Source organism: Bos javanicus, chromosome 4 (genome assembly GCF_032452875.1).
Source record: "Bos javanicus breed banteng chromosome 4, ARS-OSU_banteng_1.0, whole genome shotgun sequence".
Taxonomy (NCBI): Eukaryota; Metazoa; Chordata; class Mammalia; order Artiodactyla; family Bovidae; genus Bos; species Bos javanicus.
In genome coordinates, this window is record NC_083871.1 from 116,081,186 (window position 1) to 116,153,274 (window position 72,089).

A 72,089-nucleotide genomic window follows, 5' to 3' on the forward strand; every position below is an offset into this window, starting at 1 on the left:
TTGAAATAAGGAAGCCAAATGGGGAAAAAAAGAAACACTGGAGGAAATAAAATCAGTGATAGCAATGCCCGCTGATGTTTGCATTTACCCAACAAACATTTGTTCAGCTAGATCTACACCAAGCAAGGTGCTGAATGTGAATAAGTTCCCGGCCAAGTTAGCAAACAGTGCTTTAGAGAAAAGGAGTGAGGGAAAAGATGATTCCTGTTTCCACTGCAGTAGTAACTGTTGATTAAGTCTTTGGTGCTGGATTGCCTTCTCGTCCTCATTTCTTTATTCCCTCCCTCTGGCAAGTGATTTCCCAGCGTGTAGAATGGGGAGGGTATATTTCTTGGCCCCAGAGTCCTCGGGTTCGACTACTTTCTTTGGCCAATGGAATTTTGACGAACTTGATGTGACCCGTGCTCTTAGAGGTGCTAGCGTTGTCTGGCTTGGCCTCTTGCCCTCCTGGGATCCATCACAAAAAGGATGTGTCCTGGATAGCTGCTGGTCCAAAGAGAATGTGGAGACAAGTGGAACAGAAGTGAACCCAAATCAGAGACTGAAGCCAACCTCAGCTCACTCACAGCCTATTCCAGTATTCTTGCCTGAAAAACTGCATACACCGAGGCACCTGTGAGGCTACTGTCTGCGGGGCTGCTGAGTCAGACGCGACTGGTGTGCGTGCACTTACAGACCATGAACTACTTGCTTGTGTCTCCGTTGTGTCTGACTCTTCGCGATGCTCCCACTCCAGCTCCTCTGTCCATGGGACTTCCCAGGCAAGAATACTGGAGCAGGTGGCCATTTCCTCCTCCAGGGGATCTTCCTAACCCAGGGACTGAACGCATGTCTCTTATGTCTCCTGCATTGGCAGGTGGGTTCTTTACCATTGTGCCATCTGGGAATCCGGAGTCTATAGATGATGAACTATTGGCCTTATGAACAACAAATGTAACTTTAGTTTTGAAACTATTTAAAAGGCTGCGTTAGCTGAAAAAAAAAAAATCACATAGGGACAAAAAGTTTCCCCAAAAAGGCATGTTTCCCAGTGTAAGAAACATGACAACAAGGTTCACTTAGATCACCTCGGAATTCTCATATATTTCACCAAGTGTTTTCCTTGGCTATCGAAAGTCACTAGGCATTTTTCCTTTTCCTGCTCCCTTGCAGGCTCGAAGGGGTGGTCCCCGTCACAGTTGCCATCGCCAAATCAGCATCTGAGCCACGAACACTCTATGGCCTTGCTCTTGCCACCACTGGAAGGGAGGTTGCCAACACCAGAGGTCAAGGGGCTCATGTCTGCCCCAAAGGCATGGTGCCCCCACGGCCGAAGCTCCTGGAACCGATTCTGCAGACATGGTACCTCTTCTGATTCTCACTCAGTGTCCATGGCAACCGGCTCATCCCAGGTTGCTGCCATGTTAATCAGGGCTGGGGTAAACACCCCGAGAGACAGACACAGCATTGTAATTGAATTCCTTTTCTCCATCTCTGGCATTGCCCACTGTTTGCAAACTCTACTTGAGAATTTTGACTTTCTTCTCAAGATGCATTCTGTGCTAGGACTCTCTTTAGTACCTGTGTAAGAATTCCTCTGGCGGGCTGCTTCATCTGCCTCTTATCATCCTTTAGGGCCACCGGAGTCACCCCCAGCTGGGGTGCCAAGCACACAGGGATTCACACGTGTCTTGTTTTTCTGCCATGGAGGGAGACAGTAGGATAGGCCGACAGAGACTTGACGGCCTTGAATCATCGACATTAAAACAGGAAGAGAGAGAAGAGCTGTGGGAAAGATACCAGGTGGTCTAATCTGTTCTGAGCCAGCTTAGGGAATCAAAGACACTTCGTTGGCAGGAAATACCTGCATTGAATCCCACGGACACTTGAGACAAGGTTATAGTTCTGGATGATTCTTAGAGTGAGGGTCAGTACCAAAATGATCCAAGCTTTGCAGAACTCTAAAAATCTGTCACCTGGAATAGAAAGAGGGTCACAGATTGTGGCAGGACAGTGACCTCAAGGGACAATGCTAGGAGATGAAGCCATAAAGCGAATGGCATTGGTAGAGACTTCGGACGCTTGAAATGCCCCTTTTATGCTCCCGGTACACAGTTTTAATGAGATGGTGTCTAAGGATCCTTGCACCTCTAACTTTATATGAGTCTATCCAGACTTTTAATGGGAAATTTCAGTTGTTTTCCCAATGCAGCTGCCACAGTCTGCTATTTTAATGGGATTGCTTTCCATCTTGAATGTCCAGAGGAGGTGGACATAGATCAGCTTGAGCTCCACCTGTCCCTTCGATCGAGGGAGAAAAAGTCGCATAATATTGGAAGAGAGATATTGGAAGATTTTCTTATCTGTGGGAAAGGGATGATGGGCTGAAATAAATAACTGGCAGGAACTGTCTTTGTGTCACTCTGATAAAACACGCAAGGAGGGGACAGGGGGCCCAAGGAGACCTCATGTGTCTGGGAGGGGGAGGAGGCTTGAACTCTGGAGTTTCATACACTTTATTATCAAATCTTGTGCTGAATTTCAATTTTTATTCCACTCACAGATCTCCTCCTCCTAGTATTTTTGTGGAGTAAAGCTGATTATAAAAACTCTGTTCTTCACCATTTGGCATAATTCCTTGTGTTAAAGATGACAGTAAAATCACCATGGTTCAGACCTGCTGCTTTAAATCCCTTTTTGGAAGGAAGTCTGTTCCTCTCTTCTGCAGACTCTTCTAATTCATAGTCCATCCTCTAAGAGATAGACTGAGGGTTCTCTTTATTCCTTTGAGAAAAAGAGGGTATTAAAAAACCAGTTAATACTCAAATTGAGAAGGTAAAGGAAAGGATTAGTCTTTTTCAGAAATTAAATTAAGAAGTTCACTTTAAATCTCTCAAGCTTTCCCTTTGGTACTCGAAAAATGCCCATTCATTATTTTTAAAAACAACAACAAAACACTTATCTCTCACCAGTGAAGTGAAAGTTGGTTAGTCTTGTTCGACTCTTTGCAACCCCATGGACTATTCCATGGAATTCTTCAGACCAGAATACTAGAGGGGGTTGCCTTTCCCTTCTCCAGAGGATCTTCCCAGCCCAGGGATCAAACCCAGGTCTCCGGAGTTTCTGGCAGATTCTTTACCAGCTGAGCCACCAGGGGGCCCATGAATACTGGGGTAAAAAAGTAGGTTAAAAAAGCATGAGTTCTAACTAGCACTGATCTTGGCTTCCCTTACTCCACAGGGTAAAAAGCAGTAACACTACTTCTCCTTTAACATAGTTCATGATTTTTTCTTGTTGCTGTTACTTTGAATGAGACCTGTCCTTACCCCTCACTCAATGAGCCAGTATTTACGGAGATGAAGTTCTGCCTGGGAGGCACCTCCAGGGAACAGGGGGAGGTGGGACAGGGCCCTTCTGTCCAGAAGGAGACTGAAACAGGGCAGAGGGAACGGAATCTAACTCTTGTTTACGTGCCAAAGGTGGCTGTCGGCTTGAGACTGAACAGTGAAAAACATGCCCCCGGTCCACCACATCGGAAGCAATGAGGATTGTAAATAGTGGTTCATTTCCTCCAGGTCCAACCACTAAGTGAAAGTTCCGATCACGTGGTTCCCAGCCCAGGGCGCTTCCTTCCGCCCTGAGGTCTGTGAGGATGATCTGCGGTCGTTCCTCGTGGGTCCTGGCGGGTCTCCCTCCACCACCTCGCCTGCCCAGTCTCTTTTCACTGTTTCCCTGAACCGCGGTGCTGGAGAAGTCTGTTGAGGGTCCCTGGACTGCACAGAGATCCAACCAGTCCATCCTAAAGGAGATCAGTCCACATGCTGAAGCTGAAACTCCAATACTCTGGCCACCTGATGGGAAGAACTGACTCATTGGAAAAGACCCTGATGCTGGGGAAGATAGAGGGCAGGAGGAGAAGGAGACGACAGAGGATGAGATGGTTGGATGGCATCACCAACTCAATGGACATGAGTTTATGCAAACTCCGAGAGTTGGTGATGGACAGGGAGGCCTGGCGTGCTGCAGTTCATGAGGTCACAAAGAGTCGGACATGACTGAGCAACTAAACTGAACTGAACTTGTTATCTGCTGATTGTTCTCAGCGCAAAGCCCTGGCAGAAGGTCAGGGATGGGTGGGAAGAGGGCAGGCCCAGGTCCTCATTCCTTTGGCTTTCTCCCTGGGTGTGTGTGTAGGGGGTTGTCCAGCGGTATCTCCTGGCTAAAAGAAGCTGCTCCTCTCCAGGAAAGCTGCCCTACTGGGTTCCTCGCCTTCTGGGGCTTGCCAGCCTGTTCCCCAACTTGTACCAGCCCTGGGCCCCTGCCCTCTCTGGTCTGCAGGCTCTCTCCTCACCTTTGCAATTCATCCCTCTGAAAATAAACCCTGCCTGAAGGGCCCACAGTTCAGTGCTCTGGCTTTTTGCTTGCTTGTTTTCTTTTATTTCTTTTTAAAATTCATTTTTAATTGGGGACAGTTCTTTACAACACTGTGTTGGTTTCTTTTTTAAAAAAATTTATTTATTTTAATAGGAGGCTAATTACAAAAAACTGTGTTGGTTTCTGCCGTGTATCCGCATGAATCAGCCACAGGTACACGTATCTCCCCTCCCTCCTGAACCTCCCTCCCACCTCCCACCCCATCCCACCCCTCTAGGTTGTCACAGAGCACTGGGTTTCAGCCCCCTGCTTTATACAGGAAGCTCCCACTGGCCACCTATTTCACACATGGTAATGCGTCTGTTTCCAAGCTACTCTCTGTATTCATTCCACCCTCTCTTTCCCCCACCAGGACCACAAGACTGTTCTATGTCCGCATCTCCATTGCTGCCCTGCGAATAGGATGCTGCAGACTCTGACTGGTACAAGGACCTTCTTATTAAACTCTTGAGCTACTGGATGGACAGAGGCTAGGACCTCAGACCCCCACTGTCCCTTGGGGAAGACTCATATTCTGGTGGGGACTCCTTCACAGACGTCATTAGGCAATCATCTGACTTATTCACTCCTTATGGCAAACTTTGAACTGTTGAAGCCAAGTGCAGCTCTTAAATAAAAAAATAATTTGTATCCAGCAAATGGAACCTATTTGAAAAGGAATGGCTCATGGTGATTTAGTGAATTGTCAGGTTTCTATTTCATAAATAACAAAATAGAAATTAGGAGCGTGTCAGAACACATTAGCACTCACCCATAAATAAAAGTGATTTTATTAGAAGTGGTAAATTATGCTTACTTAATTCACCTTGTCATGCCCGGCACTTTGCTATATATCCTGTGGGTTTTTCCACTCTCTGGATGTGTTACAGTTCAGCAAGACAAACATATTGGGTAAGTGATGTAATAGAAGTGCAATTATGAGTAAATAAATCTTGGTTTCCTCTGCTTCGTGCAGTAGGGCTTTGCTGTCTTTCAGCAGACATACAGGGCCGAGCTTCACGAACACGGGAGATTCACGCATCCTCTCGGTGTATCACACTCTCTCTTTAAGGCCAAGCGGTGGAAAAGAAATGAAAAGATGAAGAGTCTGTCCATGAACGTGAGATGCCAGAATAAAGGAGTCTTCCTCCTCCACTAGACGGTATTGACCCTGCTAGTGTTTTGGCTTCTGGGGAGAGGAAATGTTTGATCTGTGTGGTGGGTTGGTTGGTCACAGCTGGCCATGTCTTGCAGGCCAAGTCCGAAGGCATGGGAAGCAGGGCATTCTCCCCAAGACAAACCTACACTGACTTCGTTTCCGTAAGTGTGCAGTCCTGATTGGGGATCACACTGATACACATCAGGAAGTTCCAGTAACACCTGGTGACCCAGGACCCAGATGAGAGTCAGGAAGTCAGGAGGTGTCTGAGGGGCCATCCTGGAGCCCAGCCCATGGAGCTTGACGGGCACGTCAGAGCAGATGTCAGTATCCCATCTCTCCCGTTTGACAAGGATGCTCAGGTAGAGATCTGTGTCTCGGCTCTCTCGTTTGACAAAGCCAGTCCTTAACAAAACTCCCAACTTCTGGAGCACCTCAAACTCTTTCCACAGCTTCTCCCTCCTCCCCAGGAGGACTCAGGGACCTTCAACTCCCTCCTGCCCTGGGTTCCTCTCCAGTGGTTCTTCATCCACCCCACCCCATGTCATCATCCCATCTCAGAATTCTCTCCCCTTGGCCCTTGAAAACACCTATTTTTGTTCTACCTTTCCAGGACCCTGTCTATTAAATGATAATGATATAAAAATAATTCATATAAACAATTCAGTTCAGTTCAGTTCAGTCACTCAGTCGTGTCCAACTCTTTGTGACCACATGGACCCTGTCCATCGCCAACTCCCTGAGTTTACTCAAACCCATGTCCATCAAGTCGGTGATGCCATCCAACCATCTCATCCTCTCTCGTCCCCTTCTTCTCCTGCCCTCAATCTTTCCTAGCATCAGGGTCTTTTCTAATGAGTCAATGAATACACTGTTGAAGAGTTACCCCTTCCTGGAAACACAATGCCTTCAGCCAATAGAAGGCTCCAGGCAGGGGCCTTGAGCATCTATAGGGAAGGTGGGGAGGGGCGTTCTCTGGGACCCTTTGGCCCAGCATGAGGCTCCCCGCTCATGGGATGACACGCCCCCTTGGGATCTGTCAGGTCTCTTCCTGGAAGGTTGGCCCCCCACCTCCAGACCTGGCTGGGGCTGATGGTACAGAGCTACATATTTGCTTATTTATTAATTTTGTTGACTGTGCTGGGTCTTTGTTGCTGCAAGGGCCTTTCTCTAGTTGCAGAGAGCTGGAGCTCCCCTCTCGTTGCGGTGTGTGGGCCTCTCATTGCCGTGGCTTCTCTTGTTGTGGGGCACAGGCCCTAGGGCATGTGGGCATCAGTAATTGCAGCTTCCAGGTTCTAGAACACAGGCTTGTTAGTGGTGGTGCACAGACTTAGTTCATCTGCAGTACATGGAATCTTCCCAGACCAGGGATCGAACCTGTGTCCCCTGCATTGACAGGCCAATTCTTTACCACTAAACCACCAGGGAAGCCCCAGATACAGTGCTATATAAACCTTTCATTATAATGACACTTTCAAAAGCATTCTCCTAGCTGAGTACTTTGCATTTGATTCCCCGTATGGTAAGGGGAAGTATTTTTCTCGTTTGACAGTTGGGGGAAGTGAAGCTAATAACAGCAGAGTCAAGGACCCAGACCTTCTGAACCAGCACGGCCCCTGCTACTCCTTTTTTCGACCCTGCTTAGCTTCCGAGATCAGACGAGATCGGGCATGTTCAGGGTGGTATGGCTGAGAAGCCTGTGGCTTTTCTGAAGATGCAACCCAACTGAGTTTGGTTTGCTGAAGACATCTGGGCGTTAAGTTCTAAAGTCTAGAAAAAGAGGGTGGCTGGTGATGGTGAGTGGATAAATTGCTGCAGTTAGTCTAGCTCATTGAAGGAATCAAATGTCCTTTGTAGTTGTTACCTTCATCAGTGAGGTCCAGTTGTTTTGTGCTTAATTAAAGTTTAATGAAACACTAAGCTACGTCTGTTTAATTATTTCCATTTTACATATGAAGACATTGAGGTTTAAATGCACCAAGTGATTTGTCCACTGAATCACTGGTCAAAAGGAACTAGGATTTCTGACCCAAATCTGCAATGATGTCTCTTTCACTTGGAGGAAAAAGGGAAAAATCAAATTCTAGTTATAACATGGAGTTGATGGAGTCTGCAATTACTGCATCTCTTAGATACGAAAATCATACATAGTAAAAGATTGCGCTTATGTGCTGCATCGTGTTGGACTCTTTGGGACTCCTTGGACTGTATGTAGCCTGCTAGGCTCCTTTGTCCATGGGATTCTCCAGGCAAGAATACTGGAGTGGATTGCCATTACTTACTCCAGGGGACCTTCCTGACCCAGGGATCACACCCTTATCTCTTGTGTCTCCTGCATTGGCAGGAGGGTTCTTTACCACTAGCGCCAGCTGGGAAACCCTAGTAAAAGACTAATCATGTACATTTGGGTGTTAGTACCACTGTCCATCTCCATATTTAAGCATGGTTGATTGTCTAAAAACATGAGAAATAAACAGAGAGTTATTTTCTGAGTCAGTGAGGGTAACCTCTGCCTTGGAAGGATTAATGCTGGTATTTAGTTCAGTTGCTCAGTCATGTCTGACCCTTTGTGACCCCATGGACTGCAGCACACCAGACCTCCCTGTCCATCACCAACTCCCGGGGCTTGCTCAAACTCATGTCCATTGAGTCAGTGATGCCATCCAACCATCTCATCCTCTGTCGTCCCCTTCTCCTCCTGCCCTCCATCTTGCCTAGTATCAGGGTCTTTTCCACTGTCAGTTCTTTGCATCAGGTGGCCAAAGTATTGGAGTTTCTTCAGCTTTAGCATCAGTGCTTCCAATGACTATTCAGGACTGATTTCCTTTAGGACTGACTGGTTTGATCTCCTTGACATCCAAGGGACTCTCAAGAGTCTTCTCCAACACCACAGTTCAAAAGCATCAATTCTTGGGCACTCAGCTTTCTTTATGGTCCAACTCTCACACCCATACATGACTACTGGAAAAACCATAGCTCTGACTAGACAGACCTTTGTTGGTAATGGCTCTGCTTTGTAATATGCTGTCTAGGTTGGTCATAGCTTTTCTTCTAAGGAGCAAGTGTCTTTTAATTTCATGGTTGCAGTCACCATCTGCAGTGATTTTGGAGCCCAAGAAAATGAAGTCTGTCAATGTTTCCACTGTTTCCCTCTCTATTTGCCATGAAGTGATGGGACTATATTCCATAATAATTCCATAATTTTTGAATGTTGAGTTTTAAGTTAAGTTTTTCACTTTCCTCTTTCACTTTTATTAAGAGGTATTGGGGGCCAGCGTGAGGCACTCCGCCCGTGGCAAAGGTCGTGAGGAAGGAGGCTCGACATATGCAAAGGCGGGATCGAGCCTCAGGAGTCCCCCTGGAAATCTTCGAGCATCTACCCCCATAACCAGCGCCTGCCTACTTTACTACTTTGTGCTCTCACCTACACCTCTGACTTTACGGGGGGCTGTCCCCCACCACCTCTTTCGGAAAAGGAGGTAACTTAGGGCTCCAGTTAATAAAAACTCCTGGGCGTGACAAGAGTGTTTTAACCTACAAACTCCTCTGAAGGTTCTCTAGCCTGCCTCGCAGGCTTGTCCGGCCACATGTGATTGCTCACAGCCTCCCAACCATGAGAGGCACGAGATGCTTTAAACCCTCTAAAAACAAGAAGTTAGAAAACTATTAGTATAAGTGTAGTGGGCTGATTAGAAATTGTATTGGTGAAGGGTTTTTCATTTGTTGAGCCAATGTTTACTGCTAAATCTCCACATCCCCTGCCCTTACACACACTAATGAATATATAGAAGAAAAAAGTATTAACCTTTGATATAAATCACGTTAGACCTTAGGCTAAGTAAATTCTTTCCTTAATTAAAACCCACTACACCCTCACCCTATAGGAATGTAACTTTATCTGGTACCTTCGGAAGGTGGAGTCTTTTTTAAGAATAATCACCCCTGGAGAAATAAGTGTCCTGGTTGACTGACCGCTGTCACAAGGAGAGGTCATAAATTGTCAGCAGGCCCCCTGGCCAGAAGATGATGTAACACCCCTAAGACCTCCGTATACATTTGTATGAAGCACCTGACTTTGATAAAAGTCAGGACTGCTGACCCCGCGTGACTTTGGCATAACATCTCAGTGTATAAAAGTAGGCCATTGAAAATAAAGAATTGGGATCAGTTTCTCGAAATACTGGTCTCCCCATGTTGCTCTCTCTCTCTCAAACTCTGGCTGAGTCTCCATCTGGAGCACAGAACCCACCAAGCTTACTAATTTTGCCTGGGCTTCTAAGATCCGACCAGGGAGGCCTCAGTGTCTCCTCTCCTTCGGGAGAACGGAAGGACACCTGCGGCCTACGTAAGTGGTGCAAACTTCTTGTCTTGAAGTTTTATTGGTCTCCCGCATAAACCAAGCTACTCAGCCTCTTTTCTCCACTGAATTTTCCTACTGAGCTATCCTCATTCTATTACTCTTTACATCTCTAACTAATATCTAATTGAAGCTATTGTATCCTGATTCTCGCTGACGCCGTCCCCGCTTCGAACTCCCTGGATCAGCCGGAGCTGGACCCCAGCAAAGAGGCTCTTTAGTTCCTCTTTCTGCCATAAGGGTGGTGTCATCTGCATATCTGAGGTTATTGATATTTCTCTTAACAATCTTGATTACAGCTTGTGCTTCATCCAGCCTGGCATTTTGCATGATGCATTCTGCGTATAAGTTAAATAAGCAGGGTGACAATATACAGCCTTGTTGTACTCCTTTCCCAATTTGGAACCAGTCAGTTAGTTGATCCATGTCCAGTTCTATTGCTTCTTGACCTGCATACAGATTTCTCAGGAGGCAGGTCGGGTGGTCTTTTATTCCCATCTCCTGAAGAATTTCCCACAGTCTTTTATGATCCACACAGTTAAAGGCTTTGGCATGGTCAATAAAGCAGGAGTAGATGTTTTTCTGGAATTCTCTTGTTTTTTCTATGACTTAAATTGAACAAAGTAGGGAAAACCACTAGACCATTCAGGTATGACCTAAATCAAGTCCCTTACGATTATACAGAGGAAGTGACAAGTAGATTCAAGGGATTAGATCTGATAGAGTGCCTGAAGAACTATGGATGTAGGTTCATGAGATTGTATAGGAGGTGGTGATCAAGACCATTCCCAAGAAAAAGAAATGCCAAAAGACAAATGGTTGTCTGAAGAGGCCTTACAAATAGCTGAGAAAAGAAGAGAAGCAAAAGGCAAAGGAGAAAAAGATACACCCATCTGAATGCAGTGACTGTGACTCCTCCCAGCCACCCACAGTCCATGGAGCCACTGTGAGCTGTGACCGTGGAGTGCCCGCTGCCCAATGACAAGGCTGAGAACCCACCAGTGATGTGGAAAAGAGAAGATGAGCTAATTAAGAATGGAAGAAGTCCTATTTGAGGCTCTTCATGTATAGGAAATTTGTGCTGCTGTTGTTTTTCAGTCGCTATGTCATGTCAGACTCTGCGACCCCATGGACTGCAGCACGCCAGGCTTCCCTGTCCTTCACTATCACCTGGAGTTTGCTCAAACTCATGTCCGCTGAGTGTGTGGTGCCATCCAACCTTCTCCTCTGTCGCCCCCTTCTCCTCCTGCCCTTGAGCTTTCCCGGCATCAGGGTCTTTCCCAATGAGTGCTGCTATTTATCCTTCAATAATACACCATGCTCAGCACCATTTGCCCATGAGAACTTTGGGAACGTACTGAATCAGTTGCCCCGTACAGGTGATGAGCTCCCCATTTTTGCCTGACAGCTCCCTGTCAACGGAGGTTGCCTGTTGTCCCCTGGCAGACAGGACGAGGAGGCCCAGATAAACCTATGAATATTCAGCCAAATACCAATAAAGTCCTTGTTCAATGTGATTTATTTATCGTATTGATCTCCCTTTTTCAAGCCAAAAGCAAATTAAGTGAGCATTGGCTTGTATTGCCTTGAAAATGGAATACAGATAAAAATCAAACTGTTTTATTCTATGCACTTGGAAGATTAATTGGAAAGGTTATTCTTTTGGTGTTCAGTTTTGTGTGACCAACAGTTGTTTCTGGGGAATCGTGGCCTCTGTGCAGCATGGAAGCATTTATCACAAGGTGTCTTTGGCATAGAGAACAGACTTTTGGACACAGTGGGGGAAGGAGACGGTGGGTTGAATTGAGAGAATAGTATCGAAACTTACACATTCAGTTCAGTTCAGTTCAGTCGCTCAGTCGTGTCCGACTCTTTGCGACCCCATGAATTGCAGCACGCCAGGCCTCCCTGTCCATCATCAACTCCCGGAGTTCACTCAAACTCACATCCATTGAGTCGGTGATGTCATCCAGCCATCTCATCCTCTGTCGTTCCCTTCTCCTCCTGCCCCCAATCCCTCCCAGCATCAGAGTCTTGTCCAATGAGTCAACTCTTCGCATGAGGTGGCCAAAGTACTGGAGTTTCAGCTTTAGCATCAGTCCTTCCAAAGAACACCCAGGACCGATCTCCTTTAGAATGGACTGGTTGGATCTCCTTGCAGTCCAAGGGACTCTCAAGAGTCTTCTCCAACACCACAGTTCAAAAGCATCAATTCTTCAGCGCTCAGCTTTCTTCACAGTCCAACTCTCACATCCATACATGACCACAGGAAAAACCATAGCCTTGACTAGACGGACCTTTGTGGGCAAAGCAATGTCTCTGCTTTTGAATATGCTATCTAGGTTGGACATAACTTTCCTTCCAAGGAGTAAGTGTCTTTTAATTTCATGGCTGCAATCACCATCTGCAGTGATTTTGGAGCTCCCCCCAAAAAAGTCTGACACTGTTTCCACTGTTTCCCCATCAATTTCCCATGAAGTGATGGGACCAAATGCCATGTATTTCTTAGTTTTCTGAATGTTGAGCTTTAAGCCAACTTTTTCACCCTCCTCTTTCACTTTCATCAAGAGACTTTTGAGTTCCTCTTCACTTTCTGCCATAACGGTGGTGTCATCTGCATATCTGAGCTTATTGATATTTCTCCCAGCAATCTTGATTCCAGCTTGTGCTTCTTCCAGTCCAGCAATTCTCATGATGTACTCTGCATATAAGTTAAATAAGCAGGGTGACAATATACAGCCTTGACGTACTCCTTTTCCTATTTGGAACCAGTCTGTTGTTCCATGTCCAGTTCTAACTGTTGCTTACTGACCTGCATATAGGTTTCTCAAGAGGCTGGTCAGGTGGTCTGGTATTCCCTTCTCTTTCAGAATTTTCCACAGTTTATTGTGATCCACACAGTCAAAGGCTTTGGCATAGTCAATAACGCAGAAATAGATGTTTTTCTGGAACTCTCTTGCTTTTTCCATGATCCAGCAGATGTTGGCAATTTGATATCTTGTTCCTCTACCTTTTCTAAAACCAGCTTGAACATCTGGGAGTTCACGGTTCACGTATTGCTGAAGCCTACCATGTGTAAAATAGGTAGCATATGGGACATGGAGCTCAACCCAATGCTCTGTGACAACCTAGAGGGGTGGGATGGGGGTGGGGGAAATGGGAGGAGGTTCAGGAGGGAGGGGATATATGTATAGCTGTGGCCGATTCGTGTTGATGTATGGCAGAAACCAATACAATATTGTAAAGCAGTTATCCTCCAATTTAAAAAAAAAAAAGATGTTTCTGAATTTGAAGACCGTCTAATTAACAATTCTGCTTGTACTTTCCCTTCTTCTAAAAATAGTGGCAACAAATTGGCCCCCTCTCCTAAATATCTGCTTACATGCTATTTTAGCAGCCAACTCATGGATTGCCAGGGGTTTATAAAACACTCATCTCAAAATAAAAATGCCTCTCCTGCAATCTGCAAGAGGGAGCCTCGTGCAGATCCCAGCAGGACAAGGGTGCCGTGTGTGGTGAATGTCTCTTGGAAACTTGCAAACCCATCTTTATGTATTGAAAAACTCACAGAGTTTTTTTTTAACCCTCAACCCACCATATTCTCTTTTAATAACTTTGAAGTATTGCTTTCTTCATGTTCAACTCTGCGGCTGTTGGAGACTTCGACCTCAGAGAAGTGGGAGCAGGAGGCATGTCCACAACTGTCGGGGTTCATGTCCACCACCAGGGTTCACGTCCACCATCGGGGTTCACGTCCACCATCGGGGTTCACGTCCACCATCGGGGTTCACGTCCACCATCAGGGTTCATGTCCACCGTCGGGGTTCATGTCCACCCCTGGGGTTCACGTCCACTGTCGGGATTCACGTCCACCGTCGGGGTTCATGTCCACCATCGGGGTTCATGTCCACCGTCGGGGTTCACGTCCACCGTCGGGGTTCACATCCACTGTCATCCCTGTAGAGATGACCAGAAGAGGCGGAGTGAAGGGCTGGCTTTCAATCCACCTAATGTGGCTGGCTTCCAACCTGGAGCCCTCATGCCTGGTAGGCTCTTACGACACCCAAACAAACATGCAGGCAATGCTGTACTGAGGAACAGAGGGTGCCAAGCCCAAGGACTTTCTAAATGAGATCATCACCAAGGAGCTGAGGATACAACCAGGAAAACCCTATTCTGTCCATCTTTATTTTTTTTAAGTTAATTTTTATTGAAGTATAGTTGCTTTACAATATAGTTTCTACTGTACAACAAAGTGAATCAGCGGTACGTACACATATAACCCCTCTTTTTTGGATTTCTTTCCCATTTAGGTCAACACAGAGCATTGAGTAGTTTCCTGTGCTGTCCAGTGGGTTCTAATTAGTTATCTACTTCATATTGAGTGTTTGTATGTCAGTCCCAATCTCCCAATTCCCCTTCACCCCTTGGTATCCATACATTTGTTCTCTACATCTGTGTCTCTATCTCTAACCTTCAAATAAGTTCACCCATTTCCTCATATATGTGTTAGTATATGCTATTCGTTTTCCTTTTTCTGACTTACTTCACTCTGTAGGACTGTCTCTAGGTCCATCCACTTCTCTGCAAACAGCACTATTTTGTTCCTTTTTCTGGGTGAGTAATACTCCATTGTATATATGTACCACATCTTCCTTATCCGTTCTTCTGTCAATGGACATTTAAATAGCTTCTGTGTCCTGGCCTTTGTAAATAGTGCTGCTATGAACACTGGTGTTGCATTCCCTTCTCCAGGGGATCTTCCTGACCCAGGGATTGAACCCAGGTCTCTTGCATTGCAGGTGGACTCTTTACCATCTGACCACCAGAGAGGGTAGATGAACATTGGGGTGCATGTGTCTTTTTGAATGATGGCTTTTTTGGATATATTCCCAGGAGTGGGATTACACTACTATGTGTAAAATGGATAACTAATGAGAATTTACTGTATTCTGTGTAGCACAAGGAACTCTACTCAAAGCTCTGTGCTGACCTAAAAGGGAAGGAAATCCAAAAAAGAGGGGCTATATATGTATATGTATAGGTATAGCTGATTCACTTTGTTGTACAGCAGAAACTCACACAACATTGTAAAGCAATGATAAATTTAATAAAATTCAATAAAATTAATAAAATCTGATCCAAGTTAATTTAAAACAACAAAGGCTTATCTCTCTGAATTTTAAGGCTCCTACTCTGCTTCCTCTTTGTCCTAGAATGGAGGGAAGGGTAATATATCACTTGATTCAAAATTCATGGTTCTGTTTACTAACATCTGTTTCTTTGTGTTTCACTTCATGATCAATTTAAAACTTCCACACATGCCTGAGAAGGATTTTTTATTTTATATACACTCTATGTACGTTCCTGAGGATAAGCTTGCAATTTTGTTGTTAAAAATTTCTGTATCCTTAATATTTTAAATTTCTTGGTTGGTTAGTCATTGAAAGAGGTATAAACATTGCTATTTTAGATTTGTCACATTTTCCAGGTTATTTCAATTTTGAGTTTATTTAGTTTGAAGCTATATTGAGGTCTTATCAGTTTCACTTTTTTCAAATTGATTTTATTTTTAAGAAAGTTTTTATTTCATATTGGAATATAGTCAGTCAACAATGTTGTGATAATTTCAGGTGGACAGCAAAGTGACCCAGCCATACATACACATGTATCCATTCTCCTCTCCCATCCAGGCTGCCACATAACACTGAGCAGAGTTTCATGTGCTATACGGGAGGACCTTGTTGGTTATCTGTTTTAAATATAGCAGTGTGTACATGTCCATCCCAAACATCATACCAGTTCCAAACTGTTAGTTTCCTGGTGATTCATCTCTTTTATAACCCAGTAGTAATATGCACTACATCAAGTCAACTTTGCATGATACTAATATTAAAAAGCACAGACATCACTTTGCTGACAAAGGTCCATGTGGTCAAAGCTATGGTTTTTCCAATAGTCATGTACTATGTGAGAGTTAGACCATAAAGAAGCCTGAGTGCTGAAGAATTGATGCTTTTGGACTGTGGTGTTGGAGAAGACTCTTGAGAGTCCTTGGCCAGCAAGGAGGTCAAACCAGTCCATACTAAAGGAAATCAGTCCTGAATATTCATTGGAAAGACTGATGCTAAAGCTGAAGTTCCAATACTTTGGCCACCTGATGAGACGAGCTGACACATTGGAAAAGACCCTGATGCTGGGAAAGATGGAAGGTGGGAGGAGAAGACAGAGGTGGGACAACAGAGGATGAGATGGTTGGATAGCATCACCAACTCAGTGGACATGAGTTTGAGCAAGCTCCAGGAGGTGGTGAAGGACAGGGAAGCCTGGCGTGCTACCTTTCATGGGGCAGCAAAGAGTTGGACACGACTCAGCCACTGAACAACAGTGATGAAGCATCAGCTTTCCCTTGGTTGGTATTTGTCCTATTTTATTCTCTTACTCTATTTTCAGTCTCACAGTTTATAAATATCTCTCAACAATCTCACATAGCTCCATGTTACTTGTTTCAGACCAAACACAAGTGTGTCTTTTACCTGGGAGGTTTTATCCAATTACCTTTCCTGTGTATGTTCATTCAAGTGGGCCGATCTACACCCTTATTTTATGCCTTATACTTACTACACGTTTGCTTGTTTTTCTCCCCTCATCCCTATACTGTCTTCTTGAAAGCAAATCTCTATTTTTTTTCTCTACTGGTTGGAAAGTTATATATCTTATTCACATTTTTTATAGTGGTTAAGCTTAATATGTAATTTAAAAGAAAATGAAAAAAATCTCAAACTTACAGAAAGGTTGCAATTACAGCAGAAAGGACACTGGTGCGACATCACCAACTAACATGCATATTCCCTGCAGACAAGGGCACCTCCTATACAGTCCCAACATATGGGTCTACGTGCGTGTGTACTCAGTCCTGTCAACTCTTTGCGGCCCAATGGACTGTAGTCCGCCAGGCTCCTCTGTCCATGAAATCTTCCAGGCAAGAATACTGGAGCAGGTTGCCACTTCGTACTCCAGACCTTCCTGACCCAGGGAGTGAAGCCCCATCTCCTGCATTGCAGGTGGACTCTTTACCATGGCACCGCAGGATATAACCATCAAATTCTGAAAGCAGTGTTCTTGCATCCCACCAACCGATGCAAAGACCTCATTCTCATTTTGCTTAGTGTTCCAAAAATTTCCTTTGTAGTTAAAGATTTCAATTCAGAATCACTAATAACTTAGGTCATCATCTTTCCTTAATCTGGAAAAGTTCTTTTTTTTTCTTCTTGTTTTTATGTCCTTGGCAGTTTTGAAGTTTTTAGGCCAGTTATTCTGTAGAATGGGCTTCCCTGGTGGCTCAGTTGGTAAAGAACCTGCCTGCAATGCAGGAGACCTTTGGTCAATCCAACGTCCCTTAATCCCTATTAAACATGTACACCCTGAATCTAATTATACCACTGAAGCACCCTGAGTTCTGTTCTTTGTAGTCTATCCGACATATGTGTAATTCCAAATTGTTCTTTTATGAATTATGGTCACTTTAATCATTTGATGAAAGTGGTATTTCTCCATGTAAAGCTGCCTCTCCCCGCCCCTTTATAATTGATAGGTACTTTGTGGAGAAGGACTTTGAAGCTATGCAAATATCTAATGTCTCCTCAGATTTTCAATTTATTAATTATAGCAGTAAAGACTTGTGGTTTTCTATTTCATCCAAGGAGTTTTACTAGTCTCTTCTTAGTGATATTTATTTTCATGTTCAAATTGTTTCAGATTTGGTCAGTGGGAGCCTCTTTAAGCTGACTGTTGTCTTTTGATGGGTCATGTTGTTTTTGCTCACATCCTATTTCTGGTACGATGAGATGTCATCTTGTTCTTTTCTTCTCCAAACCTGGAATCTGCTGTGTCTCCAAAGGACCACTGAGCTCTTACCATGGAGGATGATCCTGATTCACCAAGATCTGGGCCCTCAGTGTGCTCAGCTGAATGGGAGGTGTCACAGCTCGCATTGCTCAGGGGACAAAGTGAGAAGTTACATCTGTTCATTTTTCTCCTTGGACTTTCATTTGAGATGAGCCACTTCTGCTGGGGGCTGGTACCTGATGAAACCAGCGTCCTCAGTTGACTGCGGGAAGTCTCAGGGTGCAGGCCCATCAGGGATGGCAGAGGCCCACCTACCTGCAGCATCTTCATGGGCCCCAGCTCAGTGAGGCCAGGCTAATTTGGAGTGAGTGTGGATGGGGTCTCTGGGGGGTCTATCTAGATACTTAAAAAGGCCGGAGAGTAACTGTTGGAATAGTAAGCAGAGAATTTCCCTTATCCTGGGGCTGTTTCTAATGAAATCTTAATTAGTTCATACCAAGTCCCCTCAGGGAAGCAGAACACCTCTCTGGGGACTGTGGGGAGACCATGGACATCAGAACATCTACCAGTGGGAGGTGTGCTTGCTCTGGAAAATGCCTGGGAGCAGCTACTGGTGACCCAGGACCACACAGCATTTGGAGACAGGAGGAGAGCTGGTGTCGGGTCCAGTGAGGCCCAGAGGGCTCGGGCAGACTCAAGGCAGAGACTTCTTCTCCAGAGGGAAGCAATGGGAGGAGCAGACCTCAGAGAAGCATGGGGCCTTGGGATTGGAAAGGAGTGTCCCTCGACAGAGGAATGGATAAGGAAGGTACACACATTTACGATGGAATACTACTCAGCCATAGAGAAGAATGAAGTAATGCCATTTGCAGCGAGGTCAATGGACTACAAATTATTATACTAAGTGAAGTAAATCGTACAAAGACAAATATCATGTGGTATTGCTTATATGTGTAATCTAAAAAAATGATACAAATACACTTATTTACAAAGCAGAAATAGACTCACAGACATAGAAAACAAACTTACCAAAGGGGAAAGGCATGGGATAAATTGTTGTGTTCAGTTGCTCGGTTGTGTCTGACTCTTTTGCAGCCCCATGAACTGCAGCATGCCAGGCTTCGCTGTCCTCCACCATCTCCCTGCGTTTGCTCAAACTCATGTCCATTGAGCCAGTGATGCCATCCAACCATCAGTTTGGAATTAACATATACACACTACTTATATAAAATAGATGCCAAAGGCCTACTTTGTAGCATGAGGAAATATACTCAGTATCTTGTAATAATCTGTAAGGGAAAGGAATTCATATCCATATATATTCACACACAGATCACTTTGTTGTACACCTGAAGCTAACACAACGTTGTAATTCAACTATGAAAAGTGAAAGTGAAGTCGCTCAGTCCTGTCTGACTCTTTGTGATCCCATGGACTGTAGTCTACCAGGCTTCTCTGTCCATGGGATTTTCCAGGCAAGAGTACTGGAATGGGTTGCCATTTCCTTCTCCAAGGGATCTTCCTGACCCAGGGATCGAACCCAGGTCTCCTGCATTGCAGGCAGATGCTTTACCCTTCAATTTAAAAAAAGAAAAGCAAAAGAGCTTACATTCAGTTCAGTTCAGTTCAGTTCATTTCAGTCACTCAGTCCTGTCCGACTCTGCAACCCCATGGATCGCAGCACGCCAGGCCTCCCTGTCCATTGCCAACTCCCAGAGTTCACTCAGACTCACGTCCATCGAGTCAGTGATGCTATCCAGCCATCTCATCCTCTGTTGTCCCCTTTTCCTCCTGCCCTCAATCCCTCCCAGCATTAGAGTCTTTTCCAATAAGTCAACTCTTCGAATGAGGTGGCCAAGTACTGGAGTTTCAGCTTTAGCATCATTCCTTCCAAAGAAATCCCAGGGCTGATTTTTAGGGAATGGGAATACAGTTAAGACCCAGTTATCAGAAAAGTGAAAGTTGCTCAGTTGTGTCCGACTCTTTGTGACCCGATGGACTATACAGTCCCTGGATTTCTCCAGGCCAGAATACAGGAGTGGGTAGCCTTTCCCTTCTCCAGGGGATCTTCCCAACACAGGGATTAAACCCAAGTCTCCCGCATTGCAGGCAGATTCTTTACCAGCTGAGCCACAGCAATGGGGCCCAAGTTGGGAAGACGGCACACCAGTTAACCCTGCGGCGGCTTCTTGCCCTTGAGTCCTGGCTCCACCACCATCAAGGGCCGTGACCTTGGGCAGAGGGCACAGCCACTCTGTGCCGCAGTGGCCTTCTCTGCAAAGTGGGATCATGAACCAGGTGCACCACAGGGTCGTTGGGAAGGTGCCATGAGATAATACAAGTCAGGGTTTAACCCGAGACAGACACAAACATTAACAGCGACTTTCACTCAGGCACAAAGTGGAAACCCAGTAATTGGAACTGAGCCCGAGATCAGGCCAAGTTATCAGCAGGTCTGCCCTGCTCTTGCTACTTGAACATTGAAATTGATCCAGGGCCTTGGGGAGGGGCCAGTGGGAAGAAAACTGCAGACTGGGGTGCAGAGATGGGGAGAAAACCTCCCCCACCTTGGCAGCTGGAGTGTAGTGTGTGGCTCAGACCATCGCTTCTCTGGGGGCGATAGTGCTCCCTCGTAGGGAGGGAAGTCCTCCTGGCCTGCGTCAATTCACAAAGGGAGTCAGAATGTTTTCTATCTCTTTAGAGAGAAGAACGCTGGAGTGGGTTGCCATTTCCTTCTCCAATCCATGAAAGTGAAAAGTGAAAGTGAAGTCGCTCAGTCGTGTCCGACCCTCAGCGACCCCATGGACTACAGCCTTCCAGGCTCCTCCGTCCATGGGATTTTCCAGGCAGGAGTACTGGCGTGGGATGCCATTGCCTTCTCCGAGAGAGAAGGGAGAGCCACACAAACACAGGAAACAATAGCCAGTTCTGAGAGCATCTTTCCTCCCCTTCCCACTCCCTTCCCCGACTCCCTCCTCCAAAAGCACTGGAGCAAAAGAAGCAAGAATAAATTGAAAAGCAAACTCCTCTTTCAAGTCCATAAAAAAGATCAAAAGCAACGGCAGGGGAGGAGAGGAGGATGCAGTCCAAACATCCGTGCCTCAGAGAGACGAGAGGAACCCTCGGATTGAGCCGTAAAAGGTTTATGGCGTCCTAGGAATAATTGAGTATTTCCTGGTTTGTTGTGCTGAGATTTTATGAGCCAAACAGGGGACATTTAAAGCTTGTTTTCCTTTGCTCTTCAATAGGTTTAATTAAGCCTGGACTTGAGGCTTCAAGTTGTTTCGAAACTTGAGACTTAACCCCAAACAACCCAGGAGACCTACATAACCACTGGAGCAGGTAAGACCTGGACTGGTTACGTGGCTGCTCCCAACGGGCTAATAATTTCGTACCCTCTCAAAACAAAAATTTTACAGTTTTTCCTTAGCAATCAACCAGAGCGTGCTGAAATAAAAATCTTTAATAAAACAATTTATCTACATCTTTCTTTGCCTTCGTATCTTAAGTCAGCTGCCTGGTGCCCTTCTTTAGCAACATGACTAACGTGTGCCTTCTTTTCCTTAAACCTTTGTCCCCTCCCGCCCACTAGATGTCATTCCCTTCATTGTATAGGAAACTTATTTCCTTTCTCGCTTCCATCTGATCTCAGACTTCACTTACAATTAGAGGCATCCATTACTTAATAATACATTCTTCAATCGATATGAAAGCAGGGTCCATTACATGAAGGAAAAATGCATTGCTTTCAACAATAATAGCAACACAATAATGATGGATTGTCTAGATGAGAGTGTCCTTAAGGAATTATCCATCCTTAAGAAGGATAAAATAGGCAATTTATCCTATAGCCTGAATAAGACCAGAACCAATTTGTGTCTCTCCACTCAGGTGTTTTATAATATTATTTCTTGTGGAAATTAGAGTTAACTAGTGTAGTATTCTGGAGAAGGCAATGGCAACCCACTCCAGTACTTTTGCCTGGAAAATCCCATGGATGGAGGAGTCTGGTAGCCTGCAGTCCATGGGGTCGCTAAGAGTCAGACATGACTGAGCGACTTCACTTTCACTTTTCACTTTCATGCATTGGAGAAGGAAATGGCAACCCACTCTAGTGTTCTTGCCTGGAGAATCCCAGGGACAGGGGCACCTGGTGGACTGCTGTCTATGGGGTTGCACAGAGTTGGACACGACTGAAGCGACTTAGCAGCAGCAGCAGCGGCAGCAGCAGTATAGTATTCACTTAAACTTTTAAAGCTGGACTTTATTTTTTAGAGTAGCTTTAGGTTCACAGCAAGATGGATCAGAAAGTACAGAGTTCCCATACACACTCCCCCTGATGCCCACACTCTACCTCCCAAATGATCAACATCCCTGGTCTGAGTACACGGGTTAACTGGATGAACCTGCATCTATTATCCACCAAGTTCACAGTCTATGCTATGGTTCACCCTTGGTGCTGTACATTCTGTGAGTGGACAAATGTATAATGACATATGTCTGCCATTACAGTGTCGTTCGGAGTGGCTTCATGGCCCTAGAAACCCCTCCCCTCTAAGCCCTGGCCTGATAGCTCAGCTGGTAAAGAATCCGCCTACAATGTGAGAGACCTGGGTTCAATCCCTGGGTTGGGAAGATCCCCTGGGGAAGGGAAAGTCTACCCACTCCTGTACTCTGGCCTGGAGAATTCCATGGACTGTATAGTCCATGGGGTTGCAAAGAGTCAGACATGGCTGAGCGACTTTCACTCACTCACTAAGCCCTGACAACTACAGATCTCTTCACTGTCTCCATAGTTTTGTCTTTGTCCAGGATTTCATACCACTGGACCCATATGGTATGTAGCCTTTTCAGATTCTCTCACTTAGTAACATGCATTTAAGTTTCTTCCATGTCTTGTAAAAATAGCCTTTATTTTTGGGAGCAGCAGTATTTATCTTTTATTTCAAATAAGGTGACGTCTAAATTAGTAACCCAAGCCTCCCTGTATCAGAATGCTCTGAGCATGGCCAGAAGCAGAGGAAGCTCAGTTTCCACCTTAGTGGATGCTGAATTACCTCTCCTGGCCAGATGAGTACAGAAGTGCCTCTCCTTATGCAAAGGCGCTGCTAGAAGTGAGGAGGCGGAGAAGGCTGATGGTGCCTTTAAATCCAGGTCCACAGAATGTTCAGCACACCCAACTGCTCCTCGCTCTTGAGTGTACCTGTCATTTTATGGCTTTAGTTCTCAAATTTCAATAGTCCTTGAAAAAGGGCAATGTTCCTTGTTTATAGTTTTTATTTATTTTTATTTTATGTTGGAGTGTAGTTAATTTACAATGTTGTGTTAGTTTCAGGTGTACAGAAAACTGATTCGGTTAAAAATACATGTGTATTCATCCTTTTTCAGATGATTTTCCCATGTAGATCATTGCAAAACACTGAGTATAATTCCTTGTTCTACACAGTAGGTCTTTGTTGATTATCTATTTTATGTATACTAGTGTGTATATGTTAACCCCAAATTCCTAATTTATCCCTTCCCCATCTTTCCCCTTTGATAATAGTAAGTTTGTTTTCTGTGTCTGTGAATCTGTTTCTTTCCTTGTTTTTAAAGACAAGAGCTTTTAGTTGAGAGAGACAGAGCTCCTTCTTGAAACCCTAATGTGATTCTAGGGCTTAGAGTGCCCATGTTTACACATCTTCTGGTGGATGGTGGGTGCCACAGAGCATCGGATGCTAACTCATCCTCTTGGCCATCAAGCCTAGCGAGCCTCTTGACTCTTGGTGCTGCAGGAATGTTCAAGAAAACAAGACTGCCCCTGCCCCTCTATTTCTTCTGAATGACGTGATGGGCCCCCTACCCCACTAGAAACTTCTAGCATGTTTAAATGAGCTTAGAATTGAATTGAGTTTAGAATTAATTGAGCTTAGAATTTAAATGAGTTTAGAATTGAACACTTGGGGTAAAAGCAGACGCAAGAACCTTCTCATTCCCCTCAAAGCAGAAGTTACTACCAGATACTCAATCCGTTCAGCCCGTCTTTGACGGATGGCAGCCATTCTGTGTCAATAAGACAACTAAAGATGCCTCTGTCCCAACACTTTCTTTAATCCTGGAATTCTCCAAAAGGCATGAAAATTAAGTAACTACATCACAACTTTATGTCTTTCCTTCTCTATATCCACTGTGTCTGATTGGTCCTCAGCTCTGGATCCAAATTTTTTCTTGTTGGAATGTCTGTGGGCTGATGAGCCTCCAGCAATCTTTCAGATGCGCCATTTAAAGATTCATGTGACACCATTCATAGGTGTCATGGGTGTGGCCTCTTTGGATGAGCAGCAAGAAACTGGGAAGGTTTTCCAGTTCAAGTTCCTCATTTTACTGATGAGAAAAGCAAGGCTCTCAAAGATCCGGTGACTAGTGCTCAATTTTCTGCAAAAGACGTGGGTCTAGAAAGTAGCTCTCCTGAATCTAACTTCTGCTCTCTTTCCACATGTGTCGTGGCTGTCCGTTTTTATTTTTCATTAAACAGATGCAGTCAGCACTAAAATTTGCATCAGGTCCCACGGCAGCAGTTACCAGCACTAGTCAAGTCAGCGCTATGATTACCCCCATTTCACAGAGGAGCCACCCCAGGGAGGTTATTGACTTGCCAAGGTCAGGGTTTATGGAAGGCTGTGCATCCTGAGAATACAGCGGATCTAACCCAGCGTCTGCGGTCCAACTACCAACCCCCACGCTCTGGTATCTCCACTGCTCAACACTACAAGCAGGCTTATCAGTGTCGACCCTTGTCACAAATTCCAAATGAGATATAATATCTCCATCTGGAAAGGCAGGTCTTAGCTCCACAAGCAACATTAGATCAAGATTTAACTATGTGTCAACTCCAAAGTTACTTTTCAGGAACATTTTCTTTCCAATGTTAAGATCCTTTGAGGCTCTCAAAAAACAATCATTTCTCTCTCCTCGTGGGCGCCTTGTGGCCTGTCTGAATGCTGATGTGTTTATCATCTGTGTCTCAATTATTCAAAGGGTTATGGAAAGAGAGAACCAGGCTGCTTTCCCTTGCAAATCTCAGCCAGGAGAGTTCTTTTTTCCCATTTGATATAGAATGTGAAACAGGACACACTGTAATTCTTAAAGAAGACTGTTATCTCATTATACCTGCTAAGATTCCTGCGTTATGGGTGAGTACCAAAGCCACCGGATGCTTTGGCTGTTTTGGGCTTTCTTGGCTTTTTTTTTTTGATAGAATGGAGGGGAAGCATGTGAAGAGAGTCATCGTATTTGATTTTGGAGTGAAGGTAAGTGTTTCTTTCAAATCAGTCAGAAAAATCCCGTAGTTCTTTAGGGATCAATGAACACTATTAATGAAAAGGCTAGGCCAATACATAATGAGGACGAATGGGTCTTTTTGAAGTTTATCTGGGGGCTTCCCTGGTAGCTCAGTGGTAAAGAAGCAGTCTGCCAATGCAAGAGATGGGAGATTCCACATGCCATGGAGCAATTAAACCTGTGCGTCACAGCTCCTCAGCCCACCTGCCACAACTACAGAAGCCCACACGCCCTAGAGCCTCTGCTCTGCGAGAAGAGAGGCCACTGCAGTGAGAAGCCCGTGTGTGCACTGTAAGAGAAGGCTGCTCGCTGCAGCTGCAGAACATGGAGGTGTGCGGGCTCCTCTGGAAGCACAGACGGGGCTTAAACAACAGGACTTCGTGCGCAGTTCTGGAGACTGGAAGCCCGCAGTGAGGTACCAGCCGGGTCTGTTCCCCTGGAGCCTCCCTGCTTGGCTTGCAGATGCCGCCTTCCCACTGGGACCTCATGTGGTCCTCTCTCTGGGCAGGCACATCCCTGGGGGCTCTGTGTGTCCAGATTTCCTCTTCTTAGATGGTTGGATGGCGTCACCAACTCAGTGGACAGGAATTTTAGCAAACTCCAGGAGACAGTGGAGGACAGGGAAGCCTGGTGTGCTGCGGTCCATGGGGTCGCAAAGTCGGACACAACTGAGAGACTGAACAATGACAAATGAGGACACCAGCCTGACTTGATTAGAGCCCACACTAAGGACATCATTTTGCCTTAAACACCTCTCTCAAGGCCCTGTTTCAGAATACAGTCACATTCTGAGGCCCTGGGAGGGGTGTGAAGACTTCAACATAATGATTTGGTGGTGGTGGGGGACACAAGTTAACACAATTCAGAGAATTGGATGGGGGGCATTTTCCTTGTCACTTCAGTTCTCTAATGGGTCCAGTAAAAATCACTGATTTTCAGTATGTCCAGCTTTTCCTGGTTGTAAGGACAAAAGCGATGACTTCCATACTCCTTACAGGCTTGAACTGAGTCTGAAAGCCTTTCAGGTTCTACTTACACTGTCGTTTACTTGAGTTCATTGAAGGAAGAGACTGCAGCTACTGGATCTGGGATGCTGACTGGAGAGAAAGTAAGATGCAGAAATAATTGATTAAATAAATTAAATGCTCATTTGAAGTGGTTAATGCCATCAGCGTTTTAAAGATGGGAAAACTAGAGTTCAGATATTAAATGATTTAGCTTAATAATCAATAGGGACTGTATCCCAGGACCTTTGATCCAGGTTTTATATTCTTGCTGTAAAATAGAGAGCCATAAGCAACCTTTATAATTTAGTGTTATATTGCATTTACTAAGTGCTATATAAATTAAAGGGAGGGAAGAAGAGTATGTGCTGAAATAGTGATGACTAAATTTATAGAAGTTATTTATAGAATATATTGAACTAGACTTCCAGAAGAGGCTAGAATTTATTTGCTTGGTGGGAGAGGGTGCTCCAGGCATTTTCTAGGGAACAGAGTAAGCAAAATGAGGAGTATTACTTGGTGGAAATAATTCATCACATGAAATGAAGCTAGAGAGTAAAGTGGGGCTAAAACTCTCATTTGAAAACTTAAAATAATTCCATCTTGTGCTTCCAAGCCTGGACAAGTAGTTCTTTGTTTCACGTCAAAGTGACCAAGTGGTTGATTCTTCCATAGCATTTAAGACTGATGGTTTATGGGGTCCTTTGTCAGCAGCTTGCCTTTCCTCCTGCACCATGATGTCCTGGCAATTAACAAATGACTTATCTGTGTGGTTCTCTGATACAGCACCCAGACAGTGCCTTTTGGAAGGGCTTGCAGAAAGAACGGATGCTTTGCCAGAGAGGTGAGTCCTGTGCCTGCTTGAAGATTTGTACATCCAAACCTGGAAGCAGGTAGGAATGAGCTAACATTCTCAAGTGGCTGCAGAGTGACAGGTTGAAGAAGTGCGATGCTAATCAAGAGAGGCTTGATGCACCAAGGTGGCTTCAGAAATTAATGACTAACTCCTTAAATTAGGTAGTAACGCTAAGAGTCTCCCAGAGATGCACCTTTAGGAAAACCACTAAAGAAGGTTTTGAGCTTGAACATCCTAGCCAGGCTAGTCACAGACTGTCTTATGATCAAAGCACTGGGACCTAGAGGAGGACTTAACTTCCTCATCTGTCATCTGATCCACAGAAGGTCTCTAAGGCCCAGCCAGGGGCGGCTGCTTGCTTGAAGCTAGGCATCTCCACTGGGCAATGATGTTGCCTCCTAAACTTCTTGAACAACTCTGGGCTGTAAACTTAAGAAATGAAGGCAGTGTGTGGAATGTGGTGGTGTGTGTGATGACAGGTCCTGGGAATTTGAGGTTACAGTCTTTGGGTCAGCTCCTCCACGTGGTGTTCTCTGAGGGGAGTAACCTCTGTCTCCCAATCTGTCAATTCCTTCCTCAGCTCAAAGAGTCACTCACACTCTTTGTTTCTGACCAGGAAATGATGGGGATATTATGCTTTTATGTGTGGTTATCAAGTAAACAAAGGATTAGGATTTAGAGAAAGCCATGGAGGCATTGCGGGGCACTGGCTGTGAACCTGAGGAGACCGTTATGATTGGAGATGACTGCGGAGATGATGTTGGTGGGGCTCAGAATGCTGGCATGTGGGACATCTTAGTCAAGACAGGGAAATATCGAGCACCAGACGAAGACAAAATTAACCCAGCTCCTTACTTAACCTGTGAGAGCTTCCCGCATGCCGTGGACCACATTCTGGAGCATTTGCTGTGAACTGTTATGTGAATCTGAAGCAACTTGAAACGCAGCTTTTCATCGACTGGAATGAATCCCTCAACACACTTAGCGCCGGCCTAGATAGACACAGACCACTCAACCCTGCTCACTGTCTAACCCTCTTTTATTGTGCAGTAATTAGAAAGAAAGGTATTGAATTGCAGCCAGCCATTCAGCTGGGCTAATCCCTTTTATTTTGTAAAAGAAGATGAGATCCAAAATAAGAGAAAGCTGAGATTGCATGCTCCTTTTAAAATATTCATCTAGTTAGCGGGGCTGGAGGAGAGTCTGCTGCAGGGAGTCTTGTTCTCTGCCCTCTCCTCAATGGTAAATTGGTGGGGTTCAGGCTGACCTGGTGGTGCAGATGGTAAAGCATCTGCCTACAGTGCAGGAGACCCGGGTTTGATCCCTGGGTCAGGAAGATCCCCTGGGGAAGGAAATGGCAACCCACTCCAGTACTTTTGCCTGGAGAATCCCATGGACAGAGGAGCATGGTAGGCTAGAGTCCATGGGGTCGCGAAGAGTCGGACATGACTGAGCGACTTCACTTTCACTTTCTTTTCATGGATTCATAGCAGACACTTAGGACTGTAGTGTGAGAAGCAGACTGTTTCTGGAGGTGAGAAGGGAATGGCACCCCACTCCAGTATTCTTGCCTGGAGAATCCCATGGACAGAGGAGCCTGGTGGGCTGCAATGTGTGATGTTTCAAAGAATGGACAGGACTGAGCAATTAAGCATGTGTGTATGTACTACAAAGTATTGGGTTGGCCAAAATGGTTATTCAAGTGTTTCCATAAGATGGTCCAGAAAAACCCAAATGGACTTTTTGGCCATCCTAATCCTTCCCCATGTGAGGAGTTTTCTAAAACACCGTGAAAGATGGCAGCTTAGCCACAACTTTATTAACTGTTCCTGCTACCTCCTGAGAACACGGTGCCACAGTTGGAGTCATTCAGTGTTCATGGAGATTAAATCTGCCTCAACAGAAGAAAGGATGTGCTAACTTTCCTTAAGGAAAGCTAGGGATGGCTGAGGCTGAGGAATGAGGTGGAATATTACAGAATAAAAGGATGTCTCATGCAAAGGGTCTCTTACGACCATCTTAGAGATGCTCGAATAGGCAGGCAGGGACTCATGACCAAGCTGATAAGAAATAACCCCGAACTGCAAAATGAAAGCTAAAATAAGGATGATGGGAGGGAAAAAGACAAGAAGAGGACTGCAGAATCAAGCTGTAGCAAAAACACACAGCCAAGCTGGCCGGCACAGCGTTCTGGAGCCAGGGACTCGGCAGGGTCCACCTAACCTCCCACTCTGCGGTGTCTCTGATACTCTGGGGGAATTTCTCCTGCCTAATTATTTGACCACGTAACAGCGAGCTTCAGGTAAGAAGAAAAATTTATCCCATGTAGGCAAGATTCTGGCAGATGGAGAAGAGATTCCTTACTCCCAGAAATGCATCATCTTGTTTCTGTCGACCTAAAGAAAGTGCAATGTTTTCTCCTGGAAATGTAATCACGGAGGCTATTCCATCACACTTTAATTTCTACTTTCTCCCTAAAGAATTTTTTTTCCTACTTAGAGATGTTGCAGAATCCATTAATTTGATATGATGCAGGTTGTTATAAGTAATATTTCTTCCTGCAATAACTAGATAGAAATGCTAAATTTAATATATTGGTTTTGGGAAAACCATTTTCCCATCTTCTCCAACTAATTGCACATTATAAAATGTTAATTATAACTGTAAATATAATGGCAAGGGGAATTCAGGGAACATATGCAATGCCTTTCAAAAGGAAATCAAAAATCTATTTGTGGCTGGTTTGTGTGTGTGTGTGTGGGGGTGTTTCTGTGATGTCTCTTTTCCAAGGTGAGTAAGAACCCCTCCAGGCTGCCTGCAGTAGGTGTATAATGGAGACATCAAGAAGGAACCAAGAGCCATAAAGGGTAGATATGGGTGTTAGCTTAACATCTATCTCTTTGACACAGAATCAACTGGAGGAAATAGCAGGATATCTGTTTTCTTGATTTTTTCATATTCTCTACATACATTCTGATTGTGTTTATATGTCATCAAGGTACCACTAATTTCTTAATGTATTTTTAAGTATGGAGCTGCTAGAGCGACAGCATACTAATATTCTTTTTTTAAAGTTTTAATTGAGGCCCTCGCGTCTAGTTTGTGGAGTGGCCTCCCACTTTTTCTTATGCAGATGGGCTCTGTGGCCTAGCGCCCCCGTGCCCACCGTCCGTGATCTCACGCCGAGGCCCTCGAGGGGTCGCCGCCGAGGTTTCCACCAGCCCGCAAGCAAGAGCATGGCAGCCATCCCCTCCAGCGGCTCGCTCGTGGCCACCCACGACTGCTACCGGCGCCGCCTGGGCTCCACTTCCCGTAACAGCTCCCGCGGAAGTGCCGAGTACCCCGGGGAAGCCATCCCCCACCACCCGGGTCTCCCCAAAGCAGACCCGGGACACTGGTGGGCTAGCTGCTTCTTCAGGAAGTCCACTCTCCCGTTCATGGCCCCAGTGCTGGAGTCCCCAGAGCACTCGGAGTCTGCCCAGGCCTCCACCCGCACGATCACATGTGACCTGGCTCGGGAAGCTGTGGGGAAGCAGCAGCCCAGCGGCCAGCCTGGCAAAGCCAACTGCAGGCCCCCGTCCTGAGTGACCACCACCAGCTGCCAGGCTTCCTTTCAAGGCGCTAGGCTCATCAGAGCCCTCTTCCTCCCCCTGCCCTGTACCCTCCCTTCCCCTCCTCTCCCCAAGACCAAGCAGGCTACAGTCAAGGGAAGCAGTTCACTTTTTAATATCAAAACAGCAAAACACCAAAAAGGAAGTGGAGAGAATCCCACTGTCTGCTATCCGAGCCACAGGAACGCGCCTTCCTCACACCCCATGACCCTGTGCCTTGCACCAAGTGGACAATAAACTCCAGGAGTGAGCAAAAAAAAAAAAAGTTTTAATTGAAATACAATCAATCTACAGTGTACAGAACAGTCATTCAGTAAGTGTGTGCATATAAGTATATATACGCATATATCTGTAATTGTTATAAATAAGAAAACAAAGCCTAGAGTTGAAGTTTCTCATCTTTTATTCTGGGCCTGTTGCTTTTATTTCTCACGTTTTGGCTATTTTTCTGCTTTTGACATTCACCCATCATAACAAACCATTGCTCACCTCTGTCTAAACCTAGTCCTTTGTTTAAATCTCTGCTTCTCCTGTTTCAGTTTTCCCTCTTTTTCCCAAACAGAGAACCCAGGAAGGAAGAGCAAGAGAGAGAAATGACACATTTCGGTCAGCAGCTTTCTCTGAGTTACACTTGCTAGATTCTGGCCTTTCATATCTGACTTAATATACCCCACTGAGGTCATTTTCAGTCTTGAAGTTTCTTCCCATTCTTTCAAAAAGTTAGAAGTCAATTTCTTCCTTTTAAAAAATTAATAGCAACTAATTGGGACCATGATAAAGGCAAAAGGGAGCTATATTATGAATGACTAATGTGGGTCTCTTTTGGGGAAAATGTATGGAAGAACTAAGGTGATGATGTATTTTTTCATCGTCCTTTTTATGATGAATTCCCACTGCAGAAAATTTGCATATGGGCCAACAGAATGTGACAAGAGAATATACTGCTCAAACAACCAGGTAGCTTAACTTAAGATTCAGTTAATTCAGTAGTAAACATCAGAGGAATGGGACTTCCTGGCGGTCCAATGGTCAAGACCCTGCCTTCCATTGAGGGGGGCATGGGTTCAATCTCTAGTCAGGGAACTAAGATCCCACATGCCCCGTGGTGCAGAGCAACAAATGCTGTTGGAAAACTTGAATACTGTGCAAAAAGCCCCCCAAATCAGCAACAAAAACTGATCATACCTTGTACCATATGCAAAGATTAACTCAAAGTGGATCATAGACCTAAACAAACAAAAAAGTCAAAAGAATCAGTTGTGATGATTTTCATGGCAGGGGAGGCTGGAGTCGAAATAATGTTGGATTAAATATAGTACTCTTGCCTGGAAAATCCCATGGATGGAGGAGCCTGGTAGGCTGCAGTCCATGGGGTCGCTAAGAGTCGGACACGACTGAGCAACTTCACTTTCTCTTTTCACTTTCATGCATTGGAGAAGGAAATGGCAACCCACTCCAGTGTTCTTGCCTGGAGAATCCCAGGGACGGGGGAGCCTGATAGGCTGCCGTCTATGGGGTCGCACAGAGTTGAGCACGACTGAAGTGACTTAGCATAGCATAGCAAATATTGAGAAATCTGGTCTCTAACCTGGAATCTGATAAAACTGTGTGCCTTTGGAAATGAATTTCATTTCTCTTGCTGTCCGTGGAGCTGAGGACAGACCTGCAGACCCAGCCACCCGTCACTGCAGAAAACACCCCCAGGCCATCTTTGTTTCTGAGGGAGCCTGCTGGCTCCAGGTGAGTCTCAGGCCTGCCCAGGTTCAAGGGGAGCAGAAGCAGGTTCTGCCTCATCTACTAGAACGTTTACAATGGGAGATCCTCTTTCGGTCATTTTTTAAAAAATACATGCTTTCCACTTAAGCCTCCATTTTGAATGCTTAATCATTGCCTTGGAATATGCAATGTTTATTATCCTTTTAAAAAATGATTAGCACTGACTCAAATATTTTTTTGTTCATAACATCTTGTAGGCTTTCTTTTTTATATATGTATTTAATTAATTTATGTATCTTAATCGCCCAGCTTGATGGAGATATAATTGACACATAACATTCGGTAAGTTAAAGGTGTGTAGCCTGTTGATTGGCTCATTTACATATTGCAAAATAATTATCAGCACAGCATTAACTAACACCTCCTTCTTGTCGCTTAATTACCATTTATTTTTTGTGGTGAAAACATTTACCATCCACTTTCTTAGTGAAGTTCAAGTATACCGTGAAACGTTATTAACTATAATCACTATAGTGAAAGTGAAAGTCACTCAGTCGTGTCTGAGTCTTTGCAACCCCATGGACTATACAGTCCATGGAATTCTCCATGCTAGAGTCCTGGAGTGGATAGCCTTTCCCTTCTCCATTGGATCTTCCCAACCCAGGGATCAAACCAGGGTCTCCTGACTTGCAGGCAGATTCTTTACCAGCTGAGCTACCAGGGAAGCCCCTTCTGTACATTAGATGCCCAGGACTTTCAAATCTTATAACTGGAAGTTTGTCTACATTTACTTTTACTATTCATCTAAAATCCTGCTGAGACTATATTTTCAAACATAGAGTTTTTATATCTTAAGAGCTATAGGTCTGATAGACAAGTTACTCATACCAATGAAACATCTTTGCTTTTGAGCTGGTCTGCACAATTCTCTAAGGACTGCTGTGATTGAATTAAGCCCTAGCTAGCATCTATAGGCCAAATCTATGAGGATGTCTCTGGAGGGAAATCATTATATTTGCTTCCATAGTGAGAAATAAAAAGTGATAAAAATTTCCTGTGGGCCTCAGAGTGAAGATATTACAATGGCAGACAGAGGCACGGGGTTGCTTAGGTTTGCTGTGGGCCCTCACCAGAGCCGAGTGGAGCTCTTGGCAGTGGTCCTGGCCCCTGTGGTTTCTGTCCTCAGCTGTCCCTCCCCAGTCTCAGTGGAGGCTGGTTAGGGGCCCACACAGCCCAGGTTCCAGCCCTTCATCACCCGACTTCCCAGACGCGTCCTCAGCCCAAGCCTCAGTTTCCTTGTGTATAAAAAGGCCACGATGATAGAAGCCATGGAGAGGTTTATGTGTGGGTAAGCGACCACATAAAGCACTCGGCTCAATGTCGGGCATGAAGACTATGTGGGAGCTGCCTTTGTTACCAGTTTTATTTCATTACCACCATCCTTGGGTTTCTCAGTGACTCACTCCTTGTAGAAGTTGTCCCAGCTCTCAGAATTCTCTACAGGGGGGTGACCCAGTGTTTCTCTTGGGCATCGTTTTTAAGGAGCAGCTCAGAGCAGAGATACCGAGATTCCAGTAGCTGCTATAAACCCAGACAGCTTCTTACACAGCTCATTTCTCACTCTACACAGCTGGCTCCTGGTAGCATTGTTCTAGGGGTGAAAGTGATGGCTGAAACATCACTGCTCAGACTAGGGGTCAGCGCCTGGCCCACAGACTCTCATTGAGAGGTGCTCCCATCCCTAGATGTCCTTTCCTGGAAATTTCAAGCTGTTGATACACACTTTTGAGAAGAAGCATCCGGACACACGTTTCTCATACTTCACCCTGAGATAAGATGACCAGACACAGGATGACCTGTACCCTTTGGGTTATTTGTGCCAACACTGGTTCAGAGCAACTCAGAGAAGCGTGATGTACATGGCTGCCCTGGGTGAGTTTGGAAGCGGTTTCTGACCGTCTTCTCTTCCTGACTTCAGAGCAATGTCACTTACCGTGTCCCCTGTGGAGTGACTCCCACTCTGGCTTCTAGTCAGTCTTGGCTCCAGGGTGTGTTCTAAGCAAGGGGGAGGTGAGTTGGGGGAGGGGGTGTCTCTGCCTCCCCGCTTTTACATCTAAGGAACCTTATCACACCCTGAGCTGACTGCCCGACCATGGGAGGTTTTGGTTGACTCGATTGTCAAGCCTCATCCCCTGTATTGTGTACTGCAGCTGATATTTTGAACTTAGAACAGGCCTTTGTATTAACGAGCAAAACACTTTCTGACCTATGAGATGTCACTGGTCCTGATTCCTCTTCCTCGTCATCGCCCCTCCCAGCCAGGCTTTCATAGCACTTTGCTGAACTTGGACTAGACCTGGATATGCACACAACCCCTCCCAGTCCTTCCAAAGCCTTGTCGTCTTCCAGGACCCTGCTTTACACGCAGAAAATAAATAAAAACCTACTTCCGTATAATCACCATATGGAAACTTTTGGAAAAGATAGGCTATTATTCTCATTGTGAAATAATTCACGTTGGCAGGGAAAAGAAAACAAACACTTAATCTGGACATTTCTTGAGATAGCAAGTTAGCCTGTGGCTGTGTTCAGACTGATTTAAGAGCATCACTTTAGTCCACGACTCATGATTATTTTCTGCTAATAAATGAGAGCTTCCTCACTTGGATCTCTGCAGAATCACCTCTTCCAGTGGAGTTAATTGCCAGGTCCCCCACAGGGCCTGCAAGGACCACAGAGCCTGAGTCTCTGACCCTATCTCCCACCCCTTTCAGTCTCCCTCACTTGTTGGAGCCCCAGGTTTCTTTCTCTATCTTGAACACACCATGTTCGTTTCCTCCTCAGACCCTTTGTGCTTGCCATGGGCCTGCCTGAACTTGCCCTTCCTCCAAGCTTTGATTACGGATTCACTCCCATCATTCCGCATAGGATCGTGGGCCAACAACCCTCCAGGGGCTTCCCCTGGGCCCCCATTAATGCCAGCTCCCCACCGCTCAGACTCCATTCCACTCCCTCTCAAATCCAAGCCGTAATCCCAATACCCTTTTTTTTTTCACGGAACTTTCCCCTAAGTTCCATTTGTCTTGTTTACTTCCAGGCCCTCACAGGGGGCACCTGCTTTCCTGGTGTCCTCTTTAACTACTCTCAAGAGGGTTCCAGTTTAAATATGAAATTATACTGGTATCATATGTATCACTTCTAGAAATGACATTTATTTATTTTTCTGTATCCTCTGTAGATGTCTCCTCACTAGAATATAGGAACAGGAGAGGAAAAAATTACCTTTGTGCCAGGTAATTATTTAGGCACCAGGGAGGCAAGAGTGAATGCAAACTGTAAGAACACAATCAGTTACTTTTTGACGGAAGCAGTTAAATGAGATGCGTGACCGGTTCCACATCAAGTGTTTGTACGTAGACATATAAACAAACGTAAGTGAAGGTTTTGGATCAGGTTTATTTTACAGTCATGTGATCTCCTGCTTCAAATCATATATGAATAGGGATTATCTCAGTCATTTGGAGGAATGAGATTGCAAAGAAATTGTCAAAAATTCATTGGAAAAAAAACCTTGCTTGGAAATGTTGCTTCAGCTACATTGCATGAACCTTTTCAAAGGAGGTTTCTCCATGAGTAGCTGGAGTCTTCTGGATCTTTGTCAATTTTTCCGTTTCAACATCTGGCCTTGGTACATGACAGATTATTCCAGATAATTTAGGCAATATTCTTGCACATAGCCATAATGCCCACTTTTGTCTCTTTTCCAGCAAATAAAATGTATGGGAGACATCACAGTCAAGAAAATAAGCAGAACACCTCTGTCTGGAGAGTATAAGGAAAAGATAAATAACTTTATCAAGTAAAAAAGTCTCCAGTTTTTATTCAAAATTATACCAGAATCTTTCAGGTATTTTCCACTTGGTTTCTGAGTTTGGGGAACTTGAATCCCTTGAGAAAGACAGCCTCTACTGGTGCAGGGTCTGGGACAGCAGAGCAGACTGGTCTCTGTCACTAATCTGTGCACCGCAGTTTACACTCTTTATATTAGCAGGAAACACAGAAACGTCAGGAGACAGAGTGCAGTGCACGCTTAGCATTTATAAGCTCAGCTCAGCTCAGGCGAGCAGTCGTGTCCGACTCTTTGCGACCCCATGAATCGTAGCACGCCAGGCCTCCCTGTCCATCACCAGCTCCCGGAGTTCACTCAGACTCACGTCCATCGAGTCGGTGATGTCATCCAGCCATCTCATCCTCTGTCGTCCCCTTCTCCTCCTGCCCCCAATCCCTCCCAGCATAGAGTCTTTTCCAATGAGTCAGCTCTTTGCATCAGGTGGCCATATGGGAAGAGTTTATTGATCCGCAGACAGGACAGCGACACCGGGGTTGCTGCTTGCTCTTGCACATGGATGAAGTTAAGAATAGATTTTGCTTTGCGAAGATAATCTTTGGCGGGAGGGTGTAGCTGAGGTTGTGTCTTAACCTTCTCCCATCCCTTTGACTTGGAAGCTCCAAGCAGCACATCTGCTTCACTTCCTGTGAAAATGTGGTCAGTAGCAAAGACCATTTGTTTTCAGTGTGTGTAAAACTGATAAAACAAAGATTGACCCAGAGAACTATTTAAACCTGCATTTGTGTCTTTCCTACCGCAAAGATGATTTATTCATTTCTACATGCTAGACCCAACATCGAATGAATACTTCAGCAGCTGATGTTGTGAACCTCAGAAGACCATGGTGCTCCAACCCTACAAGTCAGAACTGTCCAGAGAAGTGGCAAAATCATATGCATGTTTAAAAGCAGTCTAGAACTGGGAGCGTGGGGAAACCCAGCTGAACTTCATTCTAGTAAGAGTCCAACCCTTCCTAGCAGAGACTGGGGGCACGTTCATCCCTGGCACACTTCTCTTTGCTCAGTGTGTGTGGGATGTTGCAGCCCCCTGTCTTTTAAACTTCTGCTGACTACAAGTTGGCACTTGCCATCTGCCTCTACAAGAATTAAATCATGAGCTGCTACAGCCTCTGACCTTCAACACCCCCAGGAAGGAGTCCAGGGTAGAGGTCAGGAATGAGGCCCTCTGCATTCTGGGAAAAACTGGCAGGTCTTCAGATAGATATTGCCAGGAGAAGATTTTATGAGCCCAATTCTTGCATCTCCCTATGTCTAGAAAAGCACTAAAATCATTAATGGGGACATCAGCTCCTCATGACTAGCAGCCAGCCTCTGCCCTTTCACTAAAATAAAATTTGCAACTGACCTTCACCCTGCCTCTGTGGAGCAGTCTCTCAGAGCTATCCGAAATGCTGTCTCCCAGGCTGTAGTCCTCATTTTGCCCCCAAGAAAGCTAAACTGACAGCTCTCACATTGTGCATTTTCTTAGTCAACTTTTCATCATCCACATGTTGGCCAACGAATTGATGCTTTTGAATTGTGGTGTTGGAGAAGACTCTTGAGAGTCCCTTGGACAGCAAGGAGATCAAACCAAACAATCCTAAAGGAGATCAACCCTGATTGGAAGGGCCGATGCTGAAGTTCCAATTCTTTGGCCACCTGATGCAAAGAACTGACTCACTGGAAAAGACCCTGATGCTGGGAAAGATTGAGGGCAGGAGGAGAAGTGAGTGGCAGAGGATAAGATAGCTGGGTGGCATCACTGACTCGATGGACATGAGTTTGAGAAAACTCTGAGAGATAGTGAAGGACAGGGAAGCCCGGCATGCTGCAGTCCATGGGGTCGAAAAGAGTAGGAGATGACTGAACAGTAACAACAAACGTGGGCTGAGAAGATGGTTTGGAAGTCTGAGAATTCCCAGTATGGAGAGATCCACATCTATACATCACATCCTTCTCATGGGACCTTCGCGGGTGTGTGGTAGCAGCGTCAAGGCAGAGGGCAGATCATGAGGCTGAGTAAGCGCTCCTGATGTGCAGTGCATGGCAGCTTGACCTAGCATGTGCCTGGTCCTCCTGGAGGTCTGGGGATGTGCAGGAAGGCTGAGGGAGATTCCTAGGGCACAGTAACTTCTGCCTGGAGGCAAAGCAGCAGCAAATCAAACCCTGCTCCTTTTGTAGCAGGATGGGGAAAGATCACCAAAGGCTCAGGAAGTGGCTGCTGGCTTGTAAAGCTTGGAATTTCAGAATCTCTCCAATTCTCAGGTGCTAAACCTTGCTGAAGGGGCTTCCCCAATGGCTCAGTGGATAAAGAATCAGGCTACAATGCAGGAGACACAGGAGATGCAGTTTTGATCCTTGGATCAGAAAGATCCCCTGGAGAAGGAAATGGCAACCTACCTTAGTATTCTTGTCTGAAAACTCTCATGGACAGGAGCCTGACAGGCTATAGTCCAAAGGGTTGCAAAGAGTTGGACATGACTGAGCTACTAAACACATACAAGGCTTGCTGAAGGGACAGTCTTGACCCTGCCCTCCAGGTCTGTGAAGCCAGGGGTGGGATGAGTCTAATTCAAGCTGCAACACAGCCCAGACTCAGTGCAACACAGATATGTTTGACTCAGCATCCCCCCCTTTCCAGGGGAAAGCACTGTATTTTGTTGTTGTTCAGTCGCTAGGCCGTGTCCAACTCCTTGTGACTCCACGGATTGCAGCATGCCAGACCCCTCTGTTCTTCACTATCTCCTAGACTTCACTCAAATTCATGTCCATTGAATCAGTGGTGCTATCTAACCATCTCATCTACTGTTGCTCCCTTCTCCTCCTGCCCTCAATCTTTCCCACACTGATAGCATAGTCACAAGAAGAATTTTTCAATTCTTTTCGCATAGTCGATGAAGCAGAAGTAGATGTTTTCCTGGAATTCCTTTGCTTTCTCTATGATCCAGCAGATGTTGGCAATTTGATCTCTGGTTCCTCTACCTTTTCGAAACCCAGCTTGTACATCTGAAAGTTCTCCGTTCATGTACTGTTGAAGCCTATCTTGCTGACAAAGCATGACTTCAAAGGTCCATATAGTCAAAGCTATGGTTTTTCCAGTAGACATGAATTTGAGCAAACTCTGAGAGTTAGTGAAGAACAGGGAGGCCTGGCCTGCTGCCATCCATGTGGTTGCAAAGAGTCAGATGTGACTTAGAGACTGTACAACAACAACAACAACATAATGAAATTCATATACAACTAAAGCAGTGCTGAGAAGGATATTTATAGCTTTGTACATGCAGATAATTGATTTTCCATTTCCCCCCTTTCTAAGAAACTTCCATGTTTAGAAGCTAGGAACAGAAGGGCATCTTCAAGTCAAAATAAACAGAAGAGAGAAATTAAGAGCAGAAATCAATGAAAGAAAAACTAGACAAAAAAACAGGAAAATCAAAGTGGACATATTGATAAGTATTTACAAAATTAATAAAAAGTGGATCATATTTTCTTGCCTCTTTGCTTGTCTCTTTAATGTTTAAAGTTTCACTTTGTACATTCTGTGTAAAAGAATAATTGAGAAGTCCATAATAAATGTGCTAACATATACAATAGAAAAAGTGGACAATATACATAAGCAGATGAGAAATTTTAGCAGAGAAGTGAAAGCCATAAAAATAAATGATGGAAATTCCAAAGTTGAAATGAGACATAGTGGTTTAATATTTGAATGCACATAATAACAGAGCTTCAAAACATATAAAACAATCACCAAGTCAAAATAAATAGAAGAGAGAAATTAAGAGCAGAAATCAACAAAAGAAAAACTAGACAAAAAACAGTAAAATCAAAGTGTACATGTTGAAAAAGATTTACAAAATTAATAAGCTTCATTTTGAAAGTGAAAGTGAAGTTGCTCAGTCGTGTCCGACTCTTTGCGACCCCATGAACTGTAGCCTACCAGGCTCATCTGTCTGTGGGATTTTCCAGGCAATAGTACTGGAGTGGATTGCCATTTCCTTCTCCAGGGGATCTTCCCAACCCAGGGATTGAACTCAGGTCTCCCGCATTGTAGAAGACTGCTTTACCGTCTGAGCCACCAGGGAAGTCCTTCATTTTAGATTAATCAAGCTTCATTTTAGATTAATCAATAAAAAGTGAATAAAACACAAATAACCAGTATGAGAAAGTTTAAAGGAATGAATATGGAATAAAGATATGAAATATGAAATAAAGATAAAAATGAAATATTGTGAATAACATGTGCAATAAAGTCAATAATATAAATGGATAAATTTGACTAAACTGAACACAAGAAGACATAGGAAATCTGAAATTATATATACATATATATTTACATTTTTTATATTGACCATGAGTATTCCTTTGAGATGGCTGGATGGCATCACTGACTCGGTGCACCCGAGTCTGAGTGAACTCCAGGAGTTGGTGACGGACAGGGAGGCCAGCGTGCTGCGATTCACGGGGTCGCAAAGAGTCGGACACAACTGAGCGACTGAACTGAACTGATTCCTTGGAAGGACTGATGCTGAAGCTGAAGCTCCAATACTTTGGCCACCTGATGCGAAAAGCTGACTCACTGGGAAAGATCCTGATGCTGGGAAAGACTGAAGGCAAAAGGAGAAGGGGGCAGCCAGGGATGAGATGGTTAGAAAGCATCACGGACTCAACAGACATGAATCTGAGCCAACTCCAGGCAATCGTAGAGGACAGAGGAGCCTGGCGTGCTGCCATGGGGTCACAAAGAGTCAGACACGATTTAGTGACTGAACAACAAAAACAATTTACACTTTTTAAAGAGCTATATCAACAAAGACAGCTTGAATGCAGGATGATGTCAGTAGCGAGTTCCATCAAACCATTTAAAGAAAAATATTATCAATATGGCACATTGTTTTTCCAGAAATGAGAGGAGGGGGAAGTACTCAATAGTTTTATGAGGTTGGCATAACCACGAGGCCAGAAACCCGACATGACATTACTAGAAAAGAAAATTACAGATTAAAATCCTTCATGAACATGATGATATAAACAGGACAGCAGTTTTTAGAAACTATTTTATTGATGTATAGGTGAAAATTTACACAGTTGCATTAATTCCTGCCATACAGCAAATAGGAGAAGGGGACTACAGAGGATGAGATGGCTGGATGGCATCACTGACTTGATGGATGTGACTGTGGGTGAACTCTGGGAGTTGGTGATGGACAGGGAGGCCTGGCATGCTGCGATTCATGGGGTCTTGAAGAGTCGGACACGACTGAGAGGCTGAACTGAACTGACTGATGCATACATAGAGTTCCCTGTGCCTTACACCAGGACCTTGCTTCCACCCATTCTATGTAGAATAGTTTGTATCTGTGAACCCCTGTCTCCTACTCCATCTGTCCCCAGTACCCGCTTGGGAACCACGAGTCTCTTCTCTGTGTGTATGAGTCTGTTTCTGTCTCATAGATAGCTTCATTTGCATCACATTTACGTTCCACATGTAAGGACAGCAGGGTTTTTTGTTGGTGTTGTTATCAATTTATGGGAAGAAGATCTTTCCTGGGTATGGTAAGTTTCTACATTTTTATGTTTTGATATTTGTAGTTATATGATGTATACAGTTGCCACACTCAATGAATGATCTACTAAAGATGTGTGCAGTTTATTATAAGAAACTTATACCTCAGTAAAAACAAAATGAAGCAATTGTGAAGATGATGTAATTTCCATCAGTGAGAAATGCTGGTAGAGTCTTTATGAACACATGTCATTTAGTAATAATATGTGTGAACTGCTTTATTAAATGCTTTAACCTTGATGCTGTAATTTAATTCTCATAATAAATATACATTATATTTGTGATGTTATTCCCAAACTCAGGAAGATAATTGGTTTATTCTAGGCTTTCAAAAGTGAGTGTACAGCAAAATTGTGACAGAAACTCAAGTTTTTCCCTCTTAGCTTTCGCTTTTCCACAAAACAACACTCTACTGTTACACTGTTCTTACCTCGGAACACTCCTGTGGTAGCAACGTTCGCTGTGGAGGGCTCCGAAATACCTGCTTTGTTCTGAACCTCTGAACTTTCTTGGCTCAAATTTGAAATGACAGCCTTTAATGCAGAATTATAATTTTATAGCGATCATGCATTCTGACTTCTGATTCACTCAATTATCTGAACTGAACTATTTTCTTTGTCTTCACTGCTGGACTTTGAAGCGCCACTAGAAACCCATCTACCCCTTTGCCCAGTCTGGGGTAGGTACTTCCACAGGCCCCCAAAATATCATAAGATCTCCCCCACCGTAATATTTATTACTCAATGCTGTATTTTTTTGTTTTTATGTCTGCTTCTATGCAGCACTGATCTCAGAGATTTCCTGCTTGTGGGAGAAATCGTTTCTTATTCATCTTGAGTCCTAGGGCTTATTATAGTGTGGGACACTCACAATCAGTCAATAAATGCTTACTGAACGGCTAAACCAATGGGTAAAATGCCTTAGGAGAAGCGGTCATCTCTCCGGTCTGTCGTAACTCACCACAACTACATTGATACATTGATTAATAATTTGTCTGGAAATTAAAGTGATATTTTCATTGTGCTGTTAAGTGCAGCGTTGTTCAACGTGTTTGCTTATCTGCCAACATACAGCCCAGGGCAGAGATTGTGTTCCGCTTTGCTGTAGGATTTACAGCAGTTTAGGGTGTTATTGGAACATGGTAATTGTTCACTTTCTTGGGTGAATAAACACATTTTTATGTTGATTATGTAACTTACATACAGTTCTACAAATATTATATATATTGTTCATACATTATATGCACATACATAAATTTAAACTTATCCATACTTTTCTTCATTGATTGTGATTTTTCTCACTTGTTTAATAATATCTTTTCTCCCTCAAGGCACTGTCTTAATGTTTTGGTAAGATTTGAGGGTTTGATTTTTACATATTGATACTTAATTCATTAATTTTTTTTCTATTGGTGGTGTGATGTAGGTATCAGCTTTTTAATGTATGCATAAACAGTTTTCCCAGCTCCATTTATTGAGTAGCTTAGCTTTTCTCCTTTGATTTGTAACATCCTTTATCAATGTTCTATAATTAGCAATTATTCTCCATTATGTATGTTGGTAATGATATCAGTGTTTTCATTACTACAGTTTTATAAGTCTTGATATGTAGTGAGAAGGGTTTTCCTCATAGCTCAGTTGGTAAAGAATCCGCCTGCAATGCAGGAGACCCCAGTTCAATTCCTGGGTTGGGAAGATCCCCTGGAGAAGGGATAGGCTACCCATTCCAGTGTTCTTGAGCTTCCCTTGTGGCTCAGCTGGTAAAGAATCTGCCTGCAATGCAGGAGACCTGGGTTTGATCCCTGGGTTGGGAAGATCCCCTGGAGAACGGCAAGGCTACCCACTCCAATGTTCTGGCCTGGAGAATTCCATGGACTGTACAGTTGCAAAGAGTCGACAGGACTGAGCGACTTTCACTTTCGCCTAGTAAGGGATTTTTTGTTCCTTTTCTTTTTTCTTCTTGATCTTTCCTCCTAGAGGTTTTTAAAAAGAAAATTTCTCTTTTGCTGAAGCTCGTTTGTTTCTTTTTTTTCCCACTTTAATAGTTTCAAGTCTATATGTCTGCCTTATTTTTCAAAAGCTTATTAAAGGCTTAATCTAAGCTTTTAAGTTCTTAAGACATTTACTTTGAATCTTTTCTTTATGGTTGCACATATTTCCCTTTTTCCATTCCACCGTAAATGACTATCATGTGGTATGCTTTTCGCCATTCAGTTCCAAATACATCATGGTTTCCTGTGTGAACACCTTATTACCTCAAGTTATTTAAGAGAGTCCACATAAGCCTGTACTTGGTGCTGATTTCTCATTACTTGAAGCTTTGCTCTGAGAATCTGATCTGAATGTGTATCAGATACCTTACACTACAATGGGAAACAGATGCCACTCTCAAGTGGGTAATTGAGGAAAGTTTAATGAGGAGGCTATTTATAAAAGTGCAAGCAAGGCCACAGGAAACCAAGAGCAACAGTTGGAACACTGGAAACCTAGCAAGATGGGGGAGCCATTAGCATCCTCAGGACTGAAGTTTAAGGAGAGCAAAGTTGACCAGAAATCAGATAGTAGCTGTTGTTGTAGCAGAGGGTTTCCTGACAGGGGCTGTGGTCAGGTAGAGAAACTCACTTCAATCTATAATAAAGTACTGACCCATCACAGAGGAATCCAGGAAATAAATAATCTCACTCTGTTCCCCAATCCAATCCTTCCCATTCATGTGAACCAACCAGAAGCCAGTGGCAAGTGAGCCATGGATCAAGTCCATCCAGTTCAGCCTCCCAGGGTACGAGGCAGATTGAAGAAAGCCAGAGAGTGGGTTTGGATGGCATAATGAAAGTGTCCAGCACAGTCCATCCTTTCTGTCCCCTCTGAACCTTCAGTTATCCATCAGTCATTCAAGTGAAATAAATGCTCTCTCAACACCGGGGACAACAAAGCTCCATGAGCCTCCACGTCTATTAAGGTGTGAAGTCAATATTCCAAAACTAAAAGTTTACCACCTCAAACTGCCCACCATCAATGGCATGCCTTTTCCTGATCTACAAAATCATCACTTTGGACATTAGTAGTAGTAACCAATTATCCTTCAGAAATGGCATATAACAGAACAGGCACAAGTTAATTGCACAGGAAACTGGGTCATTAGCTCACCTGGCACCTGTGCCCATTTCTGTCTACAGCTTCGCCCTCAGCACACACCTGTGGCCTCACGAGGGTTCACTATGAAAAGTTAACAAAGGGGAATGTCCAATTTGCAGATGGATTTGCATCATGAACCCAAATGTACTACCATTCCACCTGGAGATGGTAGATTGGAAAAAAACAGTGATGATGGGCAATCCGTTGCCTTGTGGTCAAGCACAGTAGGGTCAGTAGGAAGCCAGGAACTGCTCACCAAGGGGAGGGTTGTTACTGGCAGAAGGCACGGCTTCAATCCCAAACCCAAGGGATTATGTAGTGATTCTTTCATTGGGATTTTTCAGTTGCTATAAAGTATATTATCTGCCTCACACATAGGAAATACACTTCATGGGAATGAAGGGTATCCCAGATACCCTTGCATGTCTTGACACACAGATTATGTGAAAAGACAGCTTGGACTACTTCCTGGATATCACATGGGAGTCTAAGCAGTAGATTTTCTCGTTCTTTACTCTCTCTCTGCACCCTACCCCCCAAACTGGCCATCTTATGGATTACTCAGTAATCATGTTATAGGATCATGCTTTCATATCCTAGCTTTCAACAAGCAAAAAGTCCATCAACAGTGTGTCTATTCCTTTGAATTGGGTGCTGCAAAGTGTCACTATATATCTTCAGCTTACAGGGGATATTTTGACATATCTCATCTCTAGACACTTTATCAGTATGATAGGTCTCCAAGCTCTTGTGGGCTCATCTCTTACCCTCTCACCAGATCCACTTAGCACAATGTCATCAACGTGATGCAGTACTGGTTGAGATACGAAGACATTCAATTCCCTCTGGTGTATCCTAGGACCCAAACAGGAGAGTTGGCTCAGGTAGGTGTGCTGATGCTCCTGCCACGTGAGAATGGGTTGTTTCTGAGGACCTTTACCGATAGAAATGGAGAAAATTACGTGCCAGGTCAGCCGCTGTATACTCGGTAGTAGAGCGATGTTGATTTGTCTCAGTAAAGCTACCACATGTTCAGTTCAGGTCAGTCGCTCAGTCGTGTCTGACTCTTTGTGACCCCATGGACTGCAGCACGCCAGGCCTCCCTGTCCATTACTAACTCCCGGAGTTTACTCAAACTCATGTCCATTGAGTCGGTGATGCCACCCAACCATCTCATCCTCTGTCGTCCCCTTTTCCTCCTGCCCTCAGTCTTTCCCAGCATCAGGGTCTTTTCCAATGAGTCAGTTCTTTGTATCAGGTGGCCAAAGTATTGGAGCTTCAGCTTCAGCATCAGTCCTTCCAATGAATATTCAGGACTGATCTCCTTTAGGATGGACTGGTTGGATCTCCTTGCAGTCCAAGGGACTCTCAAGAGTCTCCTCCAACACCACAGTTCAAAAGCATCAATTCTTCAGCACTCAGCTTTCTTTATAGTCCAACTCTCACATCCATACATGACTACTGGGAAAACCACAGTTTGGACTAGATGGACCTTTGTTGGCAAAGTAATGTCTGCTTTGTAATATGCTGTCTATGTTGGTCATAGCTTTTCTTCCAAGGAGCAAGCGTCTTTTAATTTCGTGGCTGCAATCACCATCTGCAGTGATTTTGGAGCCCTCAAAAATAAAGTCTGTCACTATGGGACCCCAGAAATGATGGACATCACCACCCAATTAAGTGTGCGACAACCCACAGTCCGCTAAGGCTCGTCTGGGTTTGGCGCCCTTCACACAGGTGAGGCAGGTGTGGTTCCTTCCACTCTGCAGGCTCTTGTGCCTGAAGCCCCCGGGCACATACTGTCACGCGTGGTTTACCATGCTGGCCACGGGGAGCCAGTTCCTGGCGCTTCCTGCTGGCTTTTTCTACCTTTACAGCTGTCACCCCCACAGGCCAGGGGATCTGCGTGGGGTTCTGACAGTAGTCAGGCTCACCCGCTCTCAGCACGTCTCCAGGGCTGGGGAACTAACCACCCAACGTGCTCACTGTTCCACTGACTCCCTGTGATATAGAGTGAGACTGAGACTACCATTGCCTGACCTCCGTAAGCCCTCCCAGGACTTATCGTAGCTTTCTTGTTTTAAAATAAAGCTTTTCTGATAATCAGTGCAGCTGTTGCTGCTGCTGCTAAGTTGCTTCAGTCGTGTCCGACTCTGTGCGACCCCATAGACAGCGGCCCACCAGGCTCCCCCGTCCCTGGGATTCTCCAGGCAAGAACACTGGAGTGGGTTGCCATTTCCCTCTCCAATGCAGGAAAGTGAAAAGTGAAAGTGAAGTCGCTCAGTCGTGTCCGACCCTCAGTGACCAGTGCAGAGCCAGACTCTAATACTCTTCAGAGAATTCCTTGTCTTCCCCCTTGGCCAGTGAGTAGCCATCCTTGCAAAGTGGTTCCAGGATTCTTAGAAATAATTTACCATGTATTCCCCATGACCGCACATGAGTTTGGGGCCAAGAAAGATAATAAAACACCTATCACACCTGGGTTGAGTGGCTTTGATGGAACATTGGCAGGGCAACCGACTCCAGTATTGTTGCCTGGAGAGTCCCATGGACAGAGGAGCCTGGTCCATGGGGTCACAAAGAGTTGAACATGACTGAAGCCATGATGATGTTCCCAGCCTTGCTCTTTCCGGCCCTCAAGGTCTCTATTTCTGGTGGGTTCATTCCCTGCCCCAAATGGCAGGGCTTCAGGCCATTGTGAACACAGGTGAACAAGGAGAGAGGTGGAAGGGCTGGAGCTGGAAGGAGGAAGACAGGACACCTGGGGGTGTCAGAGTTGAATCGAGTGGGCAGGGAGTGTCATTTTGTTTGCTTGGCACACAGGAGTGCGATGGAGAGGGCTATGGGGATTGGATGGGGGAGAATCTTGGAGAAGATAAAAAGGGATGTGAGAAGCACTCTTAGGGTTTAGAAGTTAGATTACCTTTAGCTGGCTTCTTGGGTGGTGCTAGTGGTAAAGAACCCGCCTGCCAGTGCAGGAGATGCAAAAGACGCGGTTCAATCCTTGGGTCAGGAAGATCCCCTGGAGAAGAAAATGACAACCCACTCCAATATTCTTGCCTGGGAAATCCCATGGACAGAGGAGCCCAGCAGGCTACAACCCAAGGGATCTCAGAGAGTTGGACACGACTTAGCCACTACACCTCCTCTTCCTAGGTTTAGCAGTCTTTGAGAGTTACCAGTGAGGATGGAAATGAATTCTTCTCTAATTAATTTCCCTCCTGTTTGTACAATGCTTTTTAAAAATCTGTGATAGAGTTCTCCAGTGTGAACCACATGGGTCATGGCTTTAATAGCAACCCTAAGTGATGACTCCCGGGTCCTCGCTGAAAGAGGTTCCTAGCTGGGGGAGAGGGAAGGCTGGAGGCCACGACCCTGAGTGGAGGAAGGCACTGCAGCATCACCGGGGCAGGCGAAGTCGCAGCAAGGATGCTGGATGCCAGTCACACTCTGTCTCAGCTATGCTCACAGCCTGTCCTCCTCTTCACCTCTTTCTGCCAAAGAGCAGAGAGGAACATCTCCCCTTTTGCTCTCTGAATTGATCCAGAGAAGGTGGCACTGCCAGGCTTGTGGCTCTGTAGAGCCTTGAGGGGGTCGCCAGGAGGCCCCACCTGGATCAGAGGTGAGGGCTCAGGTGACCTTTGGGAGTTGGGAGGGAGAGAAAGACAGAGACCAAGGAGGCCTTTCTCTAAGCATTCTGATGTAGGGCTGGGGCGTTCTGATCTCAAGCATTTACGAAGACACTAGACGACCTCCCGTCAGGCAGGTGGGGATCAAAGTCTCGCTCCGAAGGTATTTGGCTGGTTCCCCAGAAAACACCTGATCTCCAATGATTTAGTTCAGTGAGTTTCCTGAAGGAGGGGCTCCTGTCTCTCCACCTCTTCTTAGCATCCAGCATGTGTTTAATTTTCAACCTGTCCAGTGAGTGATTGAATTAAGCATGTGACCTTTGCCGAGACACTGCATTTAGAGATAAGGAACCAGGTCTTCATCTTGGCCTTCCTCCTACCTTTGTGTCCTTGAGAAACGACTTCTGTCTGAGTCTCAGCTCCCCGTGTGTGACTCACTTGCAGAGGGAAAGCCAAATTCTACTGAATGCCAGGCCACTGTTACAGATGCATGTGTCTGAAAGGAAGAAGTAACTATGAATGAGAAATCCACCTTTCTCCTTTTAGTGCTTTAGATCTTTTTTTTTTTTTTTAATCACTGAGTCGTATACAACTCTGTGTGATCCCGTGGACTGTAGCCCGCCAGGCTCCTCTGTCCATGGGATTCTCCAGACAAGAATACTGGAGTGGGCTGCCGTTTCCTTCTCCAGGAAATCTTCCCAACCCAGGGATGGAACCTGGGTCTCCTGCATGGGAGGCGGACTCTTGACCATCTGAGCCACTAGAGGGTAAAGTAAATTTCTTATGGGAGGACACCTAGAGATTTGCTAATGACCCTCAAGGCAGAGTTAGAATAGTAACCGAGTGTCTGAGCTGTGGGTACATCATGTCTGGAGAGCCCGTCCACTCAACTTATACCCTGCACAGCGGCTGGCATGGTGGATGAGGAGGCCATCTCTTGGTGTAACAGACCAGGGGTGTGGCCTGGTTGGTTTCATGTTGAAATTCCCCAATTCTCCCTGACCACCCTCCTTGGAGGGTGCTAGATGTTTGTGAAATGATCAGATAGAAGAATGACCCATACGTTCTAACTCATGAAAGTTGTCTCAGTCACGGATGTTTATTGTTTTGCTTTCTGGGTATGTACACATGCAGGCTCAGGCACGTCTGACTCTGTGATCCCATAGACTGTAGCCCATCAGGTTCCTCTGTCCATGGAATGTTCCCGGATTTCTGAGTGAAGTGAAAGTGAAAGTCGCTCAGTCATGTCTGACTCTTTGTAACCCCATGGACTATCCAGTCCATGGAATTCTCCAGGTTAGAATACTGGAGTGGGTAGCCTTTCACTTTTCCAGGGGATCTTCCCAATTCAAGGATCGAACCCAGGTCTCCCGCATTGCAGGCAGATTCTTTACCAGCTGAGCCACCAGGGAAGCCCAAGAATACTGGTGTGGGTAGCCTATCCCATCTCCAGTGGATCTTTTCGATCCAGGAATTGAACTGGGGTCTCTTGCATTGCAGGTGGATTCTTTACCAACTGAGTTCTCAGGGAAGCCCAGATTTCTGGGAGATGCATGCAAATTCCAGCTTTAGGGAAAGTAGGGATTTTCATAGGCATATGTAATCATCTCTTAAATCACAGAAAATCTTGATTTATCCAACCTCAGCCTGGTGAGCCAGGAAGAGTAAATATTACTTTTCTAAAGTTTTCGTTGTAAGATGAGGAAATAGAGCCTCAGAGCGGTGAAGTGATTGCCAAGGTCATGACTGTGTTTGGCAAGAAATAGCATTCCGTACCCTGACCATACTGCCCTTTCTTCACCGTGTCACCTCCCTCGTGACTTGTGGAGTGAATGATGATGGATAGGTGTCTGTTCATGGATGTTTAAGGTGTGTATCTCTGCCCTCTGCTTTAACAATTGAGGGGAAAGGAGCCTTTCAATTTGGGCTTAAGAAAGACAGACAGCAACTAGGGTGAAATTAAGTGGTTGAAAATGCATTTTGAGATACTTCACCTGGAGACATGCTACTGACAGGTAAATAAAATGAATGTGGAGAACTCTTTCCTGCCAGTAAATAACACATAGCTTTTGGGCAAGTAGGTAAATTCAAGGAGATTGTCTTTCCCAGATACGCTTAAAAAGTTCAGTACATGAATAATTGAGCAACTTCCTGGCACACTCAATATTTATTTGTAAGCCTGCTCCAGGCAGAAAAAGAGAGAGAAAAAAAAACATTTTGAAAACAAGTTTTGCATTAGCTAGGAGTTTATTTGTTTGCCAGAAGAATACCTAATTATATTTGCAAAGGAACACATTGGTGTGTCATGATATTTTCTTGTGGACATATTGATGTGAACTATATTAGACAAATTAGAAGGGAGATGGGTAAAAATCTGAATCCTGTGTGCATGTGTGCACTGCAGGAGACCAGAAAAGAACTTGAAGAAATCTGTTTGCACATCGATTATGATCCTTATTACAGACTTACAATCCTATAGTGTAAGAATTGCTTTTCCACGAGACTTTTCTCTTTCCAGTTAAGCCAGTGGCCAGTTTGGGAGGGGAACAGAACCTCACCAGAAGTGGATGCTCAAAAACTGTTGAATAAATGTTTTGTTGGTTTGCCAACTGGTCCCTGTACCCAGAAGGCAAGGACATAGGGAAGAAAGAGGCAGTCACTCCAGATTGGCAGCTGGCAGTTTTTTTTTTTCAATTTATTTTTAATTGGAGTATAATTGCATTCTTGGAGGAGGGCATGGCAGCCCACTCCAGTATTCTTGCCAGGAGAACCCCATGGACAGAGGAGCCTGGCAGCCTACAGTCCATAGGGTCACAAAGAGACAGGACTGAAGGGACTGAACACGTAATGCATTATAATGTTGTGTTGGTTTCTGCTGTACAACAGTGTGAGTCAACTCTTCATATACATATATCCCCTCCCTGTCGAGCCTCCCACCCCTCTGGGTCATCCCAGTTTAACTAAATGGGGGGACTTACGAGGTTTGTCTTGGGCACCACTGTTGAGTAGATCTTCACTGCAGATGGTCTTACACCATCTCACTCTCTCCCGGCTGCATGCTTGGAAAGGTTCTCACTGTGGGAAAAGTGGGCAGACATACCCTCCAAGGATGGTGGAGGGGGAGGAACCCCCACTACCGGCATCTACCTTGAGGGTCAACTGATGATCATGTCCCCTTGATAACCTCCTCCAACACGTTTCCTATTCTAAACACTCACAATGTCATCTTTATGAATCTAAGTTGTTGCTATTTTCAGTCACTCACTCGGGTCCGACTCTTTGTGATCCTGTGGACTGCAGCACGCCAGACTTCCCTGCCCATCACTATTTCCCAGAGTTTGTTCAAACTCATGTCCATTGAGCCAGTGATCCCATCTAACCATCTCATCCTCTGTTGTCCCCTTCTCCTCCTGCCCTCAATCTTTCCCAACAACAGGCTCTTTTCCAACAGGTCAGCTCTTCACATCAGGTAGCCAAAGTATTGGAGTTTCAGCTTCAGCATCAGTCCTTCCAATGAATATTAAGGCTTGATTTCCTTTAGGTTTGATCTCTTTGCAGTCCAAGGGACTCTCAAGAGTCTTCTCCAGCACCACAGTTCAAAAAGCATCAATTCTTTGGCACTTAGTCTTCTTTATGGTCCAACTCTCACATTCCTACAAGACTAATGGAAAAATTGGAAAACTAAGTTATGTGCATGAAGAGAAGCAGAGGCCACTCTGTCTGACCCTGGTCTGGTGGGTTAGGAAGTCCCATCCAGAGAAAGCCAGCATTACCTGATTCTGTTAGCTCTTCACAAGCTGGCTGGGTCTGAGGAGGAGAGGCTTCTGGTGACCTGGACCAAAAGGCAGGACTCGGGGAGTTGGCACCAGGGGTCTGGGAGTTGGACCCTGCATTTACCATCATACATGTTGTAAACAACGTGTCTCCTTCAGACCTGGAGGTCTCACTGGTTGTGCATTCATTTTTTGGTTCACTGAATGAATAGATTTTGAGCACCTTTTATGTGCTGGATGCTGTTCTTGATGTGGATAACAGCAGGAAGTGAAAGAGACAGCCATTCCTGCCCAAGGAGGGCTCGAATTCCATGGGGGGAGGTGGACAACAAAACGACACCGGGTGTGTGATCCAGTGTGAGTGGACGCTCTACAGAGATTCACCGTGAGATGCAGCTCACTTCCACCGACTGAACATTTGTGAACCGGGATCAGTCTGTCACCTCTCCCAGGCAGGAACTGGACTCCAGTCTCCCAGAACTGTACTCTTCACACAGGAAATCATCAGGAGTGCTGCACTTATTTAGACACGGGTTAGAAAAAAGTAACCTGCTTCGTTTAAATAGCTTTAAACAAATGCAACTTAGTTTTTCTTCGTGGGAGGCTGTTAAAATACATTGCATGCATGGTAAGTTTCTTCAGTCGTGTCTGACTCTTTGCAACCCTATGAACCATAGTGTACCAGGCTCCTCTGTCCATGGGTTGCTCCAGGCAAGAATACTGGAGTGCATTGCCATGCCCTCCTCCAGGGGATCTTCCCAACCTAGGGATCGAACCCAAGTCTCTGACATCTACCTGCATTGGCAGATGGGTTCTTTAGCACTAATCCCACCTGGGAAGCCCATTAAAATACAGTCTGGTGCTAATTCAGGGCTTTGTCAAGAAAACTGCAGCAGAGGATGAGACATGAGAAAATCATTGGTCATACTCTATTGGCCATTACAGACTCCTCTCTTCATCTCATTTCCTTCCTCCCTCTCTGTCTCTCTCTTGCATATTTGATGCTGTCTTATAGGTTTTCATTGGGAAAAAAATCAATGCTTGGCTCTGACTATGTTCTTGGTTCAAGTGTTAATTCCATTTGGCATTTTTCCTTTGATCTGAATTGAGGTTTGTGATAAGTGTGGCAGAAAAAATAGGAGGGAGATTAGAAGCATTTCCTACCAATGTACTTTCTTCTTTCCCTTTTTTGGGCACTCTGTGGGACATGTAGGATCTTAGTTCTCCAACCAGGAATTGAGGAAGAAATCTTAACCATTGGACCACCAGGGAAGTCCCAACCAATATATGTTCTAAAAAAAAAATTAGATGAAATATTTGTGCTGGTTATTCTTCATCCCTGTCCTTGTCTTCCCCTTACTCCTTCTCCTCCTCCCTCCCCATCCTCCTCTCCTTCTGCCTTCCTGGTCTTCTCTGCATGCTCTGGGGTGTGTGTGTGTATCTGTGTGTGTGTGTGTGTGTATCTCCTGCTTGCTTGTCCTCACGCTGTGCCCTCATGTTCAGGCACCAGCTGGGGAGAGGGCAAGGATTTCCTTTTCTGCCACACCTCTGGCCTCTCTCTTAGTAGTGGTGCTTCTGTCTGCAAGTTAGCTCTGTCGGGTGCCACACCCCCTCCAACACAGCTCAAGTTCTCGCCAGGATGCCAAGTTCCTTTATTTTTTCCCCCCATTTTTGCCTGTATCACGAGTCATGCAGGATCCAGTTCTCTGACCAGGGGTCAAAACTGTGCCTGCACCGTGCTTTCCTGCACTGGAAGTGCAGAGTCCTCACTGCTGGGCCACCAGGGAAGCCCTGTGGTCCTTCCTGATCCTTGGTGTCTGGGAATGATAATTCCTCCCCATGGCTGGCAGTTCTGGGTGCTCCAACCTTCTATGGTGGTTCACTTAACCCTCCCCACCCTCTACATACAGTCTCTATGGGCAGCTCCCCACAGAACATGCCTTTTCTTTCTGGGTGGGCCCCTGACAGATATTGTAATCTATGTCAGTAACTAAGCATTGAATATAAAACATTGCTATGTAGGGAAAATTAATTATTTAAAGGGAAAAAAGCATAGAGTGTAACTTAGGTATCCTGTTTTTACTTAATCATCTTAAATTATTGTCTAAAGTAACCCTGCTTTCCTTCTAGCTTCAACAGTTCACATATTCACAACTGTTCAATTTTTTATTTCAGATCAGAAACTCTCCCCAAAGGCTGTATTTGACTCTGGAACATCCCAGCATCAGACACATTTGACATCGTTAATTCTTTCCCACTTTGGCTGAGAGTTAAGACCAGATTCTCTGTTTCCCATTACTGCAGGAGAGGAGTCAGCCAAGAAGACCGAGGCACAAGCAAACGTCCTTAACAGGAAGTGGAAAGTGTGACCTTGACCTGCGAAAACTTGGCAAAGAAGTTGGTAACTGTGGTGGGAACTGCAGAATGAGTGGGCATGAGTGTGTCACTGGCTCCTGATGACCTTTGCCCTCTGCATCTGGAGAAGGGCACCAGGAGCTGAGGTATCCAGGGAGACTGGAGTCACAGTGAAGTTGGAGGAGGGGTGGGGGGAGGGCAGTGCCAGGGAAGCCGAGGTCACCCCTGTCACCTGAGCTCCCAGCCTGCCGTGATGACAGTTTCCAGAGGCTCTATTTCCCTCATCAAGAATGCCCTTCAGTCTCCCTCCCACTGTGAACAGAGCAGGAAGGTGCTCTACCTGACCTTGGAAAACCTGTTATTAGGAAAGAATGCTCTGAAGGAGATGATTTTCACTTCTCATGGGACATTTCACTTCTCATGGGACAATTTAGGGATCTACTGGTCTAAATCTACAATTCAGGAAAGAAATGCCTCTGCCTTTTCTTAAACATCCTTTGCTTTTTAAAATGTAGAGTTTGGGTTAGTCCTATAATTTGAGTGATTATCCCGCTAACCCTGACATGTTGCCTCTTTCAGCCTGAATCCTACTTCAATTCCAAAGTTAAGCTCTGATGCATCTGTTTGACTTTGGAGGGTGAGGAGAGACTTCATGAGGATTATTTGAAAGCTTGAGTGTGAGGTCACAGCCACCTCATCCTCTCCTCCAGCTTCAGCTTGTGGCCTCATTTCCCCCTTTCTGTCTCTGGTTTCCCTTCAGTCTCTCTCCCACTGAGGCTCGATCTTCCCCAGGCCTCCTCCCCACCTGGGGTGCTGGTCCCATTGGCCCCAGGAAGGGACGTCCTTCCAGCCCTCGAGAGTGAGCCTCATCAGCATGGCTTCCTGGTGGCCTTGGGAATGGTAAAGGGTCTCCATGGAGAAGAGAGTGGGTGACACAGCTGAGCACTGAGAGAAAAGTCAAGAGAAATTCAAAGTGGACCCACATCTCAGGCAGATGTGGAGCGTCAGAAGCAGGGGTGGTAAGAAGGATGAGGCCAGAAAGTGAGAGGGTAACAGGCAGGAAGGCCAGGGGTCTCCAAATGGAGGAAATAGCCTGCAAGTGTCAGACATTTTTATCTCTCTTAAGCGGCAGGAGGAAACAAACTAGCAATATTTTTTCCTTCTCTATAAAAATTCAAAGGGAGGTTTCTCTTAAAATACTGTGTGGCCATAATGACACCTGGTTTCGCCTGAAGTTAGCTACTCTTGAGCCTAGAGATAACCAATGCCTTTTTCTTATGGAAATGTTTTATGCCTTTACCCCAAACTCTGTCTCCAAGTCGGTTCCGCCTCTTTGCCCAGAACCTACTTGACAAACCAGTATGTTATACTCAGATATTGTTCCCCTAATCTATGTAAATGAAACTATTTGTATGGTGGTCTGCCCTTCTTCAAGATTCAAGTTAATCATTTTATGGCCCAGGATAAACCATTTGGTGCCAAGATTATCCCAAAATGCATCTTATGGATGAGGGGCCTGGTGCCATTCTGAATTTTAAGACATTCCTTTCTTTCATTAACAGACTGCTAGTGACTATATAACATCCAGCTGAAGACTAGCAGGGGGGTACTCTTTCTGCCCCCTTCTGATGCCTATGTCAGAAGCTTTCTCTATCTCCTTTATACTTTAATAAAACTTTATTACACAAAAGCTCTGAGCGATCAAGCCTCGTCTCTGGCCCCGGATTGAATTCTTCTCCTCCGGGGGCCAAGAATCCTGGTGTATTCGCGTGATTCAACAACAACCTTTCGAAAGGTAGTGTTACTAAGTCACACCTGGGGCTGTTCGCTTGCATGCAGTATAGACAGTCTACTGACACTGGGTTTGTAGTGAAGAGAAGTGCAATGTTTATTTGCAGGCACCAAGGAAAAGACCAGAACTTCCTGATGGCTTTCAGAGAAGGCGTTTAAAGGCAGTGGGAGGAGGGGCTGCAGGAGCTGCGATCAGCTCATGGACAGTTCCCAGATTGGTTGGCATCAATGTTAAATTTCAAACATCATCAACCTTCTGGCTTCAACCAGTCTACCCTCTGTGTTCTTGCCATCAGGGATTTTCATCTGGTGGGGGTCTGATTCCTGTAAAAATCACTTAGGAATGTGTGTTGGTCCTTTATTCATGTATTTCAAAGAACCGTGAGTTTGGTAATTCTGCTATGTGGCTGGTTATTGTCTAAATGGGCTTCCCTGGTAGCTCAGCTGGTAAAGAATCCGCCTGCAATGCAAGAGACCCGCTTCAATTCCTGGGTTGGGAAGATCCCCTGGAGAAGGGATAGGCTACCCACTCCAGTATTCTTGGGCTTCCCTTGTGGCTCAGCTGGTAAAGAAACTGCTTACAATGTGGGAGACCTGGGTTCATGTTCAATCCTTGGTTTGGGAAGATCCCCTGGAGAAGGCAAAGGCTACCCATTCCAGTATTCTGGACTGTGTAGTCCACGGGGTCACAACAGTCGGACACGACTTTCACTTTTTCATTGTCTAAATTGTTGCTAGTTCCTCAGCCTGACAGTTATTCTTCATTTCTACATCTTCACATTCCTTATCAATAGCTCCCGATCAACTTTTGAGACTCAAGGGAGGCTTAGGAGACTAAAGCAAATGTCTTTTCCTTCAAAGAACTGGAACCCAGGGACTCGTATGTGGTTTAGGTTGTCTTGGGGCTGCACAATCACTTCAAATTCAGATACAGTAGGTTTGTCCAATCCTTGGGTTCCAGGTAGAATAAACTTTCTCAGCCTCCAGGTTAGTGTGAAATTCTATCTTCATCACACATTGAGGAATTTTGGGTTTACATGCATGTGCTCACAGATGACCGTGTGATAGCATTTGTCACTTCTATGTTAGTATCCAGCACAGCTCTGTGGGAACGAGGCATTGGAGCCTGCTGGAGAACAAAACAAAACAAAGCTCACAGATGCTCACCATAGTGCCTCCATTTGGGACTGATTCCTAGCCAAGCTCGCTCTTTTCCACCAGGACTCAGGGTATCACCCCGAGCGGCAAAGACAACCTTTCCCTCACTCCTTGAGAAGAATTTGTTTATCGCTTCATTAGACAAATTCATGTGGAGCATACAAAGTAGGAAAACACAGAAAAGTAGAAAAAGCAAACACTGCTAGTCATCACAGTTAACTTTATATTAATCCTTTCCTTAAAAAAGAAGCCTGGGGACTTCATGGGTGGTTCAGTGCCAAGAGAAGTGGCAGTTTACAGAGAGCTGCTGGTCAATTTGCAAGGTGGACTCTGTCCTGGGGTGGTCGTGGGGGCATCTGTGCAGGGCATGGTGGGGTTTTAGGCTGGGGGAGAGGAAGTGGGTAGGTGAGGGACACAGAGACACCTGGCCAGAGCCCTCGTGGGCCACGTCCTCCAGCCCAGAGACTGAGCATCGTGGAAGCGTGTGGATGAGTCCTCAGACCTCTGTCTGTAGAGCTGAGTGAGTGAAGTGCATGTCCTGGAAACATGTGGGAAGGAGACGCAGTGGGCGCTGGCGGTCAGGGGCCACTGGTCCCCCACTCTGAGTCACTATTTCCACAACACAATGGAGTAGGTCCCCAAATGTTCCACCACCATCAGCAGGAGCCTGGGCCTCCATTGTTAACATCCAATCAAACAATTAGGGAGAGTTGATTGGGAACATTTTCTTCATCTAGAAAATTACAATGTGAGCATTTTCCTTCAAATGAGGGTGGCATGGAGGGCACTTTTGATTTGGGGTTTAATTCTTGTTCCTGAAAATATGGAACACATTCATGTTGGCAGTGAAAAATCAAACCCCAAACGGCAGGGTTTTAGGCTTTATGAAATGTTTTATGGGCTGTGTGTGTGAGTGTGTGGTTGCTCAGTCCTGTCCAGCTCTTCAACTCCACGGAATGTAGCCTGCCAGGCTCCTCTGGCCATGGGGATTCTCCAGGAAAGAATACTGGAGTGGGTTGCCACGCCCTCCTTCAGGGGATCTTTCTGACCCAGGGATTACAGCCGTCTTTCCTGTATCTCCTGCACTGCAGGCAGTTTCTTTACATTCTGAGCCATCAGGGAAGCCCTGTTACAGGCTAGAGGCACAGAAACATGTTACTGGGGGACAGCAGAGTCTTCAGGAGAGTAAAAGAAAAGGATTGGTTTTCAGAGATGGCTTAAGTTTATAGCCTCTAAGAGATTTAAGGGAGGAGTGTATGGGTTTGGGAGGTAACTAAGGTTAGATGAGGTCATGCAGGTGGGCCCCCGTGACGGGATTAGCACCCTCAGAGGAAGGGGAAACAGAAAAGTGTCTCATCCTCTCCTCCATCTCCTTCGCTTTCTCTCTCTCCCCCTTCTCTGTTTCTCTCTCTCCCTATGTCACTCTGTCTCTCCCCACCTCTCTCTCTCCCTCCCTCTCTCCCCTTTCCTCTCTCTCTCTCTGTGTCTCTCTCTCCATCTCTCTGTCTGTCTCTCTCTCTCCCCTTCTCTCTCCCCTTCTCTCTCTCTGTCTCACTCTCCCTTCCTCTGTCTCTCCCTCCCTCTCTCACTGTCTCTCTCTTCCTCTGTCTCTCTCCCTCTCTCTGTCTCTCTCCCTCTCTCTGTCTCTCTCCCTCTGTCTCTGTCTCTCTCTCCCTCTCTCTGTCTCTCTCTCTCCTTCTCTCTGTCTCTATCTCACTCTCTCCCTTTCCCCACGTGCAGCACCAGGAAAGGCCACGTGAAGAGGCTGTTTCCATGCCAGGAAGACAGTGATCTGCTGGCACCTTGGTCTAGAACTTTCGGCCTGCAGAATGCTGAGACAGTAAGTGTCTGTTGTGTAAGCCACCATCTGTCTGTGGTCTTTGCTGTGGCAGCCGAGCCCCCTGGAGGACTTCTGCCCTCCCCTCCCGTGGTGCCGTCTGTCCTGCTGCGGTCCTGGCCGGCAGCTTCCTGCCCCTGCACCTCAGGCACCCTGCCCCGCGGGAGAGTCCCGGGCAGGGCCAGCCTTCCCCATCGTGTGGGGGGCAGAGCCTGCACACACCCGGCTACCCGGGCTGACTTTGGTGTTTATTCCTGCGTCTCTCCTGGCGCTCAGGGAATCCTGAGGAGCGCTGAGTGGGCACCTCTGTCAGTGGACACCGGCCTCCCCTCACCTGCAGAACCGGCTGCTCTGTGGTCATCTGCCGGACCGCACTCCACCTAATTTTGACGTGTGACCTTGTGTGTGTGTGTCTGCTGGCATGTTGTTTGCTGTGTGTTTTGTGTGCGCTCTGTGTGTTGCGTGTGTTTGCTGTATAGTATGTGTGTGTTTGCTATATGTCGTGTGTGTATGTTAGCTGTGTGTTGCGTGTTTTCTGTGTGTGTTGTGCTGTGTGTGTATTGTAGATCATGTGTGTGTGTGCTGTGTGTGTTCTGTGTTTGCTGTGTGTTGTATGTAGTGTGTGTGTGTTATCTCTGTGTTGTGTGTCTTTGCTATGTGTGTGTTCTATGTGTTTGCTGTATGTGTGTTCTGTGTGTGTGTTTTCTGTGTGTTGTGTGTGTTTTGTATGTCACATGTGTGTTCTGTGTTTGCTGTGTGTTGTATGTCATGTGTGTATGTTTGCTGTGTGTTGTGCGTGTGTGCTGTGTGTGTTTGCTGTGTTGTGTGTGTGTTCTGTGTTTGCCAAGTGTTGTATGTCATGTGTGTGTGTTATCTGTGTGTTGTGTGTGTTTGCTATGTGTGTGTTCTATGTGTTTGCTGTATGTGTGTTCTGTGTGTGTGTTTGCTGTGTGTTGTGTGTGTGTTATATGTCACGTGTGTGTTCTGTGTTTGCTGTGTTGTATGTCATGTGTGTATGTTTGCTGTGTGTTGTGCGTGTGTGTTGTGTGTGTTTGCTGTGTTCTGTGTGTTTGCTGTGTTGTGTGTGTGTCTCCTGCTCTGTCCAGCTCTGCATTTTCACAGCCCACACTCAGACCCTGGCCCTCTCTCAGTGGGTTGTGTCCCTGAGCTAGCTCACATTCTCTGAGGTCAGGATGTTCACTGAAGTGACCCATCCGGGAGCCACTCTGTGCGACCTGTACGTGGCCCCTGGTGGCCGAGGAGAGCCCTGTCAGGGCCATGGCCCGGGACCAGCATCTCTCAGATACACTGACCCCCACGTGCCCCAGCCACAAGACCCCTCCAAGGCTTTTTCTCCCTCTTATGACTTTTATTGAGTCATAATATTTATGAAATAAAGTTCATTAACCTCACTGTCCAACTGGACAAGCGTATGACTGTGTGACCACCACGCAATCAGCACAGGGAGCACCTCCTGTGTGTGCTCCCCAAATGTCCCTCCTCGTGCACACAGCTCTGTCCCCAGCATGGGCCCTACGAACCACTGATCTGCTTTCTGTCACGACAGTTAAAACCCGTTGTAAAATTTTACAGTCATGATGTCCTATCTGCAATGCAGCCCTATTTAATGGCTGAGTAGTGGTCCATGGTGTGAACATAACAACTTTATTCATTTACCAGTTCACGAACACTTGAATTTTCCTGAGATTTGGTCATAATAATGAAAGGTGAGATAGATATTCACATACGAGTCTGTAAGCTCTTCCCCTGAAAGCATCGAGAAGTGTGATTGCTGGACTGTTCAGCCAGTGTTCATTTTACTTTATACAAAATTGCCAGAGTATTCCCAAGTAGGTGTATGACTTTGTGATCTCACCAGTAATGCGTGAGTGTTCCAGTTTCTGCACATCCATTTCTTCTTGACTAAGCTTTGATACATTGTTCTTTGCAGCCAAAAATGGAGAAACTCTATACAGTCAGTAAAAACAATACCTGGAGCTGACTGTGGCTCAGATCATGACCTCCGTATGGCAAAATTTAGGCCCAAGGTGAAGAAAGTAGGGAAAACCACAGGGCCACTCAGCTATGACCTAAATCAAACCCTTTATGATTGTACAGTGGAGGTGATGAATAGGTTCAAGGGATCAGATCTGATAGAGCACCTGAAGAACTATGGCTGGCAGTTTGTAATACTGTACAGGAGGCAGTGATCAAAACCATTCCAAGGAAAAACAAATGCAAGAAGGCAAAGTGGTTGTTTGAGAAGACTTTACAAATAGCTGAGGAAAAAAGAGAAGTGAAAGGCAATGGAGAAAGGGAAAGATATACCCAACTGGATGCAGAGTTCCAGAGAATAAAAAGGAAAGACAAGAAGGCCTTAAATGAAAAATGCAGAGGACTAGAGGAAAACAATAGAATGGGAAACACTAGGGATCTGTCCAAGAAAACTGGAGATATCAAGGGAACATTTCATGCAAGGATGGGCACAATAAAGGACAGAAACTGTATGGACCTAACAGAAGCAGAAGAGATTAAGAAGAGACAGCAAGAATGCACAGAAGAGCTATACAAAAAAGATCTTAATGACCCAGATAACCACGATGGTGCGATCACTCACCTAGAGCCAGAAATCCTTTAGTGTGAAGTGAAGTGGGCCTTAGGAAGCAGGATTTCCAGCTGAGCTATTTCAAATCCTAAAAGATGATGCTGTCACAGTGCTGCACTCAATATGCCAGCAGATTTGGAAAACTCAGCAATGGCTATAGGACTGAAAAAGATCAGTCTTCATTCCAATTACAAAGAAGGGCAATGCCAAAGAATGTTCAAACTATCATACAATTGCACTCATTTCACATGCTAGGAAGGTAAAACTCAAAATCCTTCAACATAGGCTTGAGCAGTACTTGAACTTTCAGATGTACAAGCTGGATTTAGAGAAGGCAGAGGAACAGAGATCAGATTGCCAACATCTGTCGGATCATAGAAAAAGCAAACCAATTTCAGAAAAACATCTGCTTCATCGACTATGCTAAAGCCTTTGATTGTGTGTATCACAACAAACTATGGGAAATTCTTAAAGAGATGGGAACACCAGACCAACTTACCTGTCTCCTGAGAAATCTGTGTGCAGGTCAAGAAGCAACAGTTAGAACCTTATATGAAAAAATGGACTGGTTCAAAATTAGGTAATGAGTACACCAAGGCTGTATATTGTCACCCTGCTTATTTTAGCTTATATACAGAGTACATCATGTGAATTGCCAGGCTGGGTGAATCACAAAATGGAATCAAGATTGCCAGGAGACATATCGACAGTCTCAGATATGCAGATGATATCACTCTAATGGCAAAAAGCAAAGAGGAACTAAAGTGCCTTTTGATGTGGGTAAAAGAGAAGAGTGAGAAAGCTAACTTAAAACTCAACATTATAAAAATAAACAAAAAACACTGAGGCCATGGCATCCAGTCCCATTACTTCCTGGCAAATAGATGGGGAAAAAGTAGAAGCAGTGACAGATTTTATTTCCTTGGCCTCCAAAATCACTTTGGATGGTTACCGCAGCCATGAAATTAAAGAACTTTTGATCCTTGAAAGAAAAGCTGGACAGCATATTAAAAAGCAGAGACATCACTTTGGTGATAAAAATGGATCTAGTCAAAGTTACGGTTTTTCCAGTAGTCATGTTTGGATGTGAGAGTTGAACCATAAATTAGGCTGAATGCCAAAAAATTAATGCTTTCAAACTGTGATGCTGGAAAAGACTCCCGAGAGTCTCTTGGACTGCAAGGAGATCAAACCAGTCAATCCTAAAGGAAATCAATCCTGAATATTCAATGGAAGAACTGATGCTGAAGCTGAAGTTCCAATATTTTGGCCACATGATGTGAAGAACCTGCTCATCGGAAAAGATCCTGATGCCTGGAAAGATGGAAGGCAGAACAAGGGGATGACAGAGGATGAGATGGTTGGATGGCATCATTGACTCAATGGACGTGAGTTTGAAAAAACTCCAGGAGATAGTGAAGGACAGGGGAGTCTGGCATGCTGCAATCCATGGGGTCAAAGAGAGTTGGACATGACATAGCGATTGAAAAACAACAACAGTAATGAAACTGAAGATTTTGTTGGGATTTAGCTGTTTTTTTACACACTCATTTTGAATGGCATCAGATTTTACGAAATGTTGTCACATGTGGAGACTGCCCTCTGCACCATCTTATTCTGGGTTCTCTTTAGTTTCTTCTCCTGTGCTGTGAAATGAAAACTGCTTCAGGTTAACCCAGGATAATTATCAGGCTCATCTTAATTTTTTCCTTCTTTTAGGAATCACACTGCCCTGCTGTCAATGTCCAGCGTCTGAAGATTATAATTTCATATGTATTTGTCCAAGTGTCTAGTTAATTTTTAGTGGCAAGATAAATCAGAAGCCTGTTATACACATGATTGAAAGTGTGGGTATTTGTGCTGGGAAAATTTTAATCACTCACTTCACTTTCTCGGGGAACAAGTTGTGGAGCTGACGAGCTGTCACCCTGGTCTGTCTCTCGAGTGGGAGAGTCCCAGCTTCAATTTCCTCTTCTTCACAGGAGCCTGTGGTTATGGGACTATTACTTTCTTAAAAGACTTGCTGTTGTCTCATCATTTCCTGTGTCGATGTCTCTCCTCAAATGAGAATCAACTGATTATTCTTCGCCGGTTGTCCTTAGCTGCTGTTCAACTTCTGCTTTCTGCTGACTCTCGGTTAATTCCATATTTATATCAAATTCTTATTTTCAAAACTGTCAGTGTTAACACAATCCCCGACTTGGTAGCTTTGTTATGCCAACTATTTCTACACCAGGCACTTACAGAAATCAAAGCCTTAGAGAATGTCAGAATTGATGAGAATAAGTGTTACGAATGACAGTCATTTGGTTTTGGAGCCAATAAAGTAAGCATTAAAGTTTATTAATTACACAAAAATGTTTCCTGAAGGATAGCAAATGTGAAGGCAAACTACCCTCTGTGGTGAGATTGTCAGGGTTGAGGGAGGGTCAGAGAGGGAACAAAAGTCATCATGCTTCCCTCATGTTTAGCTAAAGTTGCTGATGAACAGAACGGACAAAATCATAGAGATACATTTATTGTTTTTAGTTCTCCGTCTCTGTGGTTTTGAGAAACATTTTTCCTTCCTGTTTACTTACGCATCATTTGAGGATGAGAACTCAGGGCGTATCTATGGATACTGTCTCTGCTATGCTGTGCTCAGTCATGTCCAACTCTTTGCGACCCCATGGACTGTAGCCCTCCAGGCTTCTCTGCCCATGGGATTTTCCCAGCAAGAGTACTGGAAAGGGTTGCCATGTCCTCCTCCAGGGGATCTTCTTGACCCAGGGATCAAACTTGTGTCTCCTGCATTGGCAGGCAGGTTCTTAACCACTGAGTCACCTGGGAAGCCCATCTATGGATACTACTATAGTGAGTATTAAAGTCATTTGAAAAATACATTGGAATAAAAATGTTCTTACAGTAAAGGAAGGTAGTTATAAATACCACCTAAAATCACATGGGCATAATAGCCTTTCCAGGAACGTCTAGACGGATGTCTTATCGAGTAATGAAACTGCAGCTAAGTTAACAGCACTAGACCATCGCTGTGCAGTGCCCCCTGCCGCTGTGAGCTTGAGACTATGCAAAGCTTCAGCCATATCAATTTCTAACTAAAGACAATAACAAGATTATCCTTCAACCCTACATGACGCAACTATTCTGCGTACAACCAAAACAGGCCAGCCCTTCCTTCTGAAGGGAGTGCAGAGTCAGTCGTTAGGTGACGCCCCCTCTTATTCCTCAATATCCTATAGAATAAACACTATGATGTACAGTTCACTACTATTAATACACCGTGTGTGAGATGATAAGGGGTCAGTAGAAGAAAGCAAAGAAACTATTTGGGTAGCATATATACAAACATAACAAAATGATGACATTCTCATAGCTATTACAATCTTTATACCTACAACTGGTTACAAGGCTGTCAGTTCAGTTCAGTTGCTCAGTCGTGTCTGACTCTTTGCGACCCCATGAACACCAGGCCTCCCTGTCCATCACCAACTCCTGGAGTTCACTCAAACTTATGTTCATCGAGTGTAGTTGGTATTTATAACTAACTCATCCACTCTCAGGCTTCCTTTGTGGCTCAGATGGTTAAGAATCTGCCTGCAATTCGGGAGACCTGGGTTCGATCCCAGGGTTGGGAAGATCCCCTGGAGAAGGGAAAGGCTATGCACTCCAGTATTCTGGCCTGGAGAATTCCATGGACTATAGTTCATGGGATCACAAAGAGTCAGACACAACTGAGCAACTTTCACTTCACTTTGCTCACTCTCAGCTCCAATTCCCTTCTCCTTCAGTAAGCACTTCAGCCAGTCGTGGTCTCGCCTGGTGAAGTGTTCCAGACCTTCATCCCAAAGCCTCTGGGCTATTTGTCATCTGTATGGAATTGGCTTCTGGTGGTTTTCCACTGCTTTCAACTAAAGAACACGATGGTAATAAGAGGCACAAAGGGATATTTTTCCAGATGTCCTCTTCTTCACCTCTGTTGTGTCAGCGCTACCAAAGCTCCCTGTGAAGGTCAAGGTCATTCACCCCACCGGTGTGAGTTAGCCACTCAGTCATGTCCGGCTCTTCGTGACCCCATGGACTGTAGCCCACCAGGTTCATCTATCCATGGGCTTCTCCAGACAAGAATACTAGAGTGAGCTGCCACGCCTTCCTCCAGGGGATCTTCCTGACCCAGGGATGGAGCCTGGGGCACAGCAAGCAGATTCTATACCATCTGACGCACCAGGGAAGGAGTTCAAAGTGGCTGGATGGAATGTCAGCTTTTAGTTCAATGGAATCATTGTCCCCCTGTCCCCACCACAGATGCAAGCAATTGTTAATTTGGCATAAAGACCTCTAGATGAGCAGAGGGCAAGTTCGCAAGGATGGGGACAATTTTGCTAGTGGATCATTGTTGTTAATAAAAACTAGACTCACTCTTATTTCCATGTCTTTATTCCAGGACATATGAATCCCAGCTCTGGAAGAAATAGCACCATATATGAAAAGTGACTCAATATAGTAAGACTTCTGGAGAACACTGGCCCAGCCTGCAGGGTATTGCCGTCTGGCTTGTGCCGCAAATGCATCTTCAAAATGCCTTTCCATCATCTGTCAAACCAGCTGCTGCTTCAGGAAGGGAAACACGGGAAGACTAGTGAATTTTCTATGAAGGGAGTCCCTTGACCAGAAGCAGTGCTGTGTGGAATGACATGTCAGTGGATAAGGAAGAAGCATTATGTGTAAAGAAGGAGCATCTGTGTCTAGATTCAGTGTTTGTTCTACTTATGACAAAGCTTTGCTCTTCTAGAATAGAAGTGACCCAGAGCAGTCAACCTTCCAGCAGGTAGCTGGCTGATCACCGCAGAAAATGGTGCTGAATTAGTGGCTCAGTGTTGGTCTCTCTGCTAGCATACTGGACACACAGTGATTATTAATCACATCTACAAAACACCTTCACAGAAACACCTGACTAAGTAACTGAGCACTGTCATCTAACCAAGGTGACCTGTCAAAAAGCCATCACAATCGAAGTCCAGATTCTTGGCTCTCACTCACGTCCACTAAGTAAAGATGATCTTTCATGCTTGTCCTAAAATTCTTTAGTTTTCAGAATGCTCTCTGCCGGGGTCCAGCCCCGGCTGATCCAGGGTATTCGAAGGGGAGACGGCTTAGGCGACTACTTAAATATTCATCAAAGATATAAAGAGTAATAGAATGAGGATAGCTCAGTAGGAAAATTCAGTGCAGAAAAGAGGCTGAGTAGCTTGGTTTACGCGGGAGACCAATAAAACTTCAAGACAAGAAGCTTGCACCACTTACGTAGGCCGCAGGTGTCCTTCCGTTCTCTCGAAGGAGAGGAGACACTGAGGCCTCCCCGGTCAGATCTTAGAAGCCCAGGCATAATTAGTAAGCATGGTGGGTTCCACGCTCCAGATGGAGACTCAGCCAGAGTGAGAGAGAGAGAGACATGGGGAGACCAGTCTTTCGAGGAACTGATCCCAATTCTTTATTTTCCAGAGTCTGTTTTTATACACTGAGATGTTATACAAAAGTCATGCGGGGACAGCAGTCCTGACTTTTATTAAAGTCAGGTGCTTCACACAAATGTATACAGAGGTCTTACATCATCTTCTGGCGAGGGGGGCCTGCTGACAATTTACGACCCTCTCCTTGTGACAGTGGTCAGTTAACACTTATTTCTCCAGGGGTGATTATTCTTAAAACAGACACCACCCAAATAAAGTTACATTCCTATAGGGTGAGGGTGTAGTGGGTTTTAGTTAAGGAAAGAACTTACTTAGCCTAAGGTCTAACATGATTAATATCAAAGGTTAATACTTATTTCTTCTATATATTCATTAATGTGTGTAAGGGCAGGGGATGTGGAGACTTAGCAACAAACATTGGCTCAGCAAATGAAAAACCCTTCACCAATACAATTTCTAATCAGCCCATTATACTTATACTAATAGTTTTCTAACTTTTCTAAGGAACCTGTTTTTAGAAGGTTTAAAGCATCTCGTGCCTCTCACGGTTGGGAGGCTGTGAGCAATCACATGTGGCTGGACAAGCCTGTCAGGCAGGCCAGAGAACCTTCAGAGGAGTTTGTAGGTTAAAACACTCTTGTCACGCCCAGGAGTTTTGATTAACTGGAGCTCTAGGTTAACTCCTTCTCTGAAAGAGGTGGTGGGGGACAGCCCCCTGTAAAGTCAGAGGTGTAGGTGAGAGCACAAAGTAGCAAAGTAGGCAGGCTCTGGTTATGGGGGTAGATGCTCAAGGATTTCCAGGGGGACTCCTGAGGCTCGATCCCGCCTTTGCGTATGTCGAGCCTCCTTCCTCATGACCTTTGCCATGGGCGGAGTACCTCACTCTGGCCCCCAACAGCTCTCTGCTAGTCTTCATGTAGATATCCTGGTAGAAGTCTGAGGCAAGAGTTTGAGATCTGCAAATATAGAATGGATATGGGACAAAAAGGACCTTTCTGATTAAAATAAACATTGTATGCTTGGTTTATCTGGTAGATTTTAATGGTTTTAAAATAAAATTAAATTAAAAAAAAAACTTCTGCATGTGTTTGTGTGTGTGTGTGCGTGTGTATGACCTGCCAACAGTATGTTCTGCTCTTTCGATCTTTTGGACAGTGTTCAAGGACCTCAGGATGGAAGAAATGAAGGGTGACGTGTGGGCCAGGCAGGATCCATTAAGCCCTGTGGCTTCAGCACAATAAAGTGTGTGGTTGGCACAAGACAAGGAACATTATACACCAGAGACACAGAGTGAGCGGAGGGCCCAGTGCCAGTCAACAGTTCCTTCAAATTAAAATACTCAGTACAGTTGAGGGCCTGAACCAACATGAGCTCATGATTTCTGAGGTTGCTTTCTGCTTTTTTCTCTTCTTCTTGACTGGCCTGGGGGTGTTGCTGCATGAGATGAGAGAAGGTTCAGGTTTTCTGAAGCTTTTGTCTTTTTGAGGATCTGACCCCAAATTACAAGCTCTGCAAGTTGAATTCCAACATTACTTCCTCTATAAGATCGTCTGTAACAACTCACCCTCATTTTTCTCCTCCCTTTAAATTGTTGGGTCAACAAAACAGGGAGTGTTCTTTTCTTCCTGCTGGTTCTGTTATCAGTCTGAAAGCACAACATGGAGTTTTGAATGTTTATCAGAGTTCCTGATAGATATTTGTTGGGAGGTTGATAGTCAAAAACAAGGCAGTGGGAGGGAGCTTTAGTTCTTCAGGGATGAATTAAATGATGGGCTGATAATTCACCCTGTGTCACCTATGTGCTCATGCAGGCCATTTGAGAAGTCTTCTCAGGGATGCAGGCACTGACTCACCACTGGAATTACAAAAGGGAGCTCAGGTTTGGGGTGTTTAAAGTGAGTGTTCATCTGCGTTTGGGAGCACAGTAGAGTAACTTAACATGGAAAAGCTTCACCATCTAGAAATACTGGTTACAATGGACCACATATTTTCTAAAAATACAGGGGGTTGACCCATTCAATAAGCACCATCCGGGAAATGGAGAGTCAAACCCAGTGTGGTTCTGCCTGAAGAAATACATGGAATACATGAACACCTCACTCTGGTGTGAATGGCCATCATCAAAAAGCCTATAAATAATAAACACAAGAGAGGATGTAGAGAAAAGGGAACCCTCCTACACTGGTAGGAATGTAAGCTGGTGGAGCCGTCATGGAGAACAGTACGGAGGTTCCTCAAAAAAAGTAAAACTAGAGTTGCCATATGATCCAGAAATGGTACTCCTGGGCACATATCCGGAGAAAACTATAATTAAAAATGATACATGCAGCCCTATGTTCATAGCAGGACTGCTTGCAATAGCCAAGACACGGAAGGAACCTAAATGTCCATCGACAGAAGAATGGATAAAGATGTGGCGTATATATGTACATACAATGGAATATTATTCAGCTACAATGAAGAATGAAATAATGCCATTTGCAGTCACATGGATGGACCTAGAGATTTTCATGCTAAATCAGACAGAGAAAGTCAAATATCATGTTTCACTTGTATATGGACTCTAACAAATGATACAAACAAACTTATTTCCAAAACAGAAACAGGCTCACGGAAAACAAACTTATGGTCACCAAAGGGGAGGAGGGGGCACATTAGGAGTTTGGGATTAACATATACACACTGCTACATGCGAAATAGACAGTTAACAAGGACCTACTGTGTAGCCCAGGGAACTCTACTCGATATTCTGTAATAACCTATTGGGAAAAGAATCTGAAAAAGAATAGATACAGGCATATGTATAACTGAGAGACTTTGTTCTATGCCTGAAACCGACACAATATTGCAAATCAACCATACTCCTATATAAAAAATTAAATTGAAAAGAAATTTAGTTCCAGTTGAAGGAGATTTTACAGTGTAAGCCTGAGGTATTGCCCTTCAGACTATCACATGAACAGTGATACAGTGAAACAGTGACAGGCAGTGGTTTCCCCACCATAACCAGAATACGCTGGTCTAGGAATCAAGTGAGGAACACGGGTGGGTCCTGACACACCCATATCTGAAGACACGTTTGCAGCTACTTTTTATTTCTTGCTCCACTGTGAACTTGGCTGAATTAGAGGCTGTAGAAAATAAGAAAGGTTTCAACAAAACACAAAGTAGTTGTTCTTTCATTTGGGGCTGAGATTGATCCCTGGCAATACTGGCATCTTTGTGTCATTGGGCAAATGGAACAGAAGGGAGTTCACATTTGGGTGATTTGATTCTGATTATGAAGCGAAAGGGGCTGCCACTAAGCCCTGGTGGGAGGGGAAGGACAGAGAGGCAACTCACTCTTGGGGGAAATGACACGGAGTCCTGGTCAGCAGTGCAGATGGCAGTGAAGCTCCAAGTCTGCTGAATCTGGAAGGAACTCACTGTTGCCTTCTCTTTCATTCTCCCTTGAGCCTGATGTCTGACCACCTGTCATGCAGAGACTCAGGGACCTGTGCAGGAACTGAAAGCAAGAAGGTCATAAAGACCGCTTCAGTTCTTGCTTGGATCTCGGAGAGACAGGGCTTTATCAGAAGTGCCCCCATCCGCTCAGGAAGGCAGCCAAGGCTGCTCTGCACCCCCATGAGTCCTCATACCTCACACCTCTAGGACTGTAACAGCTCTCAAAGTTTTCTGAATTTATGGGATAATCTTTGTATTTCAACAGAAGCCCTTTGTCCATTTTTCCTCTGGCGTGTAGATTTATTTCGGTTCAGGGAGGGAGACCGCAGTGGCAGAATGAGACCTCACAGTGACATTTGCCAGGATCAAGGCAATCTGACAACTGGACCCTTTGAACTCTTTCTGGAGGACTTGTAAGTCACCAGGTGCTGTGCTGAGTACTAGAGACTGGAACATGGTCAGGTGCCCCTGATGACTCAGCTGGTGAGGGGCACGCACCTAAGCTCTGCAGTTTATTTTGTTTTGTCATTGTAACTCAACTTCATTTTTTATTTAAAGATTTTAATTTACTGTTTATTAACCAGTCAATCCTAAATAAATCAACCCTGAATATTCATTGGAAGGACTAATACTGAAGCTGAAGCTCCAATACTTTGGCCACCTGATACGAAGAGCCGACTCATTGGAAGAGATCTTGATGCTGGGAAATATTGAAAGCTGAAGGAGAAGGGGACAACAGAGGATGAGATGGTTGGATGGCAACACTGACTCAATGGACATGAGTTTGAGTAAACTCCAGGAGTCAGTGAAGGACAGGGAAGCCTGGCATGCTGCAGTCCATGGGGTCACAAAGAGTTGGACATGACTGAGCGACTGAATAACAACATTTTTTCTGTTTGTATCATTTATTTTATTTTATTACCTTATTTTATTATTTATTGTTTATTTTTTAATTATTTATTTATTTAAAGCATTGCATTTTAGATGTGCTTTCAATGTGTGTGTTTTGAGATACTCTGGTGCGTTGTACATATTTTTATCCCAAGTTGCAACTTTTCTTTCATGGCTGTGCCGAGAGTAGTGAAATCCGTATTGATGCAACCAGGAAAAGGTGGTAAAACAGCATATGGGTTTGAGAATCAGAGAGCCACGTTGGAATGTAGTTCTTTGATTCACTGCCC

The 72,089-nt window shown here is 44.9% G+C and overlaps 1 protein-coding gene across 1 annotated transcript; it reads left to right on the forward strand.

The window, feature by feature from the left end:
• Positions 1 to 30,027: 30,027 nt before the first annotated feature.
• On the forward strand, positions 30,028 to 30,688 carry LOC133246884 (pancreatic progenitor cell differentiation and proliferation factor-like). The gene has a single exon (XM_061415459.1). The coding sequence runs from the start codon at positions 30,173 to 30,175 to the stop codon at positions 30,518 to 30,520; it is 348 nt and encodes a 115-aa protein (XP_061271443.1). The 5' UTR covers positions 30,028 to 30,172; the 3' UTR covers positions 30,521 to 30,688.
• The last annotated feature ends 41,401 nt before the right edge of the window (positions 30,689 to 72,089 follow it).

Coding starts and splice junctions, on each gene's coding strand:
- LOC133246884 (XM_061415459.1), top strand. CDS start 30,173: ATGGCAGCCATCCCCTCCAGCGGCTCGCTCGTGGCCACCCACGACTGC.